Here is a 56,812-nt window from a genome sequence, read left to right as displayed (position 1 = left end):
TTCATATTGACTGTTATAATATTTAAAAGTGACCATGATGTAATTTAAAAATGATTTTTCTTTTTATTAAAAAAAAAGGTTATGGATAGAGTTATGGTGGTTATTAAAATTCAAATTTTACACATTTTGGTTAAACTGTTCCTATGCACAAACCATAAATGTCTATGTGATCCACATGGTACAAAAATTTTTATATTAATTGGAGTTCTCAAACTTTCTAATTTATTCATGTAGCAGGCAATATCAATCTGGTTAAGAAAATATTTGGTAGAAGAGATACCACTGTACTAAACCTTTCTGTGCTGTCAACATTTCAGATACAGCATATAGGTATTATTCTGTCAAATTGACCATATATGACAAATCACAGCTCAAAAGTCACAATTTGTTGTTTGTGATTTAGTCTACTGTATGTGGTGGCAGTGACAGTACAAGCATTTGACATTGGCATCTCATGAAGTTTCAGGCTGATAAGTTGGCATTAAATGAATCACTAGAGGTCAAAATGACCTGCACAGTGTTGACAATTTAGCAATTTTACCATTATGATGTCATCTACTGACATTTAGTTGCCAGTTTTAGCTACTTTCAGTTGAAAGCAGTTGGCAGCACTGGACCTGCAACAGCTCTGGAATAGTCTTTAATATTGAGAAATGTGCTCTTTCAGTGGTACTACTATGCAGCCATGCTGGTGGATGTGCTGTTGCGGGTCTCCTGGGCTATAAATATCCTCCTGGCTCAGATGAAGGATTCAGCTGCAGCTGCCACAGCAAGTGCCCTGCTGGCACTACTGGAAATCCTCAGGTTAGATTTCAGTCACAAGCTCTAAGCAGCAGCACAGCAAGACAGCAAGTATGTAAACTTGTAATCTGGGATGATCAGCACAAATACATTTTGCTATAATTTAATTTTAAAGTGGCTGCTGAGTCATAGGAGAAATATTCCGAATTATATTGTACCTTGAGAAATCTGTTTTGAAACTGTAAAAAATAATTTTTGAAATGGTAAAAGATTTAAAAAAAGAAAATACTATTTCAGGCTTTCTATTTCAAAGTGTCAGATTTAATTCAATGTGTTAGTTGCTTTTTCATTGTAATGATGAAATTTGCTTGCAATTTCTGAATGAAAATTGTTTTCGGTGTAGGAAACATATGTTTGGAGGTTATTTGACTATTTATCAGAAGAATTATTGTTTGATGACTTCACTTCTGTAATCGTTTTTTCTGTTCAACCAGACGTTTTATATGGAATCTCTTTCGGCTGGAAAATGAGCAACTGAAAAATTTTGAGAAATGTTGTGCTGTTCGAGATTTCTGCAACATCTGGAGGCTTCTGGAAAAGGATCAGGATGTGCTATCTAATCACAAAATCACAACGCGTGCCACAATATGCTGTTTACCTCGCCCAAAACACAGGTTATTTTCTGGACAGCTGCTGAATCTGTTCCATCTTAGCAGTTTTAAAAAGAATTGTTTAATAAATCAAAGGACATAGTCAATGAAATCTGAAAAATGAACAATGTTGTTCTTTTGCAGGGTAAAGGAGATAAAACTGCCTGTTAGGGGAACAGATCCTGAGATTCATCTATGCATTTAAGGAAGAAAATATGTCTGTATAACTTGAACAAAATTTAGTTTGAAATATTTGATCATGCAGATATGCAAATGAAACGTTAGATAAGAAAATTATAATCCTGTTAACAATAATAGATTCTGTAACTATATCTGTTCATTTAGACCTTATTGAGACATTAAACGTGCATTGTATTTTCTGCAATAAAGTAAAATTATGTTTTCATGTTTCATTCACGATAAATCAATTTCGTTGTAATCAAGCAAAAGTCATTTTTAACCAACAATAATAGGCATAACCTATTTATCCCTCAAAATAATCCTTTCCTTTATTTTGTTTCCAAAAAACAATCATATAACCACGTTTCAAATGTCCAGACCAGCTGATATGCAAAAAACAGGCAAGCATTTACTATACAGCAGCTTGAGAACAAGAGTAAGATTAAAAAGCTTGAGAGGGAAAACTGAGAGTCCAGGCTACTCTCTAGAGAACTGTTGTTCTCTGTTCAGCTTCCCTTACTGTACTGAACTCAGCAGTCCCACAGTCAGCTTTGTACATAGCAACCCCGCTGTCCTGCTGGAGTCAAAGCAGTATAGTTGATTTCTGAAGCATGTAAGTCATGTTATATTAAGGAGAGCCTTTGTCCTTCACTTGTTTTTGCCATGCAGAAGTCCATAATCCATTTGTTTCTGTAATTGGCAAGAGTATTTAGCCAGAAATGCCAGAGCTTATGCATCACATGCATTCATAAAACACACTGCAGCTTGCCTTAATGTACTGGGCCTGTATATGTGCCGGTATTTACGTATGCTAAATGGCTTCTTTAAAACATCGTGCTCAGATGTTTGCATACCCCTTAGGGAATCGGTAAGATAAATAATCTAAAATAAGATCATGAAAATGTAATTTAGTAATGCCCTGAAGAAGCTGAATAACAGATATTTGTGTAAATTTAAAAAAAAAAACTACACAAAATTCCTAATGAGACGTTTGCATACCTTTGATTCCTAATATTGTGAGTTGCCTCAAGCACCAAGGTTTTGCATGAGTCCCTCAATTGTCCAGAGCAGCAAAACTGGATATCAGCATTATATAGCCACTGTAGGGAAGAACTCAAATGTGCAGAGCATGCTGGGAAACCAAATAACTTACTGGACCTGGAGGCTTTGTTAAGAACAGCTTAACTGCTCAGGACAAAACAGAAACTTATGCACAACTATCTCACAAAAGACCTACAAACAGTCACTGATGCTTGAGAAGGCAATATATGATATTAAAATACAAGGGTATGTAAACCTTTGAAAAGAAGCAGATGTGTGAATTTAATTATTTTGTCTTGTGGAATATATGTAAATATCTCTCAAACAGCTTCATAAGGTGAGTAATAAACTAAAGTGCAGTTGTTATGATCACTTTTTTTAAAAGAAAGAAACAAACATTTTGTAGATTCTTCAAGAAGTATGTAAACTTGTAATCACAACTGTATTTAACGCAGACGTTTTTCAGTCTATCCTGGAAAAAATGTTGTATGTCCAGGTTCCATGATCATGCAGCTTTAATGTTATGTTCAGTGGCATGGGAGATTGCCTTTACTGATAATGATCCTTTTTGGTGTGAGAAGCTGCAGACCAGTTTTTAATAGTATGAAGTGGAGGAAGTCACTGATCGTCTTTTAGTGGTCTCTGTCTGTTCTGTTCCTCTCTCTGTGATCTGGGGCTGCTGGCTGCATGCTCTTTTTCCCCTTTCTTGCTGGCAGGGTTGAGGGCGAGCACACTGCCCGCTCTCTCGGGACTCTCCGGAAGCCTTTCAACTTCCTGCAGGTTGTCTGGCTCTTTGGCTCGGTTTGGCTCAGTCTTGGCTTCTTCACCTTTTTGGGACCTCTCTTCCAAATTGAAGTGAGAACCATTCCTCAGTGTCTCTCTGCAGTCTCCATAGAGATGCTGCTCCAGAGTCAGATTTGATGCTGCCAGGTGTTTGAACTCTGACTCAAAGGGAAAGCCACCGCCTGGCTGGGTAGCTCCTTCCACCTGGCTCAGGACCGCAGTCCCCCTGTACACCTCGATTGCCTCCGGAAGCATGGACTTGATCTTGGGGAGCCAGCGTTTGCGAACTCTACGGGCATTGGTGCACATGTCTGCGGCAATCACATTCATCTCGCTTTCTTTGAAGTTAGGGGCAAAGTTCTGACAGTAAACTTATGAAAAAGCAGAGAGAAAAAAAGGAATATTAATGCTTCAAGTCAACATTGAGCCTATTTCTCTTCTACACTGTATTTCCGAATGAAACACATATTTCCAAATGAAAAAGGATTAAATACTGGTAAAGTGATTGGATCATGAAAAGATGAAATTGGAGGCAAGGATAGTTTTGATAAAAGATTTTGAAAAACTTAAAAAACAAAAAACAAGGAATCATGCACACTAAAACCAGAAACATATTAAATAGAGTCCCTTTGGCTTATTGTAACAGCATAGCAAAGGGTCACTCACGTTTGACTGTGTTGAGTATACGACTGTCCAGTGGTTTGCGATTTGGATCACAGTTGGAGGAACGTATTCCAGTCCCACAGCTGTCAGCCAGTGTGTTCCTGCAGTCAAAATACCATAGTCAACCACTGGAGGGCACACACACAATATCTTTCAAAAACACCAGGCAGTCCTTATAGTTATAAAAAAAAACATTTGATTATGAGAAGATTGATTCAATTTCTGCTTGGCTATTTTTACTGCAGAACTGAGCTCTTGGTATTTCAGACATTCTACAGATACACATTACACTTGTTACACATCTGTAATGTTTAAGACCTGTCAAAAAAAGCAGCTAGAAGACGTCTCAGCAAGACTTTGTGTTTGACCCCAGCACAGAGGTGACAGTTCATCAGCTGCCCACGAGTCATGAAGACACCAGATCCTTTCAGAGCACCAACAACAGAGAAACAAGGAGACCTTAGCTCTGAATCAATGACTCAAATGACTCAGTCTGAACTATTAAATAATTCAGATCAACATGGAGTTTCAGACAGGCTGCTATTGTTCAGGCCTCACCTGCAATCAGCTCCAGTCTCTCTCCAGGGTCGCCCTCTGTGTAGAGAGCAGGGTGGCAACGGTAGCCGATCTGGCTGATGAGTCCGGCAGGCAGAGCCTCTCGGTCTCCTCCTAACAGCACACAGAAACGGTTCTCCAAAGACAGAGGCAGGGAGGACACCTCCATCTTCTCCTGCACTGGTAAGACACACAACAGATCACACTCACAGGGATAAATCCGTAGTGTTTTGAGTTGCAATGGAGCAAAAGAGAAGTCCATTAAATGACATTTACTGCCGTAGATCCCGGACGAGCCCCCGAAGATCTTCCCATTTGTCAGGCTCTCATATGAGTCGTCTTCAAATTCCTCCTCTTCATTTTGGTGTGAAGTTGGGCTGTCTGTGGTCGGGAGGCTAGAGGCACTGGGACTGGCATGATCTCGGGTCGAGTGCTCGTAAGCATGCATCACAGGTATGATCCCGTTTGCACCTCCACTTGTGTAGAAAAGAGTACCATTCCTTGAAGATCTGCCCCTAGGTCCCCTGTCCTCCTCTGAGTGCTTTAGCTCCCCGTTCTGAGCACACACCGGGGTCTCCAGCTTCTCTTCCTTGATCCTGCAGACAGTAGTGGGCTGGTCACCTAGCAACAGGGAGGAGTTGTTGTTGTTTGGGCTCGGGGGATCATCCGTGGCAGATGTCTGCGAATCGCAGTATGGAGCGCTGGCCTTGAACATGAGGTCCATCCCTCGCTCTACGATGTTCTGGATCTGAAGGTAGCCTGCGGTGTACATGACCATCAGCTGATCGCTGGCACTCACCGTCATCCGGCCCGTGTAGCAGAATGACAGAATCTGCTGGAAGCAGGACGGGGCCACGGACGAGGGCAGCTCAAAGAGCGTCTGGGCACTACCGCTGAACAGGTCACGGAAGTAGAGGCTGCTGGCCGCCAAAACAGCACGGTGGGCCTTGAAGGCCTGTCCGTTGACCATGATGGCCACATCGCAGTGCTGGCCCAGCAGCCGCTGTTCGTTAAGGCTGTCCAGAACAGTGCTGCCGAAGTTTGGAATCTCCATGTGCAAGAGCTGAGACATAATGCCCGTTTCAGATCTCTGGAGAAGACAGGATGTTCTCACCAGACATCTAAGAAAGCAGAAAGTCCAAATGAAGGTGGACCAGCTTGATGAGGTAACAAACAGAAAATGACTACATTCAAAAGTCACACAATGTTTATCTGGTGCAGACACAGCAGAAAAATGCGACAGAAATGCTGCACAGCAACTCCCTTAGTAAACAGCTCTCTTCACCCCAACATTACTAGAGTCTGCATGTTTGGCAACTTAGCATAAGCTTGCCTGGAGTATTCAAAAGAAGCTGAAAAGTGACCCACAAACCCACCCGCCCGCCAACCCTCCCTCTCCACCCCGCCACTACCTGACCTCTATAGCAGAATCTTCTGAGATGAGAGAAAGAGAATGCGGCCAGTCTCGTCACAGCAGCTCAGCATGAGGAAAGGTACCTTGAGAAGCAGAGAGATACGTCTCAATCCGTCCTCTTCCTCCCCGCACAAGACTGAGCCAGCGAGAGGGAAAGCAAGCGTCTGTGTGCAATCGATGCACCATCTACTGTATGTCACAGAAAGGGGGAGAGAGGCTATAGGCACAGACACAGAGACTAGGGAGAGAGGGGGAGGGAGTGAGACTGAAGGAAAGTCATTTAAGGACACAGAGTGTGTGTGTGAGAGAGAGAGAGAGAGAGAGAGAGAGAGAGAGAGTGAGTGAGTGAGAGAGACAGAGAAAGAGAGAGAGTCTGATGCGGATAACTGCCCTGCAGAGAGTAAACGTGTTCATGTGCGATGGAGACAAAAGACAGGCAAGACAGAAAGAGAGAGAGACCATTGACTCACTTTTATTTGAGCGACAACACACGAAGAAAAGACAAGAACAGGAATGTGCACCCCACATGCACCAACCCGAATGCGTGTAGACACATAATCCATCAGAAACCGTCTCTGCCTTGATCGGCTGCATGTTCAGGATTATTTACATTAAGGGCAAACAAATGGTGTGTGCCAGGAGAGCAGCTCTGCATTGCAGTCCCTGTCACAGGCTGGCATGCTCAGTACAGAGTCTGCATACCCAATCAGATGTGCCAACACAGCATCAGACAGATACTCAAACGATAAAAGAAAGAAAAGAGAGAGACTCAGCCTCAAAGCTGCCCTGAATGTTAGATCAGAACATCAAACCGAGAAGCATTGTAAGGCGGCACGTATTAGATGGATGGCTGAAAGATTGTAGTGTGCAAGTAAGAGTTGAGTACAGAGCAGTGGGGCAGTAAAGCAGCGTCTCTCATCAAAGTGGGGAAGAAGGTGCTACGCTTCTGTCTCTGACTCGCTGCCTTTTAATGCTGAGACGCCAATGGGCTACGGCGTGAGTCAGCGCTATTAGAAATGAACTGCCATGTTCCAGTCTTCGGTCTAATATCAACAGCAAAAAAATTAAAATAAATCAATAAGGTGCAGAAGACACACACCCTGCGAATGCTGCAAAACTTGATTCCAGCTGTTTGTCTGGTCTCTTTTAAAGCTGTGAAACTGTCAGGCTAGGGGAATAAAGCAAAACATGACACATTAAGCGGTGTCTTGAAAAAAGTGCCCTTAAACTTTGTTTCAACTTTGTGCGAAATGCACACCATCATTTAGGAAAATGTCCTCTTCCAGTGTGAAAAGATGAACATTGTAAGTTATTTTACATTTGGAAATATAAGTGCCTGTGCAGACATCTGTTAAGTTGACAGCTGGAGCTCTAGTAATATACAGCATTAGTATGGTCACAGGCATGATGTCCCTGGGGAGAACAGACTGCAGTCTGAGCTGGTGGGGAAAGGGATACTCCATACTGCCTCCTAGAGGGCAGACACAGGCTTACAGCAATAGAAAACTTAAATGACCTCCCGGTGTGCTTAGACTTGAAGTTGCAGTTACACGGTGTTCTCAGCACAGTACATCCAACTGTTCTCCTCATAAAAAATTGTTTAAGAAGAACTTTTCAGAAAACTGATTGCAAAATTAAACATTTACATTATACCACAAGTAACAGTATATTATAGTAGTGCTATATAAAACTCAAATATGTATGTATCTGCATTGTTGGTATATATGAACTAGCAAATGATGGGAAATACATGTTTTTATTTGAAAGATAACTTACAGTGTTCTTCATACAAAATACAACAACTCACCCTGAAAAGACAAACTACATATATACAGAACAACCGCACCCAAAAATAGTCTTTAGATAAAAATATAATTCTTAAAAGCACTGGAAACAATAAACGCAAAGCAATTTACAGCCGTTCATTTGGAGCAGCTTAGAAGGCCACCAGTATGGGCACATACTGTCACAACACAAAAGCCGTATTTTATTAAGAATGATTTATAAATATTTAGCCTCAGGTCCACATTAACACTGCTCCATTAGACAATAACAAGCTGAACACATTACAAATCAGTCCGCAAACCAAATGCTGATAATGATATTTCAAGTTTTACAATATCAACATTTTAATTCTAAACATTGAATCAAAATACTGCTGTAGTAATATAGATGTTAAACAATAAACGGTCTGTGATCAGGAATCCTCTGAGTACACTGTAATAATGGTTTTCCTTAAGGTTGAACATATATGGTGTGTCTTCTATGAGCTCTACAACAGAATGCATTTGTTTTGACATTTTGCAATGCATTTACTGTGACTTGGACCAAAAAAAGGAGTTAAAAGTATAAAATAATTATTGAAAAAAGTTCCAATTCAAAGGAGCCTCGGTAACCTACAGAAAAAAACAAGCTAATCAATAAAAGTTTACTCGTTTTAAGTTTACTTAAATATGCTCAGTATAATGGAGAAGCAAAAAGCCTGAAAATTTGACACATTTTTATTTTTCGGAAGAGATTATTGTAGTCATTATAAATCCCTTACTGCTGTGTTGCATCAATACAACCAATTATGAAGCATTTTGACAAGATTTAAAAACGTATAAAAAATTAAAAGAATTCAAGCTTAAAATTAACTGTAGCACTGGCTTCTCAGCTAGCGACCTTGAGCGACAGAATGAATCATATTCCCAAGTGTTTTTTGGACCATCAAACAGAAATATGGGGACAGAGTGACTTTCATAGAGAGTGATATATACTCTGTGAGAAACTTAGGATATATTATTTCAATAAAAATCTCTAGAAATAATGTAGAATATTCATAAAAATGTACTTTGACCAAGGTTGTTACTTTTACTACAGTAAAATAGCTTCTTCTGTTAAATCGACCTGTCTGTTTGTTTAGGGTTGAGAAATCCTCACTAACATGTGCTTGTTCACACAGCTAGACTGATATAGGAGTTAAACTTTCATCAGTAATTAGACAAGTTCTTCATTACAAAACACTTCACGAAAACGTCAACAACAACAAGATCAAAACAAATAAAAGTAATGCAATAAAAGTAATTCAATAAATTAAAAGTCTCCTTCAACACTTGGCAGGGGTTTCATACATTACATTCACCTTATCCACAGTTTTCCCATCGCTGCTATACGTAAGGCCTGTAGTTTCTAGTTTTCCATCTCTTTGAGCGAAAACGGAAGAAGAAAAACATGAACATGAGGAAGACGCAGGAGAGGGTATAGAGGAGCACGCAGAGACTCATGTCCACGCTGGAGAATCCCAGGCCCAGGAACGTCATCCCTGGCCTGGCTTCTATCTGGATGCCAGTGTGTTTCTGTCCTGCATCATTGGTGTCACTCCTCTTCTGATGTTTAGGAGCGCTGTCAGGGGATGGCTTTAGGTTTTGGTTGAGGTGAAGGTGGCTGTTAGGTTTGGTTATGGCTTTGGGTTTGTCGGGAGCAGGAGGGCCTGGTTCTGGTTGGCTGTTGCTGGAATATTTTGGGGAGATGTTTGAGGCACCATAGTGTTGTCTGAGGAAAGCGAGCACCATCTGTTCGTTCCAGACATGAAGGCCTTCTTGCTCCTCATGGCATGTGGGACAGAGGTCAGGAGTCGGCCACTGAGTCTTAGGAAACATGGGGTCCTCGCTCATTGAACCTGCATAACGAGTGCAATCAGCTATGAGGGTAACGTCTGCTAGCATGTTTATGAGAACTTTACAATTATAGTTTGGACATGAAAATATCATTGATGTTCTTGAATTTCTTCTGGCACATTAATAAAGTCCTTTAACGAATGGCATATTGATGGTTTCTTTCTTTCTTCCTTTTTCTTCCTTCCTTGTGTTCTTTTCCTTCCTTCCCCTTTGTTCCTTCCAACTCCTTTTGGTTTTTCCTGCTGCTCTAGCTTTCTCCCTTCCAGTCCTAATTGCATACTTGCTTTCCTTGCTACTTCCCAAATATTTTTTTTTCTTTTTACTTCTCCACTCTGCTTTCTTGCTTCATATCCTTCTTACTTTCTCCCTTCAACCCCCCCCCCCATCCTTTGTTCCAGTTCTTTTTCTTTCCATTTCTAATGTCATTCTTTCTTCCATTACCTTTTCTTTCTCTCTGGTGCTTTTTTCTTCCTTACTTCATGTCCTTATATATGCCTTCATGTTTATTTTATTTCCTTTTCTTTCTTTCCATTCATTTTCATTTTTCTGTATTTTTCTTTCCCCTTTCCAGTCCTTTTGTCTTCCTTCCTGTCCTGTCTGTTTGGTTCCTTTCTTGCCACCTGTCTGTTCCCCATAATTCCTTCTTATCTCTTTTCTTTAATCCTCCCAGTTTTCCCTTTTTTCCCTTTCTTCCTGCACTACAGTCAAAACGTTTGGGGTTGGTAAGATTTCTCTATTGTTTTTGAAACAAGTCTCTATGCTCATAAAGGCTGCATTTATTGTATCAAAAATACAGTAAAAACAAGAATATTTTGAAATATTATTACTACTTAAAATAACTGTTTTCTATTTGAATATTTGTCATTATAATTTATTCATTTAACGGCAAAGCTGAATTTATCAGTAGTCATTACTCCAGTCTTTAGCATCACATGATCCAGCAGAAATCATTCTAATACGCTGATTTGCTCTAAAAACATTTCTTATTGTTTTTAACATTGAAAATGGTTGCACTGCTTAATATTTTTGTGGAAACTGTGAAACATTTTTCTTGAATGAATAGAAAGTTTAAAAGAACAGAACTAATGACAATCTTTTCAATTTTAAATGTATTTAATGTTAATGATAAATTTAATGCATATTTGCATTTTTCCATCTTACCAGTCAATCTTGCATTAACCTGGTTGTGTTTTCTCCATAGCCACAGAACGGCATCATCTACAGACTTGACCTGGTTCAGAGACTCCTGAGCCATTTCCTCAAAATGTTTCCCACACTCCTGGCAACCAAAGAAGGTCCCAATGTAGTGACGCATGGTTTGAAGCACTGCCAAGGGATCATCCTCAAACCCTGAGAGAAAGAAGATGGGTTTAAATTAATTGTAGCAATGCAGAACAGGAACTAATAGAAAACATCTTCCAAATGAATGCTCTACTTGCTACAGACCAAACAGCAACATCTTAAAATATATTACAGAGTTATTTATAGTGAACATTTAGTCTCAATTTGCTAATCTACAATAGCAATAACAATGGATGAGATCATCTCAAACATGTTTCAGAAGGGATTTCCCTGCTCATACCAGTGTTGGCTAGAGCATCGGGTCGGTTGGCAGCTTGCACAGTCAGAACGTGAAAGAGAGTCCAGAGGGAGCAGGGATATCCTCTTAGTGCCACACTACTACCCTGGCATCCAACCCACTGCACTTGCTCACTCAGGTACAGCCCTGAGATCTGAGAATAATACAATCAGAGCACCAACATACTGATTTATGCTCCTGTCACATACACAAAAACACAACTAGAAGCTCACATGTCATTAGGCAAAAGACTTTGTGAGATGTATTATGTAATAAGTTGTTTAGTGGGTGGCAGTCTTACCCTCATCTTGTTGTTAACTAAGTCCAGGATAGCATCGTAGGGGATCTTCTCCAAAGGTAAACTGACTAGCCATTCTAGCAATGTCTCGAGAAGCTTCACTACAGATTGATGACCTGGAAATAGCTACAATCAAATGGGCCAAGTAAGATATAAACCTGTAAATTTCAACGCTCTAATGAAAACAATTCTAGTGTGAAAAGACAGCTCAAGTGCGAGGAAAATGTTGTGTTTGGGTTACAATGCTACCTTGGCGACAACGGTTACAAAGTCCTTGAAAGTTTTTAGTTCTTCTCCTTCTAAGGTCTTGTGAGTAGCCAATTCAACCCTCAGTAGATAATGCAAACCAGATTCCAGATCTGCCATGTATACCTTAGACCTGAAGAAACAATGATATTGGTTACCTCATCTTAAAGTTAAATTAACAGCAATCAAAAAAACCTATGGGGTGTTCATCTTCTAAACTGTTAAACTGCAGAGTGCAGACATTTGGTCTACGTCACTTTTTACAAGAAATTTACTGGGGCTAGGGTTGGTAAAATATTTATTTAATTAGTATTTTTATTTTATTTTAATAAGTATCTTGTGCTCACTGCGTCTGCATTAATCAAAAATAATGTAAAAAAAATAATAATAATAGTAACACTGAAATACTATTACAATTTCGGGATTTAATATAACTGTTATAATCTATTTCAATATATATTAAAATGTTATTTATTCCTGTGATAGCAAAGATGTGTTTTCAGCAGTCATTACTAGGGGTGTAACGATTCACTAGTTTTCTCGATGCATCGATTACAAACCCTGACGATTCAAATGCATCGATCTTGAAACATGATTTTTGAATCGTGAATCACCGATCTCGGACAGTAATCAATTTAAAACGCTAAGAATTGAATGAATCATTATTTCTACAGCGATTCAATGCTTTCAAATATATACACATTAAATTACTACATGCACTAATTATTGGAGACCTTGAACAGTGTTTGTGCCGCATCTCTCCTTCACACGCTCCACTATTACCTCCCGAGACTGTCACAGGATTGCCCTCGCCCTCAATTCGTTTCTGATGCAGGTGATGTGTAATCTCTCATCAGGACCCATGGCCAGTAATACTTAAGTTAAGGAGTTTTACTTTTCTGTAGTTTTTCAATGGATCTCTGCATCTTACCTACGGTTAACCTGCAGTCGAAAGCTATTTATTGCATGGACGGAGCAGAAATCTAAGTGTCTAAATCATACACACAGTTCCATTGAATGATAAATTTGTTTTAACAATGCTGATGAACTGAATGTACGAAAGAAACTGTCAAAATAACCACAGCATTAACAACGACCTTGAAATAAGAGTTCAAGGTTTATCTGCTAATCAGATGCATGAAAGTAGCATTCGTTGCTTTAGCAAATAGACATCTGGTGCATTTTCTCTCAGAATTATCATTCGCCAATGGAGAGGAAAAGTTAAATACTATGGATGTAGTAGCCTATATAAAACGATCATAAAATTGCCATTAGGAAAAAATGATCGATTACAGATGATTGATTATTGTCCAGCAGTGTATTTGATTTCTTACAGCGAATTAAAAGTAATAAAACAAAGAGAATTAAAAAAAATTAAATAAAGCTAATAATAATTATGATAATAGATAGGCTACATACATAAAATGATTGTATTTTACAAAAAAAAAAAACAAGATTTTTTGATCAATTTAGCGATTTCGATTTTAATCACGATTTTGAAACACTTGACATGCTTTACAGTCATAAAAATGCATTCAGTATAAATTTTAAACATATTTCCAAAAGAAAACCAATGAGAGCTTTATCAAAAAGTTGTAACATGTCTCTAGAACAGACATAAGTCAAAATAATCATTAAATAAAAATGTCAAACAAAATGTCTAGACAAAAAAATAAATAATAATAAAAAAAATAAATAAAACCCATGTCCAGGGATTTTTTTCTGTTTTTTGCCATGCATTGTTCATAGAGCTCACTGTAGCGGTGCATCACGTGTTATATTTTTTGTCCAATATTTTTATTCCAAGGTAGAGCTGTAATTTCAGATTTCTGCCCGAGCCCGACAAGTACATTTTGATTGACAGCTTTTTTAAAGCCCGAACCCGTTTACAGCCCGACATTATTCAAATGTGCGCACACACCTAGCTCTTTTGCCTTTTTCAAGAATGAGTAATTTATACATGTTTTAACAATTTATTCATAACTAACGTAGACTACACCACTTGGAAGTTGGAATAAAGAAATAAAATAAGTCCTCTGTGACATCGTAACATCTCAGCATTCTAGACATAGGCTCATTTAACCTATAAATAGACCAACGCACCAATAAAAACGAGTAATTTTTAACAAATTAAATTGAGATAAATTTTAAATTAAGATTGGTATTTGGCAATAACGAAAGGCTCCACGGGATTTGCTTCGCACTAGCAGATGATATTAAATATAAGAATAATGCCAACATCAGCGTAAATACTCTGTCCACATTATGCATTTAAGACTCAATGAATATTTAGTTATCATTTGAAAAACCTTTACTCACAGAGATTAGGCTAGGTCTACATGTTTTTGTGGAGGAAAATGATTGAATCCACCGTAGATGTCTTCAGTGAGTTCCTGCGCTCACTGATGGTGCGTCATTATTCACTCATTCACTCATTCTTATTATAAACATGGTCAAAACTTTTCCAAACTTCAGACTTTGCTTTGCAACCAAAACGTAATCGCCAGAGGCAAGCCTCCGTTACACCTACTCAGCATTCTTTTTCGCATCTTTCTCGTGCTAATCAAAACACATCACATGACCGCTCGTTTACCTCGCAAATCGGAGCGCAAGCCCGAGCCCCGACCCGAGCCCGCGTAAAATGACATAAATTAAGATCTTCAGCTCTATTTCAAGGTTCACACATACTCCGTCTGCAGTGCGTATACAGTAAGTTATGTGTATGTAGGGCTGGGCGATATATCGAATATTAGCGATAATATCGGAATAATTTTGACGACGATGTACAATTTGAATATATCGGGAATATCGAATATTTCAAATTCAAGCATACTTTCCCAAAAGAACGCGCCGAATGTCCAAAAAAGGAACCTGTGCTGACTGCTCTATGCCCCTCTACTACGAGAGCTGTAATGATACGGTTGCCAGATAACAAGAGTTTAAATCTCCGAATCAGAGCTCCACTGTTACAAGGATACATTTTCTGCCCGGTGTTTGCTTATTTTAAGCAATCTGGCAACCATGCGCACGTGCTCACTCCTCATTGCGGAAGAGCCGCCGACGATAATCTGAAAACACTAACAAGCTGGAATTGAGTGATCTAATGAAAGCGTCGTTCAGCCGGTCTGTGTTCTGTCGTGAGATCTCAACTGTATTGTTTGCGTTTGTGATCGCAAAATAAATGCACTTACTCAACCGCTGATGTTTGAATAGAGAAACATAGGCTATGGCCATTTGGAATTACTATTGGGGAATTTCACTGATATGTTTACCAGTTTCCATAATATAGACAGAGAGAATGCAAAAGTCTTTGGTATTCATTTATATATATTTATATATAAGAAATTGCTATGTGCTTCAGCAACTAGCTCCCCATCTAAGAGGGTTTTTAGTGTCAGTAGGAACATAGTTTCATGCCACAGAGCTTCTCTTAAAACCACAGACAGTTGACAGACTTGTGTTTTTAGCTTAAAAACTTGTTAAAAAAATTAAAATAAAATACTTATCCTAGTTGCATAGTTTAAATTGTGAATTGCATGCACTAAAAAGTTGACAGAATGCACTTTCTGTAACTGTTACTTAATTTGCACTGCTTCAGTTACATTTAGGCCTACATGTATTCATTTAATAAAAAGCAGTAAGTGATCTCTTGGTCTAGATTTTTTAACTGCTAAAATTAGCTGTTTAATCTAAATATATATATATTTTTTTTAATGGGCAAAAGAAAATCATGTTTTATTTTTTATTATTTAAATGCAAATGCAAACATATCAAGATATATATCGAATATCGTAAAACTTTTGACAATATCGAGATATAATTTTTTTTTTGTATATCGCCCAGCCCTATGTGTATGCGGTTCAGAAACAGCAACAAGGGCACATTATTGTAATGCAAAAGCACATTAAAATAATGTGCAATCTATCAATAAATATATTGGGCAAAAAATATAACACCTGAAGCACCGCTACAGTGAGCTCTATGAACAACGCATATCAAAAAGACAGAACAAAATCCCTGGGCACGGGTTTATTAATTTTTTTATTTTTTTTGCCATATGTCTAGACATTTTGTTTGATATCTTTATTAAATGATTATTTTGACTTTTTTATCTTTTTACACCTTTCTATTTATAACCTTTTCTGTTCTCATCTTTTACCGCATGCAGTGTGAACGTTCTGATCCGTTAACATGTAGGCCTGTTACGATAACAAATTTTGCTGGACTAGGGCTGTCGCGATAGTCGATAAATCAATTAATTGCACGATAAAAAAAAAAGAAGCATGATATTATTTTCGGCCGCGATAATTTTTTTCTATTTTTATTTAAATAATGTAGCATACATACAGTAGGCATCTAGTCATAGCTGGAGGCGTGTTGAGGGCGGAGTCGGCGTGGGGGAAAACACTGCGAACATCGTGTGTATCTGAATGACAAAAATGCACATATTGAGCACTCATTCCCAGAGACACGTAGAACAATTGTAGTCTCTTTTAACTTTAATATTTATATACACTAGTCCATATCGATATTTGATTCATTTTACAGCCCTAATGTAGATGTATTCATTCAAAAATAGCCAAATTCCGTGACGTTCTGCTTTATACAGCAAGTTCTATTTTTGAATGGATTCCGCGATTCAATCGTTTCGCAAACAGAGACGGGGTGAATTTATGAATGAAAGTGTAAAAGTTCTGACACAAAACTAAGTTGTTACGTGTACACACGCTTTTTTGAGTGGGTTTACGTTCGACACTAGGCTAACGTTACATAGTTTTGCTTCAGGTAGAATGATTGTGCTATGCTAATTAGATAGAATGCTAATTATACATGCATGCCACTTTCTGAAACAACCTTACACAGTTTTGATAACGTTAATAATGAACACTATGTTAATATAGCCTGCCTGTGATGAAATGCCGACTGCACACATACACATGCTTAGTCTTGGGATTCCACAACTTCCCTTGATCATCCTCACAACTTATTGCTTGTAGCCATTTTGTCATCCTTTCCGGCTCTGTATGTTTATTAGGAAGGATGTAGAACTTCAATTCATAATTTGTTAGTTTATTGGCGGTACAGAAAACGACACAGCAACTCTTCGGCATGATTGTCCCGTGTATTTCAATTGGCGCCAAGGCAATGTTTTCCCCCACGGGCTAAATTCACATCACGTGAAGGGCCGTTCCCAGACCAACCGTCTGTATCTATGTCATGATGCGATGTGGGGTTAGTCTGAAGCACAGCCTGTGGACAGCTCACAGAGAAATCACTCTCCGATGGCACAGATGTCCCGGGAAAAATATTAATTATATAATAATATAATATTATATAATAAATATACACGTAACATATTTTGCAAGTAACTTCGAAATTGGCCTTCTTTTCGCTCGCTTCATTTGGCTTGCTCAGCTAAATATGTCGGTCTATAGGCGTGTGGTTGTGTGTGTCAACAAGCCCAGTTAACACATACAGCGCGCACTCCATTCCAAAGCGCTCGTGCAGTTGCGCTCCTAAGTCGTCTGTCATTGCTAAGCATCCATTAGCTGCAATATCCGTTACAACAAGGACATTTCAGTAATGGATTTCCACCATCGAAAAACCCTTGCTGTAACTCTGCTACAAGATTTATATACGAAGAAAAGTAAAATAAAACTCTGTAGTGTTTTGGTGCACGTTTTTCAAAAACAATGGGTATTTTCACCCTGAGGGAAGCTGATTGAGTTGGTTCTTTTCACATGACCTGGTGCACTTGCGTCATTCTAAACAGCTGAGTTGTTTTTAACTAGATGTGGTGCAGACGCACCTGGAAACAACAAGCACGCGTCTCTTCCAGTATGAGCACGCATACCGCATTAACCAAAAGTAAACATTTTGACCGATGAAGGGGCCGTTCACATATCACATCTTTTTTGTGGTCAAGTTCGTTATTTCAAATGCGCGCTTATAATGGAAGCGACGCGCTCACAATGCGCTCGCTACGCGCTCACAACGCGCTCGTTTTTTCCAGGCACATCCGCGCCGCATCTAGTTAAAAACATCTCAGCTTTTCAGAAAGCGCTCCAGGTCATGTGAAAAGAACAAACTCAATCATCTTCCTTTGGGGTGAAATTCCCCGTTGTTTTTGAAAAATGGGGTGCATCCATACACTGCAGAGTTTTTTACTTTTCTACGAAAATAAATCTAGTAGCAGAGTTCCAGCAAGGGTTTTTCTGTGGTGGAAATCCATTGCTGAAATTCCCTTGTTGTAACGGATATCGCAGCTGATGGATGCTTAGCAACGACAAACGCCTCAGGAGCGCAACTGCCTGAGCGCTTTGGAAAGAAAACGACGCGAGCGCATGCATGTGTGTGTGTGTGTTAACTCACTGGGCGCATTGACACACGCAACCACACGTCTACAGACATATTTAGCTGAGTAAGCCAAATGAAGCATGTGAAATGTAGGCCCATTTCGACAGAAAGGGCAACGAAGTTACTTGCAAAATTAATGCTACGCGGTATTAAAATAAAGCAGTAGTGCAAGTACAATGCAATATCCCTTGAGACGCAAACATTCACATGCAAATGAGAGGCGCTTCCCAAAGCTGGCCACTCTATCAAGAAGTTATCTCTTTTTTCCCAGGACATCTGTGCCATCGGAGAGGGTGTTTTCTACCGCGGGCTGTCCACGGCTGCGATCCAGACTAACCCCACATCATAACATGTTAATTTTTTTTTATAAAATTTGAAAAAATTAAAATAAATAAATTATTGCGGCCGAAAAACTTAGAGCTCTTTTTTTTTGTGCGATTAATTGATTTATCGACTATCGCGACAGGCCTATTAACATGGGCTCAAAAAAAGGCTATGCATCACAGACAGAGTGTGTGAACCTGGAGTTAGGCATATGCCCAGTCTGTTCTCATGCTCCACTTAGGTGCGCTGCATTCTGATTGATTCGCACACTCAAATCACGTTTTTATTACAATTTCGATTAAATCGCACAGCCCTACTTCAGTGTCACATGATCTTTCAGAAATCTAATATGCGGATTTACTGCTCAAGAAATATTTCTTAACAACAGTTGCCGCTTAATATTTTTGTGGAGACCATGATACATTTTTTTTTTGATGAAGTTCAAATCAACTGCATTTTTTTAATTAAAATCCTTTGATTTCTGTGAATTTAAGCTGTCCTTGTTGACAAACTTTTGAACAGTAGTGTAAATATCAATACAAACTCACTTTTCAAACTCTTTCCATTCCACCTGGGTTCCCTGTCCATTATTCCCAGGCTGAGGACGTTGCAGGGACGAGGTGGACTGTTTTCGGTGAACTCCAGGGAGGAGTTTTAGGAAGGAGGAGAAGAAAAAGCGTAGCCTCTTCTGACTGTTAACAAAAACAAAAAAGCATCAAATGCACATGAACAGGACCTCTTTTTGATAGTCAGATTAGAATGTATTCAGCAGAGACTTAACTTACACATTCATGACAGTGTGTGTGCTGTTGGGATAGAAGAGGTATGCTGAGGGAACTGAACTTATCCCTAGTTTCTCCATTAGACGTTTGTCTGAGCTCAGAGCTCTCTTCACTGCCAAACCCTCATATGGCATTAGGTCCAAAATTGCCTAGTTAAAAAGAGCACAAAACATTAAATTAGAGCATTACAATTCTAGCTATATCACTACTTACATGCCTAAAGGGGTCATTTAGATCATCATATTCTCACCCACTCATCTTTTGAAACCCGTGTTATTTTCCTTTTTCCATGGAACACAAAAGGAGTTTGGTTTATTGGATTGTCTAAGGCAACATTTAAAGGCTATCCAATCTAAAACAAAACAAAATCAATCTTAATTTTTTTTTATTGTTTTTAGCATTTTATTTATGATTTTGTAAATATAAAAAATATTTAGTGAGAGCCACTGGTTAATTCAGTAAAGGTAGACTACATCCATCAAGTGCAATAAAAGTGTCATGTAGGTTCCCTTTTCAGTCCGTCACTCTCGATGTCATGTCAGTGACGACGAATTGGGTAGACCAATCTCTTTGAGTCTAAACTAAATGAGCCAATGCACATTAAACACGCTGAGGTGGCTTTTGTGGATGACTCATGTTCCCCATGTGGGAAGATGGAGCTGCGGCCCAGGTAGATTGGTTTCTAGGGGTGGCCCGCGCTGGTTCTCAGTAAATCCAGCAGTTCTAAAAGAATTCTGAACTGAAACTGACTTCAAGCGACGAAGGTCACTGCCAGTTCCCTGGGTCGTGCGATGTCCACGCTTGTGGTCCAGGAACACATCTCTGACTGTGTTTGGCAGACATGATGGACTCCGACAAGGTATGGTTCCTCTACGCCCCTGTGTCCCAGACCGGCCTATTTGGCGATGAGGTCGAGAGCTTTACCCAGCAGTTCTTGGCTGCACAGAAGTAGACTGAGGGGATCCGACACATCCTGCCCTGGCAGGCATCTGCTGCCTCCACCCGTCCGCTGACCGCAGCGGCCCCCTGCATCAGCCCCTGCGCAGCATCCGCAACAGCCTCCAGCCAAGCAGCATCATGGAGCCGGGTGTACGTAGGCCGCCCCTCCTGTCCAGGCCCCCGTTAAACCTGGTGGTAAGCAGTAGAGCAGGTGGCCCTGAGAGAGGTGACCCAGAGATGGAGGGATCTGCTCTTCAGGAGATGGTTAGAGCACCACTCCTTCCCCCAGAGGAGGGCCGGGCAGAGAGTCTTTTGTTTTGTTTTACATCTAAAGACTCATCTTTTTCGACAGCAATTAACCAACTAATACTAGCCCTTTTCCTTTTCTTGTCTTTTCATAAAAAAAAAAAAAAAAAAACCTGGCTAGGCGTTCTATACTAGACTAACTGAGACTTGTCATGGCACTTGTATACTGTTGTTGTTCTCTTGTTGACCTGACTGCTTCTATTGTTCTCATTTGTAAGTCGCTTTGGATAAAAGCGTCTGCTAAATGATTAAATGTAAATGTAAATGTTTTACCCCATCCCAAATTCTGAACAAAAGAGCAGTTTTCACTATCTCTGGGTCCCAGGAAGGCACGGAGAGTTGTCGACGGCCCAACACCAGACCTCACTCATCTTCCTCCTTCACCAGTCGGCAGCAGTGGGCAGTTCGAGAGCATCAACAATGTCCCTACTCACACACCCTCTGCCAACATGTTGAATCAAGTGTTGCACCGCACACTTAGACCTCTCTCCAGTCTGCGGGGCCTGCACAAGCATGCGTTTCCCCCAGGGAGCCTTCTCCCACAGACACTGTGCAAGCTCAGGGAGGACAAGGAGTAGGCCTTGCTTGTGGCGCCGTATTGGCCAACTGGGACCTGGTTCCCCAAACTAGTGCTCCTCGATCTATGGACTCAGAGATGGGGCACCCTATGGCACCCATGTCCAGACCTCTGGAAACTTTGTCTCGTTCTAGGTGACCTACCCCAAGAAGTAGTTGACGCAGTCTACGAGACACGCTTACGCCTTGAACTGGAACCTGTTCACTGAGTGGTGTTATTCTCATCGAGAAGACCCCTGGAGATACCTGATCCAGGTTGTGCTTTCCATTTTGCAGCATGGGCTGGAGCGAAGGCTGTCTCCCTCCCCCCTTAAAGTCCAGGTTGCTGCGATTGCTGCATACCATGACCCCGTAAAAGGGAAGTCAGTGGGTAAGCATAACCTGGTAATCAGGTTCCTTAGAGGGGCCAGGAGGTTAAATCCTTCCCGGCCCCCCTCAATACCGTCTTGGGACCTATCTCTAGTGCTTAATCACTACAGAGACCATTTGGGCCTTTGCACTCAGTGGAGCTAAAGTTACTTTCATTGAAAACTCTGCTTCTGCTTGCACTGGCCTCCATCAAGCGGGCAGGGGACCTGCATGCATTTTCGGTTGACAATTCATGCCTACAGTTTGGGCTGGCTGACTCCCAAGTAATTCTGAGGCCCCGGCCCGGCGATGTGCCAAAGGTTCCCACTACTCCCTTCAGGGATCAGGTGGAACCTTTAAGTGCTGCCCTCGGAGGAGGCAGACCCAGCCCTAGCTTTGCTCTGTCCTGTCCGAGCCCTGAGATGCTACGTAGACCGGACACAAAGCTTTAGGACCTCAGACAAGCTCTTTGTCCGTTACGGAGGCCAGCAGAAGGGGAAGGCCATCTCTAAGCAGAGGATGGCCCAATGGATTGTGGATGCCATCACCCTGGCTTATGAAGCACAGGGTGTGCCCTGCCCATTCAGGTTGCGAGCTCACTCAACTAGAAGTGTTGCATCCTCTAAGGTACTGGCTTGTGGCGCCTCACTGACAGATATTTGAAGAATGGCCGACCCCCCAGAACGTTTGATAGATTCTATAGTGTTTATGTGGAGCCAGTATCCTCCTGTGTTCTCACCTCAAATGGGTAGTGGCACTGAGAGGCCCCTGTTTAGTGTCAGCTTGCTAAAACTACTCCAGAGTGTCCGTACTGTAGACCCTGTCGAGCTCCTCTGTCCATTCAGAAGCCAGACATGGTGGAGCATCCGGCGCCAGGTGGATCCCATATGTGTAAAGTCCACGGTATAGTCTTAGAGTCCGTGTTTCCCCGGCAGACTTTTTTAGTCATTTTCCTAGAGGGTTTCAATCACCTCCAAATTTCCATATGCACCTAAACCGATGCTCATATGTGTATTTGCTCCCAAGACCTCCTTCAGGAAGGATGGAGCTTCCGGAGCGTCCCTGTTCCAAGTGGAACGGGTAAGTTTTCCCAGTGTTATCCAATCTCACTGAGTGGGTATTGCTTCGACAATGGTGAATGGAACTACTTGTTGCTTTGGTAGGGAATCCCAATTCGTTGTTTTCAGTGAAAACCTGGTATACATTGCACCTGCTGCCTTCTTATACTCACTCTGTGATAAGCTGCAGCTGGATGCAATAATTGCATGCCAATGTGCATTGGCTCGTTTAGTTTACACTCGAAGTAGATTGGTCTATCGAAGCAATATCCCAATTCATCGGTCACCTACGTGATGTATCCGTTTCCCTCCTTCAGTAAACGAGGGTATCAATACCATAATAGAGACGTTTTCTAAAACAATACAACAGTCATGTTACACAGGAGAACTTTATTTGCAGACATTTCTGTGTATTTGTGTTTCCTGGTAATTTGATTGTAGCATCTACTACAAAAGACTTTAGGTGTGTTTACTTTTATAATATAATATTTTTGGAGGTTTACAGTGTATATCTACATTTATGTAATGGTAAAGAGCAGTCTGGACATAGAGCAAAAATTCTCCTTATTAGTTTTTTTTTACTTTTGTGCTCAGTGGAAGAAGAAAGTCATGCTGATTTGAAATAGTGGTGCATAGATCATGGAAACTGAGACCAATTGCCATATTTATTTTTCAAAAAGTCTCTTGCCATTAATTATTTTCTTTTACATGCATTTGCATTTTTTCCACTCCTAGCTGCACACCGATTCAACAGAATTACTATAGTTACCCTTGAATGGACACATTATAGTTAATTTAATATCAATAAAAGAAAATGGCACATATATATGAATTTAGCTATGCCTCATCTAAAGTGAATGCTTACGACAACAAATTGCCCACCAGTGCTACAATGCCACGCTTACAGCACTGAGAAAAAACTGTCATTCAGCAGGGCTGTAGTGTACGTGTACATTTGTGCCTGCTTTAATTCTATATAAATGAACTGAAAATTGATTGGCTGATAAACATAACATTGACTAATAAGAATCAAAGATCAATATGGAAAGACATGGGTGAGTAAATCACAACATCCGATCTCATACTGCTTTATGTCCTACAAAACCAGATTAATTGACAATCACTTTTCATACCTCTCTTCCAATATAAGAGTCTTCATCCTCAACTATAACTGCAGTATAGAACTCTGTTTTCTTCCCCATTAAGGATAGAATCTCCTCAGACCTGTAACAGATGACAAACAAAGTGTCTCTAAATAGAAAACTCCATTTATGTCTAGAAATGAAGCCCTAAAACATTCCTAATTTCCATCTGAAAGCTGGAGACAGGAAAATGTTAAATATTACAAATGGCTGAAATTGAAATTGAACGTGTATGTGAAGATGATTTAAAATGGGTAGTAATAATGTAGATTTGGGCACCTGACAGGTTCAAGGGGAGGGCAGCCCACAGGCCAGTCATGTTTTGTGTGGTTTTGTACAAAGTTCACCATCAACTGCCTCACTGTCTGAAGCTCTCTGTCAGCCCCTATCAGTGTACAAATAAAACAAAATCAGAAATTCAAGTTAGTTCCACAATATTTACAATCACTTCAACAATAATAATCGACAAAAGCTTAAATTCTAATCAGAGCTAAAATGATTAAACCTACCATGATATGTCTTCCCATAATCATTTGTGGTGTCATGTGCCTTAAAATACTAAAAAAAAATAAAAATAAAAAAAGAGAGAGAGAGAGAGAGAGAGAGAGAGAGAGAGAGAGAGAAAAAGAAGAAGAAATTATTCCCAAATTAAACCCCTAAAACAATAAAACATGTCCTATACTGTATACGTCAATTTTTACAGTGTCTTAATCAGACATTTTTCTGGCAACAAGAAATTTGATAAGGGTGAGCACAAATTCAAAGATAAAACAATTCCAAAAAGTTTTAGAACTCGCAAACACAGTATAACAGACTGTCAGCATGCTTATTAAAATCTAAAAAGCTAAATAAAAAATAATAATAATCTAAGTCTAAATAATCCAGTCAGTTTGCCTAATTGTCTGTGAATAGACAACTAGATGACTGGGTGATTCCTATAAATCATCCTTAATATATATGAACATTATTGATGTACAGCATAGACCAATTCATAAAGAATCTATTTTTTTCATTCCTGAATGAATCAGTTGTTTTAATGGAACTACTGAATGAATATCTCATTGACTCACTCATAAAGACTTTAATATTTAAAATGTTATTAAATTATTTTTATTTTTTTCACATATCGCACAACTCTTGTTATGATTTACTTTATTTAAGTTTAATCTGCTGAAAGAAAAAATAAGATCATTTGTACAAACATACCCTGAAGGTGGGATAGAAGTGGATTCCAAACTCCTTACAGATGTCGAAGTTCTTCTCATGAGCACAATCCAGAACTCCTATCTGAATGGCCTGTGCCCAGTCTATGAGAGTAGAGAGACACATCGCACTTTTCAAAAACACAAAACAATGCAAATCTAACATTAAAGAGAAATTCTGTCATTCTGTCAAGTACCCCGCCCAATCCCCCCACCCACTGTTCCAAACCCATAAGACATTTATTTATCATTTAACAACAATTGAAAATATTCTGAATGAAACCTGAAAGATTTTTTGTCTCTCTACAGAAAGTCCATTCCACCAATGCATATGAATATGAGTTTGAGTTTTAAACCAAATCTTCTAGTCACAGAATTGCTTAATATGATGAATAGATTTCATTTAGGCTTTTATTCAGATATAAACATCTCGTTATATTGAGAAACATTCTCCTAATTAGTTTCTCATAATTATGACTAAGTTTCTTGTAATAATGAGAAACTTTCTTGAAATAATGAAAAATCATACAGGAATACCGCAAAGTCAAGTCAAGTCACCTTTATTTATATAGCGCTTTAAACAAAATACATTGCGTCAAAGCAACTGAGCAACATTCATTAGGAAAACAGTGTGTCAATAATGCAAAATGACAGTTAAAGGCAGTTCATCATTGAATTCAGTGATGTCATCTCAGTTCAGTTTAAATAGTCTCTGTGCATTCATTTGCAATCAAGTCAACGATATCTCTGTAAATGACGTGACCCCAACTAAGCAAGCCAGAGGCGACAGCGGCAAGGAACCAAATCTCCATCGGTGACAGAATGGAGAAAAAACCTTGGGAGAAACCAGGCTCAGACAGTTGGGGGGCCAGTTTTCCTCTGACCAGACGAAACCAGCAGTAATGTTACACTGTATTTGGGATTTAAAGAACAAGTGGAAATGTGCTGAATGTTTCATTTCATTCAAGTGAAATTAGCAAGCAGTTAGACTGAATTTACATTAATTTTAAATGCGGAGCCAGGCGCGAGTCGACACAGGTTGCGCGCGTGCGTCGAGCCTCATACATACTGCAGATGCGCTCATGGAGATTTTGCGGTGCAGGGCCGAGCCTACGAAACCGGCTGCGTGAGTGCGGCAAGTGTGAACGTCTCATTCGCGCCGCGTGGGGAAGAGAGGAGCGAGTAGGAGCATTCATAAACAAGGGCTGTGTGTGCGGTCTTCTGAATGGGGAGTAGCGAACATGCAATAAGAGATTCTCTTTATATGCATTGTGACCATAGACTGTATAAAAACATGGACGTAGTGTCCGTGACGTCACACGTAGTCTCCTGAAGTGTGTTTTTGAATCCTAAAGTCATAGACAGTAAAATAAATGTACACAGCGACCCCATTGGAACTCAATTGAGACAAGTGAAGCCCATTTTTAGCGTTTTTTAGAACTTCCGTTTCTGACGCGCAGACTCAAACTAAGCTTGATGACGTCAGCAACCTGTCTGACAGATGTAAATCTTCTAGTGGCTGTGCGTGCAAACTGCCATCGTTAATCTCTTGATATGCATTGTGACGCAGCTCTTGTAAATTATCTTTTTTGTTCGTTGTCTGTCTTTTCAAAGCTTAAGTTACGTAACGTTTTTCTTTAGTTTTAATTTGCCTAACCTGACCCTGTAGACACCATAATCCCACTTTGTCTCCAGGCGGCAAGGAAGCCGACCGGAAGTTGAAGTCGGCCGGGTGCTGCCATCTTGTAGCAGAACTTCACTTGCGTTAGCATCCCATTGACTCCTATTCATTTTGGCATCACTTTGACAGCGAATAACTTTACATCTGAGGCGTTTAAAGACTCTATTTGTCCATTATTTATTTCTAAAGATACACGACAATGTATTAAGGGCTCCATTACCTTCTATGTTACATTATGGCCCCGTAGAAACAGTTTTTGTCAAAATATGCTAACGATTGCGTCATAACCACTCGACTGTCTGTCGCACAGTAGAGAAATTACCGTACAGACAGGAGGAGAAGCTCGCAGGCAATTAACTTAATATGGCGTACTGGCGTTACATTTTAAAATACTATACAAAATAATTAATCAGAATACTTACTCCTGCTCACTCACGCCAAAGAACTCCCCGCTCAAGCTTGTCGTCTCTGCAAGATTAACGATGGCAGTTTGCACGCACAGCTACTAGAAGATTTAAATCTGTCAGACAGGTTGCTGACGTCATCAAGCTTAGTTTGAGTCTGTGCATCAGAAACGGAAGTGCTAAAAATAGCTAAAAATGGGCTTCACTTGTCTCAATTGTGTTTCAATGGGGTCGCTGTGTCAATTTCTTTTACTGTCTATGTTTGTCTCTCTCCTGCTTTCCGTGTTTTTTATAATGGTGGGCGTTTACACAGTTGGCTAGAGCAATGCTGATTGGGGAGAACGGAGGTGCGCTCACTCTATTGGTTAGTAAGACTGTCACTGAAGACTGACAGTCATGCATATGCTCAGGAACAGAATAATATCGCGTCCACATTGCAGGCTTTTGCGATTAGGAAATCGCAACGTCTCAAATTGCGATTTCGATTCGATTTCGATTAATCTGAAGCCATGAACTATCATGCTGGCAGAGTAACTTATTTGTAAATGCTACAAATTAACAAAAGACTACATTCAGATGTATGTATCAAGTCATTTCAGAACACCAGAACTAACAAATATTGCTACAAGTGTGACTGCATCATAATAATTGCTGTTAATAATGTTCATCGTCTGGCTGACTACGTCTTGTATTAATTTTTCTGAAAAATCCTGTCATACGTGCACAAACTGACAGTCACCACTTATTCGGTTGTTAAGTCTGACGTCACATAGCAGCGCTTCCGTGTCAAAACGCTCTATCAGTTACTATGAGAAAACAACCAAAGGTGCAAAAATAAACTCACAATGTGATACAATACTAGCAAAAAAGTTATAATCTTAACCTTTAACTCCATACCGAAGTCCCAGATAGCCAGACAATGAAAATATAAATATACAAAAATATATATAACAATTAATTGTGTTTGGGACGCTTTGAGCACAGAGACTGTAGTGTACACCGTACGTTTGAAAGCGTATAGCTTAAATTATTAATATGAATAAACAGTCTTCATAAACGGCTGCTGAGTTTATATTCTCAAGTGAAGCGAGTTGAGGCTTAGACCCAGAAACAGGGCTTCTTACGTCATCACTTAACAACCGAATAAGCTACTACTAAATATTGTAGAAACTTAATTTTATGTAAAATTGCTTTGTAACGATTTGTATTGTAAAAAGCGCTATACAAATAAACTTGAATTGAATTTCGAAAAAGTTTCTCATTCTAACGAGAAAGTTTCTCATTATTATAAAAAAAGTTTCTCATCATTACAGAAAATAAGTCAATATTATGATAAGTTTTCTCCTTATTACAAGAAAGTTTCTCAATATAAGGAGATATGAATTCATTATTACGAGAAAGTTTCTCAATATAAGGAGATACAAAGTCATTATTATGAGAAAGTTTCTCAATATTATGACCTACAGAATCATATTTTTCTCAACTGTGGCGGAAACGGGCTTCCATACAGTAAATAACTGACTTTTAATAGAGTGACATAAATTTCCCATTCATTAAAAATGTTCATCAGTGTTTCAAAGATGAACAAATGTCTAATGGGTCAGGAAAGACATGAGCAAATAATGACATTATTTTTACTATTTGGGTGAAATATCCCCAAATTAAATCAAGTGATGAAGTACTAAATTATGTCAATACTTTTTTTTCTGTTCAATAATGCTGTTTTTAGACATTTCACATCAGGCCTAAAGTGAAGAGGTAGAAGAGCATTTGTAGAGACTTGTGCCCAGTAATATTTCTTGATTTGTGTTGTAAAACACAAGCAGATGTCCACACTGAATGTTTCATCCATACTGGCACCCAGAACATATGCCAGATAGCCTAAGTGGAGAGGTAAAAGGACCTCTGGCAGGTAGCCTAAAATCGTTGATGCATTACATTGAGCTCTGACATCGGAAATGTAGATATTAAACCTCTCACATAAAACTTTGTGAGACTAAATATAGTTGTACTGCCTCAAATCATGATTTCATACTTTGTATACAGAGTTTCCACAGCCAGGTGGTTTGTTTTTAATGCAAACTCATAAACTGAACAGCTGTAAAATCTGTGTAAGAAAGATGAAGCAGATGGGGTGTGAAGATGTCAGCTGATATAAAAATGTTTGGATGAGAGAGAGGAGAGACAGCCGGGGGCATTTTGGCCCTCTATTCTTCACCTGAGAGTGGGACTCTCAGTTTTGGGATGTGTGGGGGAATGCACAGCGGGGTCGCATCCTCACAATAGGGCCATCTGACCCTCATTGTGAAGGTAACAGCTGGTAGGCGGCCACTCACGAACCACCCAGCCGACAGCTTGTGGCAACAAAGGCAGACTGAAAGCATTCAACAGAAGAATTGTCCTCGCAACGTTAGTCATCCAAAGGCCATTACGACCCCTTCCTTCCCAGTCCAATGAAGAGGAAAAGCAAGGCATGGCATTCCAGAACATATATACTGTACCCTGTGATATTATAATGGCACACGCATTTGTGAGGTCCACAAAGAATATTATCTTAAGAACAGGGTAATCATTTCGTACTATAGTCCCAACATCTGCCTGCACATTGAAAAGCTGGGATTTAGGATACTATTTAAGCCTAGAAAAAATTAGCTTTGAGGATTTTGGGGAAAAAAAGAAGTTACGCCCAGAATTTAATTCTGTCATCATTTACTTTCCCGCTTATCATTCCAAACTGTATTTCTGCTGTGAAACATACAGTTGAGAAATGTCTTAGTGTTTTTTGGAAGTCAATGGTCACCGAAACTATTTGGCTACCAACATTCTTCTTTAAATGTTTCACATAATAAAATGTTTAATAAAACAACATAAATTATGACATAATATTCATTTTTGGGTGATAATCCCTTTAAGATCACCATTTAAACTTTCAAGACCAAAAATGGTTGTTGAAATGAAAACTCATTACAGATGTCGGACGGAAACCAGTGAGAGAGAACCCTGAAACTGTGACACTGAAGGTTCAAAAAATCTGACCCTACCTAATTTCACAGCTCTTCCACTGTTAGCATCTTCACGACAAGGTGTTAAATGCATTTGCCCTCATTTAGATTAAATGTGTCAGTCTATACAGTGACCTTTTCATCTTCGTCACCCTTCACTGCACCCAACATAAGTGGCTTCCTCCAGAATACCCTCAGAGCATGTCTGGCACGCAGCACTGCTGTCTAAGCATTTTTATTAGCAATCAGGCCGGTCTTGTTGGTCTAAAACTGTCTAAAGAGATAGTGACTGTTATTGCCATTATTTATTTGAGGAGCTTTAGGAGTCACAGCTTGTCCAGAGGTGGGCTTTCCTCATCCAACAAGAGCTGCTTACAGAAAACATCATCTAAACCAGAAACCAGAAAACAAAAGGAAATCTCTATGTTAATGAGGATCTAAACACAATCAGACCAGGACAAGTTTGGTAGGATTACATATGTTGAGTTTCTGTTTTCAGATCATGAAAAATACTTAAAAATGCTATTTTTGAATTTGTGTTGACATTTTAAGCGGTCTCATGACATTAAAAATTGGGCAAACCAAAATTTTTTTTACCAAGACCATGTTAATGTTACAGTATAGACATTTTGGGGTTTCTTTTTATATACACAACTTGGTCATGCCTGGACTTAAAAAGGTAGAGACGTACTGTATCTCTTTCCCACCACAGAATATACTTAAAATAATTTGTTTAGTCATTCAGGTAAACAAATAAAAACAAGCTTTGTCAAAACAGATCAGTAAGAAAAATCAATTCAGTTAGCTGACCTTAAGAACTTGATAAATTTATGGAGAAATCATTGCATGTTTCAGACCAGTTCTGTTAACCAGATCAACTGCTTCATTAAAAAGATCTGACTCAAAAGAATGACCAAACCATGAATTTATCAATCATTGCTACTTCTCCAAGAAACTTATGTCGAATAACTAAATTCAGGCCTTAAAATCTATCATAGGAACACACTATATTCCAAATCTCCTGACGCTATAAAATTGCTCTGCATAACAAACAGACCAAAATTTAAGTCGTTATTATCTAAAAACCTTGCTCTCCAGTGGGCTATTTGACGGGCATTCTCGTATCACGCCGTATGTGTGTGTTGCTTCTGACGAAGAAGCCATCACTGTGGCGTATAACAAGCATGCGTTGGTTATTGCTGGTTACTGTATGATGATTAAAATCGTGAAATGGCCTCGAATGCTTAGTAAATATACTGCAGAACGTTATTGTAATGAGTGAGGCGGGGCTGAGAGCTGTGGGAATAGAGCTAGGCCGGTGGAGTAATTGAAAATGAGCGACACTTGCACCACTCACCGGTCTCGAGTCCCATGGAGGAGCTCCGGAAAGATAAAAGCAGGAGTAACAACAGTAAAGGACAAGGCCTGGATTTTATTTTGTGTTTTGGTTTCGTTTGTGTGCAACAATCGTCCACAAGGGGCTGTCGCCCTCTTTTGTGTTTATTTTGTTATTAAAGTTTTATTCAAATGTTCGTTGGTTCCCGCCTTCTTTTTCCCATACTACAAACGTTACAATTGTTAAGTTATGTTTTCTAATACACGCATTAATTGCATGTATTCATTCAAACAGTGCTGCATGAGTTCACAGCACCAGGGTTCAAAGTCCAAAGAGCAAGGAAAATCTGCGCTGAAACAGTGTTACTCGTCAGCTGCTCAGTTACATTTTTATGCCTTTTAAAAATACAATAAGAAAAGACAATAATGATAATAATGATTACAACAGCTCTATTAATACATTTATTATAACACTCACACATAGTGTTCAAACTGGGATCTTTAATATTTTCTAATGTTTTAAAATAATTCTGTTCTGCTCAGCACTTACTAACTGTTTGGGCCTTGAACATGTCAGTTGCAATGCTGTCTATGCAGGGTCAGGGTCGCGTTTTCTGTGTCTTTACACACCAGAATCGTGCCTGTTGTAGGCGACATAGAGGGAGACCGCCAACAGACCAGGATCTTGTCTTCACGACAACAATATCTATACTTCATGTTGAGCATAAATATAAAGCCTACTGATAAAGGACACCGTCAACAGTATTGTTATAGACTATGTTTGACAGGTGCAATATGCCAGTGTGTCACCGGCCTAAGGTTTTCAAAAGGCATCACACGAGTGTGAACCACTACAACTAGGAAAAAAACGATTATAATTCAAGCGCAGCTTCCCTTCGGCATTTAAACAGACCATATTCCGATTGGTCCAACACAATAACGAAATCGGAGCAGGTCACTTTGGAAAAGTTATATATATTTTTAAAATATGAGCAGGCCTACAAGCTGGGATTGGTAATGCTGCACTGTAATCATAGTTTTTTATTTTTCATTATATTTTATTATATGATATTGGTTTGAGACAGAGTATTTTATTTAGTTTAGAACTTAGCAGCAGTATTTTATTTCCTATTCTTTTTTATTTTATATATATTTTATTAAAAAGTATTTAAAAACAGTGTAAACAAATTGTTAAAAAAAAGTTTATAGTAATAAACAACCTGCAGTTTAATGTTTGCATTTCTTTCCCTTACTGTACCGAAAATGAACCGAACCGTGACTTTAAAACCGAGGTACGTACCGAACCGTGATTTTTGCGTACCGTTACACACCTAGTATTCATGATGATATTGTGTTTGCTGTTAGTTTTGGTGAAAGGATTTTGTGAGAGAAAATGCGTTGCAATGACAAGATCACTGCATTTACACGATAAACAGACTCCGTCTAATCAGTGCTCATCACTGCAGCCTTTCATGTGATGGGAAAATATCTAAAAAAATAATAATGCTATAATCAACACTTCTACGATTCGTTAATCTCGAAAGCTGTAATAGTAAAAAAAAAAAAATTGTAGTAAAAGTATTTGAGAGGGGTTCCACATGTAATATGCATTTCGAATGCAAAGATGTCAGCCAAACACAACAGTTGGCGTTTACTCTGAGTCTCACAGCAGACACACACCTTTAAACAGAGCATTCAAGCCAGAGGGCTAAAATCAGGATATAAAAATGCCTTTTATTTCTACATTTTAAATGTAAAAATCTTACTAACAATATAAGCATACCTCAAGAAACATTAAAAAAAAGTGTTTAAAAAAAAGAAAATAATCCACATCATGGGACCTTTAAGAACTGTCATGTTTTCCGTTAGTGGTTGGAGCTAATGTGCAAACGGCAATCTCATTGGCTGGCGCTCACCTATTATCATGCCGGTTTTGATTTCAGCAAATCAGTTCGAGCAAACGCACAAAACCAGATTAATAATCATGATTCCAACAGCTCATTAATCCTTAGTGTGTTTTATAGTTCTTATTATTAGAATTCGTATCATTATTATCTTATCAGTATTTTTGTTAGGTTTTTTTTTACCAAAGTTTTTGTTTTGTTTTACAGAAACACTAAATGATAAAAGCACCACCACCAGTCCAGTTAAAATGTTCAGTTATGCTAAATGACTAATATGCATTCAAACTTGATTATCAAGTTTACTTCTAATTACTAACGTTCTTTTATTAAACAATACTTGATTATTATAAAGCTTGACTGACCGATGTTAATAGTGTACTTTCAGATATTTAAAAAACTGTGCCATTTTACAAATATTTATCAGTCTGGCGAGTAAACTAAAATATTTACTAGCCAATGGCAATTCAATTGCCAAGCTGTCCATAGAGGGTTGTAATTACTGATTATAATGACTTATACGGTGTTTTTATGCATTGCATCGTGATGCGAAAACATAAAACCATGTCTGCATTTGTGATCAGAGGAACGACAAACAACAAGCGCTGCTCTATACTGCACAAAACTCCTGTTTGAATCATCAATGGCAAATCTTTTACTTATGTAAATGTACTTACAGACTTTGAGTCAGAACAGCCTGCATTGTAGTCTTCTCTCCCAGGATCAGGAAACAGACCTCAATAAAATGTGCTGCACACATCTGAATATTTAGTTTGAACTGTTCCGGAACTAGGCATGGACGATCATGATTTCATGGCCGATTCCGATTTTTTTTTTTACAAGCAAACTGGCCGATTCTTATTTTATTTTTTTATTTTTCTTTAAGCAACAAACAAGAAAGAAGGAAAGTGTGCATTAACAAGATGTTTATTTGGTATTTAATAGGCCAAATTGGCTTTTGGCTATTGAAAACAATAACTGTAACCATCTGAAATTAACGGCAGTAACTGCACAGTAAGTAGCCTACATTCAATACAAACATAGATGTTAAAAACATCAGCATTTAGCTTTTGTTTTTGAATTGGGTTGAAACTACATAGAACTGGCCTTAAATTAAAAGATTAACTGTAACCATGTGAAATTAAAGGCAATAACTGCATAGTTCTACATTCCAAACACCACAATCAACACACATTCAGCATTCAGTATTTTAGTTTTTAAATTTGGTTTTAAATTTAAAACAAGGACTTTACCAGTGAGACTAAATAAAAGTATGCTATATAAATATCATTCCAAAATGTTAAAATCAAATAATGTTGGTGCGAATAAAAAAAAAGATGCAAAGTGTTTCATTCATCCAATTAAAAAAAAATTAAGGTAATGATTCACATCTATATTTTTTTACTTGAGCCAATGAAAAATAAATAACTACTGTCTTAAGTTAAAAAATATAGATGTGAATCATTACCCTAAATTCTTTTAATTGGATGAATGAAACACTTTTTCAGTGTGTTACAGCAGGTGATTTTAAAATCAAATTCAGTCTATATAATTTTAAGGTAAAATAAAAATAATCATCCTATACAGAACTGAAGTTTAACTTCTGGCTTTTCAAACATGTATGCAAGTTCTACTTTACAAAAAAAAAAAAAAAAAAAAAATCAGCTTTGTCACGGTTTAGTCTGTTTCGTTTCTCATCCAACACGCGAGAAGTTGAGCTGAACATCCCTTCACTGTCTCCGCGTGTGCGGGGTGCGGACAGGTACAGTACGCTCGCGCAGCTTCAGTGAGCGCTGGACTTATTTTGTGCAGTCCGCTTCCTCCTATCTGTGCCTCAGACGTGTAGCTCTGCACTTCCAGCGCTGAACGACTGCCCGTGTCCTGCGCACAGATTTCGAAATACTTCCACACAAATGACATGATAGCGTATGATTACAATGCAGTCTATGCACGCGGGCGCACTTCCAGAAAAATCAGCCGAAAAAAGACCAAAAAACGGCCGATTGCCGATCGCGTATTTTAAGCAAAAACCGGCCGGTTCCAATTTATGGCCGGCCAACCGGTGCATCCCTATCCGGAACGGTGTTGAAATACAACTTAACCACTGATTTCTAGTTTGTCCTCTTTTGGAAGGTCAAACAAAGTACTTTCGTTTTCACAACGGTTTCAGCGAGAATCAAAGTTACACCTTCTTTCTTTGTGTGAACATTTGGGCGGTGTTATGCAAATCTTCCCACATGGTGGGGGTATGTTTAAACGAGGCATTTTAGGAGGACATGGATGAGTCTAAACTTTTATTAAGAATATCTCTTTGGGTTTGAGACTTTAGTCTTTGCAACTTTAGGCAGCATATCTATTCAAGAACAGCTTGTAACAATCCAAAGAGAAAGGAGAAGTTGAAAATCGCATCATAAGACACCTTTAAAAAGTGCAGCCAGAATAACATTCAGTGAATGTTCTGCTCATGAATCAGTTTGGAAGTAACTACACAATTTTCAGTTTGGACAACTAAAAGTTTATATACTGTAAACTAACTGGAGACATTTCTCTATTGGTGTGTGTGTTGTGGGTGAACATAAAGGCCTTGAGTGCAAGGATAAATATATAAAAGTGTCTGCAACAACCGTGGATTTACAAGAAGGTGTATCAACAAACCAGGGATTAACGTTATCGACTTCCCATGCATGTCCTCCTGTGTACTTAAATCCAAATGCACAAAAACACTGTAAGCCTCATTAGGCAAAACCCATGTGATGATGACGTGAACAAAACATGCAAAACTGATGTGAAAATCAGTTATTGTACAACAAGCCAAAGAGAGATGTTTGTTGGGTGAAAAAGAAAAACTCATTAAACAAAGTAAAAAAATAATTTGACCAATAACTTTTCCCAAGTAACGTTATGCAAATTCCATGATATACTTGAACTATGGCAATACCATGATAGTAACTTACCATTATGTATGCGTGGAGATATGGATATGTTAATCACTCACTGCCATGTAATATATCAGATTAATAGTTCTTTAATATACCATGGTATTACCATCACTTTGCCATTACATAGTAAGAAAGACGTTTAAGGAAATGTTATTGCATTTCCCCAAAGGATTGAGTAAACAGGAAGATGGTCATACAAATGCACCTACCCTTCACGTCTCCGGCCAGCGCTTTCCATGTAGGCGAGTACTGGATACAGTGTCCGCACCACGACGAGTAGAACTGAAGCAGCCAGGCGCTGGAGGAGTTCAACACGGTCTGCTTCAGGCTGTCGCTGCTCAGTATAACCACTGGATCCTCCTCAGTGTATAACCGAGCTGACTGAGCCTGTCCGAACAGCAGCCCCAACAGAACACCGAGGTTAACGCAAAACGCCACGGCCATTGGAGGTGATGGAAGAAACGCCATACAATTCGAAGCCACTCACTTAAAACGAATTCTCTACATTCAGACTGATTCTGCTCGCTCTTGTGGATGACTACATTTAGTAGGGACGTGAGTCTTCTACAGCATCATCACTGCGCTAACAGGACGCAGGCGCCTATCTTGCGCATCCTATCTGCGTCTGGGCGACGCATATCATGTATGTGGCGCGTTTCCTGAGTAAACAATTCTTCAGTGTATGATACGCTAATATAAGCAAAATTGTTTAGAAAAACAAACAAACAAACAAACACAACAAGTTTGCTAAGAATGAAATACATTTAATCTTGTTTGTAGTGTAGTTTAATGTACAGAAACACAACTGATTTTTACAAAATTATTAAAATAATGATTGATATGATGAATTGAATACAAAGAATAAATCTCACAAAAAAATCCACGTAACGTCATCCCACAATCAAAAGGAATATATTGCTTACAGAAAATGAATGATGTTTTTATTTGTTCAATCAGTACATGTAGTTTTGAGGTTTTTATTTATTTACTTTTTTAATAAATGACTGTGATACATTACTTTTGATTTAAATCAGCAGATATTAGCAGTACAAACAATACTAATATGACATATAAATACTTTAAAATTTAAATAATATGATTTCTAAAGAATTATATCAGGAATTTCAGTAATGAGAATAATTGATTTTTTCTTAACAGTAATTGCAAAAGTGGAAATTAAGTGAAAATTGTGTTTAGTTGTCATAAGCATTTCATTATGCAAGAAAACTGCTCTAAATGGTCCTAAAACGTTACGTGGGTTTACGTTCTTCAGGCAAAATATAATTTTTGAAATATGACTTGGACATGCTCTTGACAGGATTTGTAAGATTCCCCCCAAAAAGAAAACAACAACATATAAAAGAACATATCAGAGATGCATGTATGAAAATGACAAGATTATGACTTGTCTTTTAGGTTGAAAAGTGCATATGATTTAGGGCTAATATTGTGTCATCCAAAAGAAGACTGAAAATCTCCTCGGTCAGATGCATTTTCACAGTGTACTGGTCAGCACTGTAGTCAAGCCAAGTTCTCTCCTCATTATGAAGTTCCTGAATCTAGAAATAGATAAAAAGACAAAATCAGGCATTTTTTTTGTTCTAACATTTACTTAAATCTAGCTAAAGTTACACCAAGACCACTAATTTCACAAGCAAGCATATTATTATATGAGTGCCTTTACACACACCAGTATAAAGTCCACTCTGTCTCTCTTGGCGTACCAGTATTTGCACAGTTTTTGGAGCAACTCTGTCATCTGTTGCTCGCTTCGCTCTAAATTCAGAATTTTCTGTATCTCTTTTCTCACGGCAGCCTGCAAACAACATTAGATTAACACACGGTAAATGTTCTTTAAAGTATTTTAATCAGAATGGAAGTTCCACTGAAAAAAAAACAATAACTAAAAATAAAAATAAAAACTTTGCATGAATATTATTTTAATGGTTCATACAATGCAAATTGTTTTACCTTTAAAAATTTGACTGAAATTTGACTGGATTGCTGAGCTGAGATCACAGATTGATCATCTATATTCTGGGCAGGTTGTTTTGTCCTTAACAGATCACCCCAAATCTCATGAAGTACATCAGATGTTAACTGAAAGATCACCTACAGTGTAAAATGAATAAGGTTTAGATAAGAATTTTGTTTCTCTCATTAATTTAGCATTTTTATAGTCATTTGTTATGTACACATTCCTATAGACTAACCTGCCGATAACGTTTGCGACTATCATCGTCTAATAAATAGCTTGGTGTTTCATAAAGGTCGAGAGTGTCTTCATTTGCTTGGCCACACAGAATCTCCACTGCAGTGTCCACTAGTCTGTACACAATGCCGTCTTCATGGGGTGGCACTTTTATCTTTGGTGGTGTGTCGGGTTGGGCCTGATGCCACTGATCCAAGACACATGGCATTAAATGTCCATCATCACCTTTTCTTTTTTTCAATGATTCAAATTTCATGCACAGATATTATTTTACACAGGTATTTTATTCTTCACTAAAGCAAATTCTACAGTTGTTTTATAACTTACAGTATCTGTAGAGTGGTTGTCACGCAATGCTTTAATCCTTTGTCTCTTTCTATTATCCTGAGCACAGTGAACTCCATCTTTATCCAGCTCTTCTGTCAGCTTAGCATCCTCATGATGCCTGTTTTGATGGAGCTCATTATGATGGAGCTCAAAGTCGATCTGTAAAAAACAGTGCTTAGTAACTGCTGTATGCTATTCAATAAAGTTTGTGAAAACAATTCAAAAAATGAAAATTCTGTTATCATTTTATCATTCTCATGTTTTTAACACCTAGTAAAAAAGTAATATATTTAAAATACATTTATTTCATATTCATATTTTAAGCATTTCTCAAATCTATTAACATATTTACTGACATCACTCACTGATATAAAAATTATAATTCAACTTTATTTGGAAAAATACTCAATGCACATATCTTAATATTAATGTGTTTTAATGTCACTATTGATAAGGATTGTGTAATCTTTGAATAATATCAGTCTTTAAATGTGAGTCATTTAAAGTGTACCTAAAGTATACTTGGAATAGTTCCACTTTAGCAAGATCAAATATTATTCAGTATATGTTTAGTTGAACTTCAGCACTACTTCCACACAATTAAAGTGCATTAAGTACAAAATTATATTATAATTATACCACTTTAGTATACTAAAAATACCAAATGCAGGCTATTTTTATTAAGTACATAAATATGTAAATGTATTTGTAGTTTACTTAGGATTAAATAAATATGTTTTTATTATATACATTTAACATATTTATTTTTTTCACTAGGGTGTATGTCTCTGCTTGCAAGAATTGTTGATGCTGTTCTTTTCTATTCTATGAAATCACGCAGTGGCCAGGGGCTGTTGAGCTCCAGTAAGGAAAAAAAGCAAAATCAGTACATAAGTCTTACACTACATTCTAAGTTTTCTGAAGCTTTCTGTTGAGTTACACATAGTTTGTCTGAGGAACAGACATATCGAGTTTAGTTGACAATCATTCTAACACTATACAGTGTATAGTGTAATAGAATAGAATAACAGAATAGAAAAATAAGATACATATACTGTATAGCATAGTGCAGTAAAGCGCTGTACAAGGTTTGACGTCAATGAAACACCACTAGTTCTGATAACTGACTGTATCATGATGTGCCAGTTTTTGTGTTACTTTGTGTAGTTTTTTTTTTTTTAGGATTGACAGCCTCTCTTTTTTTCCTTGTTAAGCAGAGCTGAATTTTTAGCAGCCATTATTTTAGTCTTCAGTGTCACATGATCCTTCAGAAATCATTCTAATATGCTAATTTGCTACAAAAAGAAATGTTTCTTATTTTTATAAATGATGAAAACAGTATTTTTGGGGAAACTGTGATATATATATACAGTACAGACCAAAAGTTTGGAAACATTACTATTTTTTATGTTTTTGAAAGAAGTTTCATCTGCTCATCAAGCCTGCATTTATTTGATCAAAAATACAGAAAGAAATGTAATATTGTGAAATATTACTACAATTTAAAATAATTGTTTTTAAATTTACTATACTTTAAATTATCATTTATTTCTGTGATGCAAAGCTGAATTTTTAGCATCATTATCACATGATCCTTTAGAAATCATTCTAATATGATGATTCATTATCAAAGTTGGAAACAGTTCTGCTGCTTAATATTTTTTCAGAACAAGTGATACTTCTTTAGGATACTTTGATGAATAAAAAGTAAAAAAAAAAAAAAAAAAAAGAAGCTATGTTTTTAAAACATAAATATTTAGTAATAACAATATACACTACTGGTCAGTAATTTGGGGTCAGTAATTTTTTTTTCTTTCTTTTTTTTAAATAAAATCAATTATTTTATTCAGCAAGGATGTGTTAAATTGATAAAAAGTGATATTAAAGAAAATATATTATTAGAATATATATTATTAGATTTTTTTTTTTTTTTGAATAAATGCAGTTCTTTTTAACCTTTTATTCATCAAATATATTAGACAGCAGAACTGTTTCCAACACTCATAATAAATCAGAATATTAGAATGATTTCTAAATGATCATGTGATAGACTGGATGTTACATGTGACACTGAAGGCTGGAGTAATGATGCTGAAATTTTTTTTAAAGTATATTCAAATAGAAAACTATTATTTTAAGTTGTAATAATATTTCACAATATTACTGTTTTTTCTGTATTTTTGATCAAATAAATGCAGGCTTGATGAGCAGAAGAAACGTCTTTCAAAAACATTAAAAATAGTAATGTTTCCAAACTTTTGGTCTGTACTGTATATATATATATATGTATATATATATATATATATATATATATATATATATATATATATATATATATATATATGTATATATATATAGTACAGACCAAAAGTTTGGACACACCTTCTCATTCAAAGAGTTTTCTTTATTTTCATGACTATGAAAATTGTAGATTCACACTGAAGACATCAAAACTATAAATTAACACATGTGGAATTATATATGGAATTATATACATAACAAAAAAGTGTAAAACAACTGAAAATATGTCATATTCTAGGTTCTTCAAAGTAGCCACCTTTTGCTTTGATTACTGCTTTGCACACTCTTGGCATTCTCTTGATGAGCTTCAAGAGGTAGTCACCTGAAATGGTCTTCCAACAGTCTTGAAGGAGTTCTCCGAGAGATGCTTAGCACTTGTTGGCCCCTTTGCCTTCCGTCTGCGGTCCAGCTCACCCCTAAACCATCTCGATTGGGTTCAGGTCCGGTGACTGTGGAGGCCAGGTCATCTGGCGCAGCACCCCATCACTCTCCTTGTTGGTCAAATAGCCCTTGATGCCTTCAGTGTGACTCTTTGAATGAGAAGGTGTGTCCAAACTTTTGGTCTGTACTGTATATATATATATATATATATATATATATATATATATATATATATATATATATATATATATATATATATATATATATATATATTTTTTTTTTTTTTTTTTTTTTTTAAATAAACTTTATGAATGTTTTACTGTCAAAAAAAGTGTACTAACCACTAGTGTACATACTTTCACTATATGCAAAATAGCTACATTTATCTGAATATCTCATTTTGGGTTCCACAGAAGAAAGAAGGTCAAACCGGTTTGGAATGACGTGAGGGTGATTAAATGGTCCCAGAATTTTCATTTTTTGAGTGAACTATTCCTTTAAGTGCTTGGTGTTACTTACTCTTGGTGAGGACATTTCAAAAGCATGTGAAAGGTTTCTTGCTCCATATGACATGTCTTCCTGAGGTATTTTTTGTCGTGTGCGACTGGTGTTTGTAAGTATGGTCTCATCTCTAGGAGGACACTGACTATGTAAATGTCCTCTTTGTCCATCTGCCGACAATGTGACCTTCTGTTGTTTATCTCTCCTTGCCCTAGGCTGCTCCTCATCTGAGAAGAGATCTTCATCCACCCCAGTCTCTACATCACTAATATGTTCTCTGTGCATGTGAGCGATGTCCTCAGCTCTGACCAGGACACCATGGCTTTTTTCGCAGCTGAAGTACTTCACACCTCTAAAAGTGCCATTGTGGTTTCCAATAGGGGCATCCAATGCAACACCAGCCCAAAAACCATTCGCAAACGCCGTGAGGCCTTTATATTTCAGCACACCTGGTCTGGAGTTACACACAAGAACTCTGTCTCCAATTTGAAAGAAGGACAATGGATCCGAGATTTCATTTCTCGCATCTTCAGGAAGTGAGCAAGTGTATTCTGAACAGTCGCTTTCCTCTGCATCCTCACACAGAGCTCCATTAGTATCATCGTTTACCTCCTTTTCCCTCAGACTGTTACAGTCTAGATTCTGAGACTCTTTTCTTCTCAGGGAGAAGTCCACAGGGAGAGGAGGGAGGTTCTCGCTGTTAATTGAGAGATCTTCTACAGAATCAGGTGGCGCTTGAAGTTCCTCCTCACTTGTCCATGTAATAATCTCAAAGGCAGGAGGAGGAGGACAACCATAGCTGTCAAGACCTAATGTGACTCCTCCTTTAACGGATGGAGGGAGTTCTGCACTTCCGTAAGACAAAACCTCATCTACAGGTGAGAGAATTTCTGACAGGGTCGACTCTGCAGTCGCTTGTCTTTCATAACGTGGCGGTGTACAGCGTCCTTCCCGTTTATTGTTCAAATCATCTGGTACACCAGTGTACTTTTCAGCAAAAATTAAAGAGCAACTATTTGCTTGAGCTGCTTCAATCTTCTCCTCATCAAGACATTCCTTTTCTTCTTCAGACCATGCTAGTGCATCACTATGAAATGAAATTGCCTCTGACTTCTCATCTATCTCAGACAGACTGATATCACAAGACGGACTATCCTCAGCCTTTCTTATTTCCCCACTTACTGCTTCCAGAATTAAGTTTTCAATAAGTGGATTGTCTGTGACGGTCTCATTTATAGACGCCTGAGATTTTTGTTCAAGAAACTCATTGGTTTTATCGGATTTGGAGTATGAAAGAGATGACCTCCATTGCCCGCTGACATCTTGGTCACAGATATTTTGGTTGTTGTTGAGCGTCAGCACACTGTGCAGTCTCTGATTGTTCTGTATATTTAGAGATGTGGTATCTGGTGTTGTACTGCCATGGACCACGTTTGTCATCTTTATGTCTTCTTGCTCCTTGATTTTAAGATGGCTCTTCTTAGAGTCCAGTCGGAGATCATCTTTTATTGGGAGTGAATCTGAATGAGGCTCATGGCTGAGTGTGAAATGCTGGATATGTAATACCGGCTTCATTGGCACTTCAGCTGGATGGTGTGGTCTTTCTCTCTTGAGTGTGCAGGTGTCCTCATAAAGCCCTTGTACATTGTTCTGAGTGTCTTGTTCTGAGAATGTTATCAAATATTCTCTATTGTCAAAAATCCTGAAGGAATGTTAATGGATGACATAATTTGGAACCAATCCTAGCTGATAATAACAATAATTGCAGTTTTTGAAAGAAGTCTCTTCTGCTCACCAAGGTTGCATTTATTTGATCAAAAAATCAGGAAACAGTAATACTGTAAAATTATTATTACAATTTAAAACAACTGTTTTCTGTTTTAATATACTTTAAAATATAATGTATTCCTGTGATGCAAAGCTGAGCCTTTACTCAACCATTACTCTAACTTTTTCTTCAGTCTTCGGTGTCACATAATCCTTCAGAAATCATTCTAATATGCTGATTTATTATTTATTATTAAGTGGTGAGCGTGATTTCACCAAGTACAACATGTTCCTGGATCAACATCCTTATTGATCCTGGAACAACTTTCCAATCAACCAATCAGAATCGAGGGATACGTTTTCAAGAAATGTCCGTTTTAGGCTTACAATCAGGGATACATGCTTCCAACCCATTGTTATTTACCTATAATTTCTCTCTAATTTTAAGAATAAATTATAGGTATGGTTAGTTTTAGCGGTAGGGATTGGGTTAGGACTATATTTTTGGACAGTACTGTTGATCCAGGATCAGGAACATGTCGTACTTGGCAAAATCACCCAAGAAGCACCCAACTCTGGTTGTAAGGCTAAAATTGACATTTCCTGTAAACTTATCCCTCCATTCTGTTTGGCTGATTGGTTGATTGAAATGTTGTTCCATAATCAACATGGATGAAATCACGTTCACCATTAAGCATATAAGAATGATTTAAAGAACCACATGACACTGAGGACTGGAGTAATGGTTGATGAAAATTCAGTATATTGAAAATTCAGTACACTTAATATATTAAGTATATTAAAATAGAAAACTGTAATTGTTTTTCAAATTTTAGCAGATGTGGTGAGATCTTTTTTTATTCTAAGAGAAGCTCTCTTTTATCCCATTAGCACTGGGTCTGATTTCTTTTCTTTCTTTTTTTTTTCTTTTTTTTTTTTTTACTTTTGACATTGTAACAATTTTGCATTGTTTATGTGCATTCATATGCTATAAATGCCACAGTAAATCAGTATGGGCATGGAGTCAATCTGCTCACAGGATGAGTCAGAAGAAATTAGACATAGCCTACTGTAAATCAGCACTCAGTGCACTCAGCAACAGAGAGACATCTATCAAAGAGAAAACTATGAAAAGTCAAATCAGACTTTCTGAAATGAAGATGAAGACTGATAATTAAGCGTTCTATTAACAGACACAATGTGTTCATGAAAGCTTAAAAATCCCCAAAACACAGAACCCTTTACCCACCATTAACTGCAGGTCCTGATTTCAAAGCCTTCACAGAGTCATGCTGACATGAAGTGCTTCCACATTCAGTCTTGCTGATTCTCTCTGGACTGATAAGGTGAAGAGAAGCCTGGTTCTGTCGGCTGTATCTGTGAGAGGGACTGGCTGGAGGATCATTTGATTCTGTGACTTGCAGAATATCCTGCTCGGCTGGGACGAATTCCACTTGATTCCTCTTCCTTCCTAAAGTCCACACTTCATCTGATGACAACAACCTCCTCAAACCTACCTTACCCAACAAGCTGAAGGAAAACAAGCAAAAATACATTTTACAAAATATATGAACAGTGAACAATTTTTTTTTTTTACATCATTTATTAATCTAGTTTCATGTTAAATAAAAAAACATAATACTGTTTATTATTATATGATTTACACTTATAATAGATTGACTAATATTGATTTGAGCAACTTGAAATATAAAAAATGTATAAGTATATGCTTAGAATATACTTAATAAAAGTAGGATCCAAAAGTTATCTTAGTGTGGAGAATCTTTTTCCACGCTGTAAAAAAATGATTATTTAAAGTTGTAATTAATATCGATTATTAGATTATTAGGTTATGAGCATATAAGCACATGCTATTTTAGTCTACTTAAAAAAAAAAGGTTCTTTTTTAGCATCGATTTGTTCTGTGAAGACTATTTAACATTACGGGGAAAAAGTGGTTTAGGATTTGCTTTGAAACAATTTTCACTCAGAGACTGTTAGTAAATGTAACAAAAAAAGAAAGTGTGTTAATTGCTGTTTCTAATTATTTGTTACATTTACTAACAGTCTCTTTGTGAAAATTGTTTTAAAGCAAATCCTAAACCACTTTTTCCCCGTAATGTTAAATAGTCTTCACAGAACCATCAATGCTAAAAATGAACCTTTATTTTTGTGTATGTAAACCTAAATGTGAATCTAGATTAATAAATGCTGTAAAAGTTTCCTTCATTGATTAATTCATGATACCTAATAAACTAATGTTAACAAATTGAAGTCTTTACCCTTATAATTATAACATCAGTAAATCTTTATCCCATATGAAGCAAAAGACATTCTCTGAAATATGAGATCTAACAGAATCTCGTAATAAATTTTGCATTTTTGTGCAATTACATTAAGTGAGGCCTGAGGCTTTCAGCTCCAAACAGAAGCCTCAGTCTCAATTCATTGTAACTACTTAGGAAAAGTAAATAATGTACTTAAGTAAGTACTTAACAGGATGTACATTTTTGAGTAAACTACTGCTTTAATTTTCTATATTAAATTATATAACGGACACGGAACTAATGCCTACTCATGCAAATAGAGAGAGTGAAAGAGCAAGAGAGAGAGAGAGAAATGCCGTCCACCTACCCTGACCTGTTCATGACTGGCATACTGCCATCACAAAGGAAGCAGCCAGAGGAACAGTAGACTGTCCTCCTTCAGGTCCCCTTTGACACGCTGCTGCCACTCCCCGAATATCGTGTCAACTTGCAGTTGCAGTCGAGCCGGTGGCTGAGAGAGCAGTCATCCTGCATCTCTGTCTACAGCTATGCCCTCTTTTTATTCTCTTTAACTTCCTCCTGCTTGCTTCACTCTCTCTCTCTCTCTCTCTCTCTCTTTCATCCAGTAACTCTCTCCTCCCATCCAGCCTCCCCCTCCTCTCTCTCACACACTCAATCTATCTATCTATCCCCACTCTATCTCACCGACTTCCTTCCATTTCTCTCTCTCTCTCCAAGGATAATTACTCTGAGTGGTGCATTGTAGCAAAGACAGTAAATGCTGTAGATAATAAGCTGATGATAGGCACACACTTCTGCCATGTCTCATCCTCTGCTGTGTGTCATGCAGGGTTTGCCAGACAGTAAGTGGTGCACTGCAGTATTTCCTCTTGAGGTGTTACTCTACATAAACGTGTAGGCACTGTCTCTGGTTACTGTATATGGGAACTAAGCATCCCACTACTCCTCTGTGTAAGTGTATGAAAAAAATTATGTAATAATAGTGCTCACACTTGCCTCCCTTCCTCTCTTGGTGCTTTATCTGTGCTTCTAGAATCTGGCTCTATCCCAGGCTGCATAACACCCTCTTCCTCCTGCAAAACATCAGCATAACAATCAGTACTGCTGGAAATGTGGCATCTGAGCATTATGGGAAATGATCACATGGCTTTGCACTCTTGTTCAGTTCATCATATTATTGCAGTGAAAACACTGGGAACTGATGCAGTTTGGACTTTGTTAAAGTCTACATGAAATTAAATGATTTAATGCCAAGTGGGATAAAATATAATATAATAAACTGTAATACACTGAAAAAAATTAGTCATTGAATGTGCAACATTATTTAAGGTAAGTGGTTGCAATCAATGTATTTTAGCTACATTTAAACAAACAAATTTAGCTGACTAACTTGAATTTAAAAAAATATATATTTACATGTAGCTAAAATAAATTGTTTGCAACCACTTACCTTAAAAAAAATTTAGTATCATTTTTTTCAGTGTAATATATAACTTGTGTTGTTTTTCTTTCCATTTTTCAACTTGATCTGACTTTTGTTTAACATAAATCTTCTGAGATAAAAAATAGACATATTTTAAAACATACACACAAAAAAGCCAATAAAATGAAGCACAATCAAATTAAAATTAAAACAGAAAATTTTAATTTAATTCAAAATATTAATAAAAACTCTACACATAAACTAAAATATCACTGCTTTAGAAGCACAGTGACCTAAGATATTAAATCTTGTTTTCTGATAAATACATCAGAATTAAGCCAGTTGTATGAAAATGAAAACCAGATTAATTAATTATGTTTGATATCATATCAAATATTATATCAGATATTTGTTCTTATTTTAAAAGTAAAATTGGTTAATTTTGATACATTTATCATAAGAATTTCTCAAATATCTCAAGTTTTCCTTCTAATGTAAAAGTATCTTTAAGTATCTTTAGGAATTTCTTGAATTTCATCTGTACTGGAAAACTAGACAAAAACACTGAAAATTATTTAGTGCAGTGTTGTCGAATTGCTCCACTTCTCAAAAACAAACAAACAAACAAATAAACAAACAAAAAAACTAAAAATATTTTCTTCTGATGGCACCAATCCCTTTTGCTTTTTCATCCTCTCGCCCCAAGAACCTATCGTATGGAGTACATACATAGTTCATACATTCATATTTACAAAAAAAGAAACCAAGGCACTTCTTATGGTCCAAAAAAGTTAAAAAGCCTTAACTCACATTATGACCATCCTGACATACTCTGAGGAATGCTGAATGCATCAGAGTGCAGAGTTTTAAACATGTATCTGTTGAGATGGCCATAATGTGAATAATGGCTTTTCAACTTTTTGGGACTAGAATAAGTGCCTTGGATGTCTTTTTTTTTTTTTTTTAGAACTGCTTAAAATCCAACCAAAGAGCACCTTCTGGGACTACTTCACAAGGTCCTTTCAGCAAGCAGTGCTTCAAGATATCTCCTTTAATATTGTTAAATATCATGCTGTATTTTTAAATACTTCAAATTATGAAAGTAATTGGCTTACAAATGCTATTTCACATTGACTTTAACCACAGTATCACTGAAGAAAAAGCAGATTTCTGATTTACAGAATACTATATAACTGGATGTGCTCTCCGGCTTGGTGAATTCATTTTTGTTTGCCAGAGTCTGCATGTGTATGGTCTTAAAAAAAAAATAGCCAACTGTTTGATATGAAGAATGTCTCTCTGATGGTGGAGAAGCAACCGTTCTGATCTGTACATGTTTCACCATCTCTGCCTGTGATAAATACATCAGCATAGGTAAAATACATCTACTGTTTGTAATGTCTGTTATGTCTTATGCTGACCAAGGCTACATTTATTTCATCAAAAACACAGTAAAAATAAAATAAAAAGTAATATTGTGAAATGTTATTACAGTTGAAAATTGTATTATGTATTAAAATGCATTTTATTTCTGTGATAGCAAAGCTGAATTTTCAGTGTCACATGGAGAAATCATTATGATATACAGATTTTAGTCCTCAAGAAATATTCCTTGTTATTATCAGTGTTAAAAACAGCTGTGCTGTGTAATATTTTTAGAGACCATGATATATATTTTTCAGGATTCTTTAATACAATTAAATAAAACAAAATGTCTTTACATTTACTTTTGATTTAAAAAAAAGTATTGATTTTTTTTTATCAATTTAATGCATCCTTGCTAAAAAAAAAAAATTGTTAATGTATTTAGAAAAAAAATAAATAAATCAAATGTATTGACCCTAAACTTAAAGAGTCACCTGCTCTTGATGGAATCTGTGAATTACTTCCTCCTGCTTTTGCTTGAGTTCTGTGAAAGCAATTATTTTATCATGTGCTGTTCCATGACTAATGAAAAGATGTGTTATATGACAATGTCAGGTTACAAAATGACTGAAAAAAAAAAAAAAAAACACGCTGCATAAACAAATTGCATCGGTCCTGAAATTATGAAGAATAACATCTATGTCAAATACAATACAGAGTAAAATGCATGTAGCACTTCCAGTGCTGGGAGGGTTACTTAAAAAATATACTAAATATTTACTAAAATATTAACAGTTAAGTTAATAAATCACCTCAAGGCTACATAATAAGAAAAAAGCAAGAATACACAATGATTTACATGTTTTCTGTACTACTAAATCAAAGGTTAAACATGCTCAACTCAAGATCAGAGTGGTATGGTGAAAGAAGCAATTTGCACATTTTGATAATCAGCAGCTTGATGTGATAATAAGGTTCTGCTATTGCTAACACAATGTTTCTTTTCTTATACACTCTGAGTATATTTAGTTTTTCCTTGCATCCTGCCAATAATCCTATTTTTTTAAACTTAGTGCATCAGTAATCTGATTACATCCTTTTATAATATAACGTTAACAGAATTTTTATTTATTTATTTATTTTTTGTATTGTGATCATGTAACATCCCTACAACTCACTTTTTGCAATGCTCTAACCAGTCGAGCTCAGCTTGGGTCTTCTCCCAGAGCGCTGTACTGCTGGTCCCTCAGCTCCTCTTCTCTCAGGAACTGCTGGCTCTGGGCCAGAGAGAGGTGGCTGTACGACTCGCTCAGCTCACTCCACTACAAATCACATTTATAGAGGAGCCAGACATGAATGTGCGTTCAATACTTTGACATAAACTGGATTTGCACGGCCTTTTGTGCACATTTGCAATTTGTAAGTAGTAAGACAAGTACAATGGTACAGTGACGGAGTATTGTATGGTATTTTAATAAACACCGCATGATTATATTACATTCATTTTGCATAGTATTCCAAAGTATTTCGAAGAAAATCATGGTACTTTCATGATGCATGTAAAAATACAAATAATTATCATCATGGTAGGGTAAGGGGGGGGGGGCTCCCCTTTAAATGTGTATTTACCATTAAATTGTAACATATTTAGAGGCATGATAATGCATCATTCAGCGTGTTATTAATAGAAGTAATTACAAACACAGACACTTAGGAATTTAAGTTATTTTAGTTCTCATTAGTAAAAACAAGTGCATGCATGCACACACACACACACACACACACACTTTTCAATAATATAAAATACTAAATCAGATTCTGGTTTTAACATTTAGTTACATATTCATATAATTTATATGCAGGCATATATATATATATATTTAATTGCCAGTATTTTAATGTAATATATGCCATAAAGACAAGAATATAAATTCGTAATGAATGGAATGACTTTACTCAAGGTTTTAATCAATAGAAAATATTTATTTCTAACACATATTACTGAATAACCCCATATTAAATATTCAATTTTGTGCCAATTCTGTTGCCAACAAATCCCTCTTTATCAAATAGACATTACAAACTTTAATATTCTTCTTATTACAGTGTTACAGATCACTGTTTATAAAACAAAAATAACACAAATGTACCTCACAACAGTTAAACAATCTTAATTTCATTTGAATATCAACATTTGTGAAATTTGAACTGTTCTGAGGTTAATTTGTGTTATTTTTGTTTTTATAAACAGTGATCTGTACATATATACACACACATATATATATATATATATATATGTATGTACACACACATACATACACACACATTTTTCTTCTTTAAACTCTTTTTTTTAACTGACACTCTTTCTTGTCTGAGGTTTCTCTCTGTGTCCGTATCTAGAAATGCATGATCACACAAAGTTTCCCTTGGCTCCACATATGCCCTGTCCAGCTGATTGTGACTGTCTCAGAGCCCCTTTATGGTCTTTGATTCTATGCCAGGCTGCCTCATGGTCCATGTGTGTATCTAGAGCACTGACTGTCTTCCTGAGAGCCTCCTCTCTGTTTCTGTGAGTTGCCAGAGCGTTCTGAGCCCACTCTGCATCAGCTGCACTCACAGGACTGCCAGCTTCACCCAGTGTGCATGAGCCCTGCTCCACCTGCTCAGCTCTGCTGGTTCAAAGATGGCAGATGTGTAAGGAATCCAAGTACTATCAGACTGATGACAGCTGAGAATGAGAGATGCTAGCATGCATAAAATCATACATATAAATAGTTGCATCTTTTGCATAGTTGCGCGCACACACACACACACACACACACACACACACACACACACACACACACACACATATTTAATTTAATAAAACATTATAAATGTCTTTACACTGCTTTTCATCTGAATGTGTCCTTGCTGAATGAAAGTACTGATAATTCAAATTTGTTTTTAAAAATCTTACTTACCCAAACTGTACAGGTCCTACAAAAGTCTTCACAGCAAAATTCACAGCTATTTTTTTTTACATTTAGAATAATAAGCAATGCTCCTTGAGCACCACAACAGCATATTAGAATGATTTCAAAATGATCAATCTATCATTATCTTTGTCTCTATGTCTTTGTCTTTAAATTCAGTTCATTTGAATTCTACTTAAATTGCAGGTCTACATATTGGTTGCTACCTAAAAATTTAGTTAAGTTTCATTCATTATTAAGGCTGTAGTTTTTATTTATGAATTGCTCAACAAGCTTGGTGTGGTGTTCATGTCCACATACTGCACATTTGGCCACGTAGTACCTATTTCTGTGATTTAAATACTTTGTCAGCTCAATACTGCCCTCTTGAGGTTGAGAAAAGTAGAGCGGGCTCTGCAGTGGACTCGCACTGTCACACTTTGGTTTTGTATAGGAAAGACAGACAATTGTTCTTCAGTTGTGTCAGCTACATGAGCACATCTCTTTTTCTCCTCGGTACTGCCTCCTTTCTGTGTAAGTGCACATTTAGATCTCATTATTGCAACACCATGAAGGTGGTAATCCTTAAGATGACTAGAACATTTGCTTTTTCCTTTTTTTGTCAACATTCATTTACATACCTCATACTTCTGTTGCTGTTCTCTCTTGGCCCTGTGGAGTACTTGCCTTTGTTTCTTAATTACTTAATGCATATTGCTTTACTTCCTCTCGTACTCTCAATGCGCTTCTTTCCTCATTTGCAAGTCCCTTCTCCTTCTCTCAACGGTCTGGTGATGCACATATTCCTGCAGCTCTTGGATATTATGTCTAGGTTGCCTGATTTCATTTGGCCTTTATTTTTTTATTTTTTTACCTTCAACTAGTGATTTTGTTGTCTTTGTAATGTTGTAGTTTTTAGTGGAATTTTGCGAGTAATGATTTCTGTGTGCCACTGAAACTGCCTTGACTGGGTATAAAGAAGCTGCATGGCTTATGAATGTTTTTTCCAGATGCTGGAGAATACAAGACTTGTGCCTAACATGTCCAAGGGCTGGGATGCTTCTTTTAATGAATTCTCATCCTTTTTTATTTGGTTTAAATTAAGGTCTCCATCTGTTAGAGCATTCAAAACTAATTGTTGAGAAGCTTTCTTGTTTCAGCAGTTTCTCTGATCTATAAAGAAAATGCATGCATGAGAAGTGAGCAAATTTAAAAGAATGCAAAGATGCTAAATATGATATAAGCATTGATAAGATGCTGAGCCTGATTCTGTGTTCCCTGTCTAATGCAATTAAATTGTGGTCAACCCTTAATGCTGACTCTTTCAGCCTGTGAAACAGCACTGCAAGGTGAGTTCAAAATTTGTTTCACAATCCCTTGGGCATTCCTTTAGGCAGATATGTACATAGAATGCACTTCTGCGTGGTTAGAAAGGAAAAGAAGTGCAAATATTTTACCTTTTTTAGGGGATACAGTAGCTTGTTCCTGACACAGTACATTTAAAGGAATAGTTCACCCAAAAATGAATATTTAATGAACATTTATTCACTATCAGGCCATTCAATATGTAGATTTTGAATTTTTTTTTTTTTACATATAAATTAAGCATTATATTACTTGCTCACCAATGGATTCTCTGCAGTGATTGGGTGCTGTCAGAATGAGTGTTCAAACAGCTGATAAAAACATCACAATAATCCACAAGTAATCCACACTGCTTCAGTCAATCAATTAACATTTGAAGCAAAAAGCTGCATGACAATTAAAAGTTAAAATGCCTTAATGGTGTATTTGTTTCTAACAAACAAGATTTCTCCAAATCTGTTCCATGAAGAAACAAACTAATCTACATCTTGGATGGCCTGAGTGTAAGGACATTTTTGCAAACGTTCCTGTATTTAAAAGGCCAACTTTGTACTTTATCTACCCCTAAAAGGAACATATTAGTATCTTCCCTTATGAAAAGAAGTGTGCTTTATTGTACTGGATGTGCACTTGTAGTGTTCGTCAAATCCCAACTAAATGCATATAATTTAAAGTATATAATGTACTTTCATTTAATTGTAAATAAAAATGCATCTGAAACATTCAATTCAGTTTGCATTTAGGTACCTCATGTTCTTTAAATATATTAGTGTACTTACTTTTCACAAGGGTTGGTTTAGTAATCTGTACCATTATTCTACTATGAACCTTTTAGGATTAAATTGCTTTAAGATTTCCTTTCAAGGGTACTGCTCCAGTGACAAGCTGTTGTTGTCACGGTGCATGGATCGGCTGTGTCTCAGGTCCTGTGATTTGGTGACTTTCATGTGGTTACATCATGCTCATTGGAATCAGCTGCTAATCAGTCCCCGCACCAGGTGTCTCACATTACCGTCAGCTACATATACTCACCTCATTCTCTCCTTCCTTGTCTGATAGTTGTTCCGGATGTTGGACTGTCTTGTTGGGTTGTCTTGGTCTTGTTCGTGTTGGATTGTTTATTTCGCCGTTGATCGTCACTGGATTGTATTCATCACGGGAGATTCACGCCACGTCATCACCAGCCATCAAGCCACTGCGCCACCCAGCCGAGAGATAACATCATCACCCACGGAGTTCATCATTGTCTTCACGGAGTTTGTGTTCACCGTAGTTGTCGTCAATAAATATATGTTCACACTGCTTTTGCTTCCTATCACATTCATTACCATCACAGAACTATCAGACCACTTATGGAAGCAGCAGGCTCCACCCCACTCACGGCTGAGGAGGCTTTACGTTCCTGCATCTCTCGGCTGGAGACCCAGGAGAAGAGCTCGGCGGATACGGGAACAGCGATCCGAGCTCTTGTGGCGCAGGTATCTGAGCTCACCCAGCGGATGCAGAACTGGCAACAACCCACTGCGCCAACCCCACCACCCATGCCGCCCGCCCACCAGGAACCATCCGGGGCTGCCCAGTCACCCGAACCCCGCCTTCCCCCACCAGAGCTTTACAGCGGTGAGCCAAACTTCTGCCGGGCTTTCCTCACTAGATGCTCCATGCACTTTTCATTGCAACCTCGCACGTTTACCAGTGAGGTAAGCAAAGTGGCGTTCGTGCTCACACTGTTAACGGGGAAGGCGGCACTGTGGGGCACGGCGGTATGGGAGAACCAAGATCCGTGTTGTGCCTCGTTCTCGGCGCTCTCCGCCGAGATGAAGCGGGTGTTTGACCGCGCGGCCACTGGAAGAGAGGCCGCGCGGCGTTTGACGGATCTCAAACAGGGGGAGAGATCCGTCTCAGACTTTTCTATCGAGTTTCGCACCCTGGCGGCGGAGTGCCGATGGAACGAGGAGGCGCAGTGGGACATGTTCCTGCATGGGCTGGCTGACCGTGTCCAACGTGAGATCTACGCCCTGGATCTACCCGCTGATCTCAACGGCCTCATCGATCTGGCACTACGGGTAGACGCTCGACTCTCCCGAACCGAGCGGTGGTGTTTAACCGCTCGGTTTCCCCCTGGGGAGGGACCTCCAGTTCGAGCCAGTGGCAACGACGCGGTCGGCCCATTCCAGGATCACGAGCCCATGCAGGTGGGTCGAGCTCGGTTGACTCGGGAGGAGAGGGAGAGGCGGAGATCTCACGGCCTTTGCCTGTACTGCGGGGCGGCGGGACATTTCGCCTTTAGCTGCCCGGTAAAAGGGCCAGCCCGGCAGTAAGGAAGGGGCTACTGTCGGGTGGGATCTCCGCTATCAAGTCCTCGTTCAGATCTACCTCCACGCTCCTCCCGGTCAGGCTTAGATGGCATCGTCTGGACCTGCACTGCACTGCACTTTTGGATTCAGGGGCCGAAGGTAACTTTATGGATTCTACTTTTGCGCATCAAAATCATGTTCCCCTCCTCCCCCTCACCAGTTCTATTGCAGTCCACGCACTCAATGGTCAGACGCTTCCCACCATCACCACCATCACGGAACCCATCACTCTCACGGTATCTGGTAACCACCGTGAGAGCATCTCCTTTTACATCCTGGACTCATCCCACGCACCCGTGGTCTTAGGACATCCCTGGCTCATCAAACACAACCCCCGGATTGATTGGCAGCTGAAATCGGTGTCTGAGTGGAGCATTAAATGTCATGAGTCTTGTCTTGTGTCTGCCTGTCCGTCTGTATCTGAGTCTGTGTTGCAGGAGAAGGCGGCGGATCTGTGTAACGTGCCCGCGGAGTACCTCGACCTGAAGGAAGTGTTCAGTAAGTCTCGGGCTGCTTCTCTCCCTCCTCATCGTCCCTATGACTGTGCTATAGAATTACTGCCAGGTACGTCTCCGCCTAAGGGCAAGTTATACTCACTTTCTATTCCTGAGAGAGAGGCTATGGAGAAATACATTTCTGATTCTCTAGCAGCCGGGTTCATTCGATCCTCCTCTTCTCCAGCGGGGGCGGGGTTCTTTTTTGTGGGGAAGAAAGATGGATCTCTGCGACCTTGTATTGATTACCGAGGGCTGAATAATATCACGATAAAGAATACTTATCCTTTGCCGTTGATATCTTCAGCCTTCGAGAGGTTGCAGGGAGCATCGATCTTCACTAAATTGGACTTAAGAAACGCTTATCATTTGGTTCGCATCAGGAGGGGAGATGAATGGAAGACTGCCTTTAATACCCCCAGGGGGCACTTTGAGTACTTGGTCATGCCCTTCGGCTTGTCCAACTCCCCAGGTGTCTTTCAGGCACTCGTTAATGATGTGTTGAGAGATATGGTCGATCAGTTCATATATGTCTACCTGGACGACATATTGATTTTTTCTTCTTCTCTCCAGGAACATGTTCAACACGTCAGACGAGTGCTTCAGAGGCTGTTAGAGAATGGGCTTTTTGTCAAGGTGGAGAAATGCGACTTTCATGCACAGTCTGTTCCTTTTCTAGGGTACATCGTGTCAGCCGAGGGTATGCGCATGGATCCCGAGAAGATCAAGGCTGTGGTAGATTGGCCAAGTCCAGATTCCCGTAAGGCCCTACAAAGGTTTCTGGGGTTCGCCAATTTTTACCGGCGTTTTATTCGCAATTACAGCCAACTAGCCGCGCCTCTGACTGCCTTGACCTCTCCCAGAACGGCGTTCAGGTGGTCAGACGCAGCGGAAGCTGCGTTTGCCAACCTCAAATGCCGCTTTGTTTCGGCCCCCATCCTTGTTACCCCTGATCCGTCACGTCAGTTCGTG

The 56,812-nt window shown here is 38.2% G+C and overlaps 5 protein-coding genes across 8 annotated transcripts; 1 reads left to right on the top strand and 4 right to left on the bottom strand.

The window, feature by feature from the left end:
* Window positions 1–670: 670 nt before the first annotated feature.
* On the top strand, window positions 671–1,931 carry LOC132140932 (xenotropic and polytropic retrovirus receptor 1 homolog). Its single transcript, XM_059550011.1, has 3 exons — window positions 671–804; window positions 1,236–1,415; window positions 1,536–1,931. Exons 1-3 carry the CDS (start codon window positions 686–688, stop codon window positions 1,594–1,596), a joined length of 360 nt encoding a protein of 119 aa, XP_059405994.1. The 5' UTR covers window positions 671–685; the 3' UTR covers window positions 1,597–1,931.
* A 465-nt stretch (window positions 1,932–2,396) lies between these two features.
* Window positions 2,397–7,227, bottom strand: LOC132140931 (nucleus accumbens-associated protein 2-like). Of its 4 annotated transcripts, XM_059550009.1 has the most exons (6): window positions 6,031–7,226; window positions 4,890–5,734; window positions 4,617–4,793; window positions 4,377–4,482; window positions 4,062–4,159; window positions 2,397–3,766 (listed from the first exon to the last, which is right to left on the bottom strand). In XM_059550009.1, the coding sequence occupies exons 2-6, from the start codon at window positions 5,683–5,685 to the stop codon at window positions 3,231–3,233; spliced, it is 1,713 nt and encodes a 570-aa protein (XP_059405992.1). In that variant the 5' UTR covers window positions 5,686–5,734; window positions 6,031–7,226; the 3' UTR covers window positions 2,397–3,230. The 4 variants fall into 4 exon arrangements, with proteins under 4 accessions (XP_059405992.1, XP_059405991.1, XP_059405989.1 ...); XM_059550008.1 differs by having other exon boundaries at window positions 4,617–5,734; window positions 6,111–7,227; XM_059550006.1 differs by having other exon boundaries at window positions 4,617–5,734.
* Window positions 7,228–8,670: 1,443 nt separating this feature from the next.
* Window positions 8,671–36,688, bottom strand: qsox2 (quiescin Q6 sulfhydryl oxidase 2). Its single transcript, XM_059550005.1, has 12 exons — window positions 36,315–36,688; window positions 24,848–24,948; window positions 24,151–24,199; window positions 23,921–24,026; window positions 23,633–23,723; window positions 19,276–19,421; window positions 19,039–19,182; window positions 11,813–11,942; window positions 11,567–11,689; window positions 11,269–11,419; window positions 10,848–11,036; window positions 8,671–9,688 (listed from the first exon to the last, which is right to left on the bottom strand). Exons 1-12 carry the CDS (start codon window positions 36,571–36,573, stop codon window positions 9,177–9,179), a joined length of 2,001 nt encoding a protein of 666 aa, XP_059405988.1. The 5' UTR covers window positions 36,574–36,688; the 3' UTR covers window positions 8,671–9,176.
* A 418-nt stretch (window positions 36,689–37,106) lies between these two features.
* LOC132140321 (centrosome-associated protein 350-like) lies at window positions 37,107–38,543 on the bottom strand. Its single transcript, XM_059549110.1, has 4 exons — window positions 38,319–38,543; window positions 38,077–38,217; window positions 37,796–37,921; window positions 37,107–37,664 (listed from the first exon to the last, which is right to left on the bottom strand). Exons 1-4 carry the CDS (start codon window positions 38,523–38,525, stop codon window positions 37,518–37,520), a joined length of 621 nt encoding a protein of 206 aa, XP_059405093.1. The 5' UTR covers window positions 38,526–38,543; the 3' UTR covers window positions 37,107–37,517.
* A 44-nt stretch (window positions 38,544–38,587) lies between these two features.
* Window positions 38,588–46,561, bottom strand: LOC132140198 (uncharacterized). Its single transcript, XM_059549005.1, has 4 exons — window positions 46,229–46,561; window positions 44,844–45,124; window positions 41,846–43,491; window positions 38,588–38,803 (listed from the first exon to the last, which is right to left on the bottom strand). Exons 1-4 carry the CDS (start codon window positions 46,249–46,251, stop codon window positions 38,588–38,590), a joined length of 2,166 nt encoding a protein of 721 aa, XP_059404988.1. The 5' UTR covers window positions 46,252–46,561.
* Window positions 46,562–56,812: the final 10,251 nt, after the last annotated feature.

Source organism: Carassius carassius, chromosome 5, assembly GCF_963082965.1.
Source record: "Carassius carassius chromosome 5, fCarCar2.1, whole genome shotgun sequence".
In the NCBI taxonomy this organism is placed as follows: domain Eukaryota; kingdom Metazoa; phylum Chordata; class Actinopteri; order Cypriniformes; family Cyprinidae; genus Carassius; species Carassius carassius.
This window is presented reverse-complemented; position numbering and strand designations above follow the sequence as displayed.

Coding starts and splice junctions, on each gene's coding strand:
- LOC132140932 (XM_059550011.1), top strand. CDS start 686: ATGCTGGTGGATGTGCTGTTGCGGGTCTCCTGGGCTATAAATATCCTC. Junction 805..1,235: donor GCACTACTGGAAATCCTCAG/GTTAGATTTCAG, acceptor CTGTTCAACCAG/ACGTTTTATATGGAATCTCT. Junction 1,416..1,535: donor TTACCTCGCCCAAAACACAG/GTTATTTTCTGG, acceptor GTTCTTTTGCAG/GGTAAAGGAGATAAAACTGC.
- LOC132140931 (XM_059550008.1), bottom strand. CDS start 5,685: ATGTCTCAGCTCTTGCACATGGAGATTCCAAACTTCGGCAGCACTGTT. Junction 4,160..4,376: donor CTAGCTGCTTTTTTTGACAG/GTCTTAAACATT, acceptor TTTTGACTGCAG/GAACACACTGGCTGACAGCT. Junction 3,767..4,061: donor TATACTCAACACAGTCAAAC/GTGAGTGACCCT, acceptor CTTTTTCATAAG/TTTACTGTCAGAACTTTGCC.
- qsox2 (XM_059550005.1), bottom strand. CDS start 36,573: ATGGCGTTTCTTCCATCACCTCCAATGGCCGTGGCGTTTTGCGTTAAC. Junction 24,949..36,314: donor GCTGGCCGGAGACGTGAAGG/GTAGGTGCATTT, acceptor CTACTCTCATAG/ACTGGGCACAGGCCATTCAG. Junction 11,943..19,038: donor GAATGGAAAGAGTTTGAAAA/GTGAGTTTGTAT, acceptor TTGTTTCTTCAG/GTCTAAGGTATACATGGCAG.
- LOC132140321 (XM_059549110.1), bottom strand. CDS start 38,525: ATGCCATGTGTCTTGGATCAGTGGCATCAGGCCCAACCCGACACACCA. Junction 38,218..38,318: donor GTCGCAAACGTTATCGGCAG/GTTAGTCTATAG, acceptor TTTACACTGTAG/GTGATCTTTCAGTTAACATC. Junction 37,922..38,076: donor TTTCAGTCAAATTTTTAAAG/GTAAAACAATTT, acceptor TGTTGTTTGCAG/GCTGCCGTGAGAAAAGAGAT.
- LOC132140198 (XM_059549005.1), bottom strand. CDS start 46,251: ATGCCAGTCATGAACAGGTCAGG. Junction 43,492..44,843: donor ATCAGGACCTGCAGTTAATG/GTGGGTAAAGGG, acceptor TAACATTCTCAG/AACAAGACACTCAGAACAAT. Junction 38,804..41,845: donor TTGAAATGTCCTCACCAAGA/GTAAGTAACACC, acceptor TGTTTTTTACAG/ATCGACTTTGAGCTCCATCA.